This window comes from Chenopodium album, chromosome 1, assembly GCF_948465745.1.
Source record: "Chenopodium album chromosome 1, dcCheAlbu1.1, whole genome shotgun sequence".
Classification (NCBI taxonomy): domain Eukaryota; kingdom Viridiplantae; phylum Streptophyta; class Magnoliopsida; order Caryophyllales; family Amaranthaceae; genus Chenopodium; species Chenopodium album.
The window spans coordinates 23,161,004-23,233,092 of NC_137834.1; the positions used below are offsets into that span (position 1 = coordinate 23,161,004).

At 35.3% G+C, this 72,089-nt stretch overlaps 1 protein-coding gene across 1 annotated transcript; it reads right to left on the bottom strand.

Moving 5' to 3' along the window:
• Positions 1–25,708: 25,708 nt before the first annotated feature.
• On the bottom strand, positions 25,709–35,132 carry LOC145572290 (B3 domain-containing transcription factor FUS3-like). Its single transcript, XM_081631310.1, has 7 exons — positions 34,324–35,132; positions 32,532–32,746; positions 27,265–27,354; positions 26,910–27,010; positions 26,389–26,435; positions 26,237–26,313; positions 25,709–26,107 (listed from the first exon to the last, which is right to left on the bottom strand). The coding sequence occupies exons 1-7, from the start codon at positions 34,430–34,432 to the stop codon at positions 25,790–25,792; spliced, it is 957 nt and encodes a 318-aa protein (XP_081487436.1). The 5' UTR covers positions 34,433–35,132; the 3' UTR covers positions 25,709–25,789.
• Between the last annotated feature and the right edge of the window lie 36,957 nt (positions 35,133–72,089).

Below are 72,089 nucleotides of genomic sequence, written 5' to 3' on the forward strand. Positions count from 1 at the left end.
ACATGATTAAGTAGTCGGTTTGATTACAGTCACAATAAGTGATCGACCTGATGAAAGATCGTCTCACTTAGCTTAAAGCCCCTAATCGTTGGCTTATCACGGACATAATGGTTCACAAGCAGCCAACCGCCGACGTATTGTCATAGCGGAAGCAAAGTTCAAGCGAGCTTTAGAGATCGGCAAGCGTTGGTCTTTGAAAATTTTTCTTCAGAACAAACGTTCAAATATCAATCAAAAGCTCTATTGTTCAGAGACGCGTGGACATATCATCAAAGCTCTTTGCTCCAGAGACGCGTGGGCATATTATTCAAGCTCTAATGTTCGGAGACGCGTGGACATATCATCAAGCTCTTTTGCTCAGAGACGCGTGGGCATATCATTCAAGCTCTATTGTTCAGAGACGCGTGGACATATCATCAAGCTCTTTTGCTTAGAGACGCGTGGGCATATCATTCAAGCTCTTTGTTCAGAGGCGCGTGAACATATCCAAAAAAAAAAAGCTCTTTGTTCAGAGACGAGTGAACATCGAAACAACAAGGTGGCGTTCCCTAGATTGTGGAGAGTTGTCACAAACAACTGAGGATTGTTTCAAGTGAAGCAATCTTCGATAGTTTTCCCTTGGACGTGGAATATTATCAATGCGGATGAGGATTGTTTCAAGCGAAGCAATCTTCGATAGTGTTCCCTTGGACGTGGAATATTATCAAAGCGGGGGAGGATCGTTTCAGGCAAAGCAATCTTCTATATTGGAAGCCATTACAAGCGTAGCATTTTTCAAGCGGGATGGCATTCTCTTGGCAGGAGGTCATTAAAACAACAAGGATACAGCAACAAATCGGTTACTTTCAGAGACGTGTGCTCGACGGTGCAAGATACGCGTTTCTTAACTCTTTTATATGTTTAACTAACGCTGGTTTTGCAGGTATCGGCGTTACAAGAGTGATTTAGGATCGCAGAACGTTCTAAATCATTCTCCGTCCCTATCGATACTTTGACTTTTGTTTTCTAAACTTGCGTTTCTCCAAACTCAGTCAAAGTGGGGGCTTCTGTAGACACCCATTTATGTCTCCCCAAAACCAAACCCGGTGATGAGTACCTTTCACGTCGAATCATAATCGAATGAAGCGAAGGTGTGGAAAGTTTAGTATTGCGGAAAGTTTTAATTTCTTTTCTCTTCTCTCTGTTTTTTGAAAACTTATTTTTAAGAAAACAACCAATCCAGTTTGGTTGGTACATGATATGGGTTCTATAGTAGTGTAGTTGGATGGGGCTTCACAAGAGCTTTCCAACGATATATTATAAGCCCAATTCCGATGAATATTGAGGAAGTTATGGCCAATTTACTAAACTGGGCCCGGTTTTAGCTTTATATACGGCCCAATGATCTAGGGGAGGGCCTAATATGATTTATCATTCCTAATGCAATTAGGAATGGTTTTAGTCTTCTAGATTCTTCTAGAAGGTTCTTTTCATTCCTAATTCAATTAGCATTGATAAATTGACTTTTGTTGGCTTTTCAGAGTTTTAATTAAAATCAAAGAGCATTTTTAGGGAAATACGATTTTATCCTCCTGTACGGCAATTTTTATCTGATTTTAAGAAAACGCGTGAATTTCCAGATCAGCGCCAAACGCCAGCTGTAGCGCCTGGCGCTAATGTTGGCATCTGGCACCAATAGCCAGCGTTGGCGCCAATCTAGTATTACGTGCGCCAGAAATCTGTTTGGATATTTTATCTTTTTGGCTGATTTTCCTTATAAATAACGTGCTAAAAACTCTGTTTTCAAAAACCAATTTTCACCAAATCTCATCAAAAATTTCTTGATTCTCTCTCCCTCTTTTCTAATCCTAGCTTTTTACAAACACAATTCCTCATACATTAGCACTAGACACAACTAGCCAAATTCGAAGTTGCCTTCGCCCTAGACGTGAAAGGTTTAATTTATGAGGGTTTGGTCCCAAATCTCTCTTTCAATTATTTAATTTAATTGTTTTGTTTATTATTTTCCTTGAAGTTACTAACGTGTGTACTTTGTTATTAGAAAGAGGTACGAGGCATCCAAGTAAGTACTGTAAGACACCCATTTGTGTCTCCCCAAAACCAAACCCAGTGATGAGTACCTTTCGCGTCGAATCATAATCAAATGAAGTGAAAGTGTGGAAAGTTTAGTGTTGCGAAAAGTTTGAATTTCTTTTCTCTTCTCTTTGTTTTTGAAAACCTATTTAAAGAAAAAAGCCAATCCAGTCTGGTTGGTCCATGATATGGGTCCAATAGTAGTGTAGTTGGATGGGGTTTGAAAAGACCTTTCCAACAATATATTCTAAGCCCAATTCCGATGAATATTGAGGAAGTTATGGCCAAATTACTAAACTGGGCCCGGTTAGAGCCTTATATGCGGCCCAATTATTAAGGAGAGGGCCTAATATGATTTATCATTCCTAATGCAATTAGGAATGGTTTTAGTGTTCTAGATTCTTTTAGAAGGTTCTTTTCATTCCTAATTCAATTAGCATTGATAAATTGACTGTTGTTGACTTTTCAGAGTTTTAATTAAAATCAAAGAGCAGAAGACTAAAACCATTGAATTAGAAATGATGAGAACCATTGACTGTTGTTGAATTAGAAATGATGAGAACCTTCTAGAATGTTCTAGAAGACTAAAACCATTCCTAATTGCATTAGGAATGATAAATTATATTAGGCCCTCCCCTAGATCATTGGGCCGTACATAAAGCTCAAACCGGACCCAGTTTAGTAAATTGGCCATAATTTCCTCAACATTCATCGGAATTGGGCTTATAATATATCGTTGGAAAGATCTTTGCAAGCCCCATCCAACTACACCACTATTGGACCCATATCATGGACCAACCAAACTGGATTGGCTGTTTTCTTAAAATAAAGTTTTCAAAAACAGGGAGAAGAGAAAAGAAATAAAACTTTCCGCAACACTAGACCTTTCCACACTCTCGTTTCATTCGATTATGATTCGACGTGAAAGGCACTCATCACCGGGTTTGGTTTTGGGGAGACACAAATGGGTGTCTACAACGGGGCACCGAGGAATTCTCTAATTTTATTTTCTCTCTTCTATGCTTTAGCCTAAACACTAGCCTACCCTTTTCTACTTCAAAATTCCTTCTTCAAGTACTCAAAGGAGTCCATACTTTACTCGTGGTTCTATCCTTAAGCCAAGGCGTGAAAGGTAGAATTGTTTGAGGGTTTGGCCCCAAAATCAACTTTACTTTATTTAATTTAATTTAATTATTGCTTTATTATTTCCTTGAAGTTACTAACTCGTTTATTATTTTGTAGTTGCAAACAAACAGAATCAAAGTAAGGATCATGCTCCTTTTATTTTTATTATTTTTCTAACGATTTTATGTTGTTGGAATTGTGATTAATTTGGTTTTAATATTAATGTTATTCTATTATTTTTTATGATCACCAAATTTCATGTTAAAGGGAATATGTAATTGAAAATCACGCCTAATAAGATAATTTGGACAACCGGTTTAGGATCCTTTTAATCTTATTATTAATTGAAGTGATCACCAATATTTTAGAATTATGTGTGCATTAATATTAAACCAATTTAGTTAAATAATAGTTTGGAGCGAATTGAATTATTGTTTGTATGCCTTTCAGATCACAGGAATGCTTTTCAATATAAGAATCGAGTAGAGGCCAATACGGGCGAACGTGACTGATGAGTGGCATTTATGCCACTCTTTTATCCTTTTTCTCTAAGGATTCTCCCCTCATTTGCACTTGTTTGGCCCTTTTTTCTAAGCATTTTTACTTAGTTTTGCTTTCTCTTTTCTTTCTCCTTTATCCTCCCTTTTCTTAGTCTTCCCGCTTTGTTCTTATTGTGATTTTCATGCTTATGCTTTGTAGGAACCGTCGGGATTTTCAAGGGGAGGAAGCTAAGCTCAAAGGAAGCTAGAGGAAGCATGATTCAGAAGAGGTTCGGCCGAACCACCTGATGGTGTGGCCGAACCAAGGTGTGGCCGAACCTGCTCAGTGGTTCGGCCGAACTTTGAGGCAGGGGCAAGATGAAAATTGGCAGTTTTGCAGGAGTGGCCGAACCACAGGAGTTCGACCAGACCAGGATCAGGGAGGTTCGACCGAACCTGCCCATGGTTCGGCCGAACCTACCCTGTAGTCTGGCCGAACCTTCCCATTTGTTCGGTCGGACCTCTCCTTTTGTCAGCTGACTCTGTACGGACTATATAAGTCCCTTTTTTTAGAACGTTTTGGGGGAGATTAACTTAGTTTTAATTTTCTACATTTTTTAGCTTAATCTAGAGAGAGAAACTTCATTAGTAGAGAGAGAAAGTGTGGATTTCCATTGATGAACTTGGATATTGAAGAAGGAGCTTGATTGAATCTTTGTAAATCTTCATCTTCAATTAATGAGCAATCTCTTACTCTCTTTCTTTACTTTTATATTTAGTTTTGTTTGCTTATTTTGATTTTCCTTCTTTGCTTATTGATCATGTTGATGCTTATTGATTTGATGATTGATATTGTCTTCAATATGATTTGTGAGTAGTCACCTAGCCAAGGGTGTGGGGATGGTGTAGTTGTTAATTGATTCATGCTTATGATGTTGGGGTTATGTTAATGGTGATTAAAGTCTTTGTATGCTTGATATTCTTTGGTCTTTCTTGCAAGTGCACATTGTTAGTTGATCAAAGATGAATCTTTACTAACAAGTAACGGAAGTTGACTTAGTTGAGATTCATTTCTATCGATAATTCTTTGTTTGCACCTTCTAATATATGGTTCTAATGTGGAAACATAGAGGCTATGTTAGGAGAAATCGATTAACCTCAGAAGGCGGTTAGATCGAGCTTTATTTCGATATTCTTGCATGCTTAGTTTACCATTGCTTTGCTTCTGTGTTATTGCATGATCAAGTGACATCTACATCTACCCACTTCCCTTGGTGTTTAGTTATATTGATCTTTAATCATTCTTAATCCTTAGTTTAATCTCTTAGTTATTCACACTTCTTGTCCCGAGATAGCTTAAAGTCTTAAGTAGTGAATGCGGTGTTTATGCATGTCTCCTTGTGGTTCGACCCCTCTATTTACCCTATACACGTATTAGGTTGGTAGAGCGTTATAAATTAATTTGACTTAGGTGTAGTCGCTCAACGACACGATTATTGCCTTGTCAGTGACTCCATGACTCACTTTGTACCATCATCCCCGATCCTCCTTTCGTGGTTCCGAACCATATGGAGTCAGTAATCTCATGGATTATGAATGGGGTGTAACCTTCACGGGTCAATCGTTGTTGCCTATCGTTGTCCTTTATCGTGGTTGTCTTTTTATGATCCGTGAACGGTTTACAAGTTCCTTAAAAACTTGTTGACGGCTCCCTACTTTCCTTGTCCCTAATCGTATTATGTCAATTCCTACTTCCTATGAGTGCCAAGCATATTCACACATGCTTTTAACGTAGGCGCACATCAAACGACGCCTACAGGAGGATTTCTATTTTAATTCCTGAATTTGTTTCGGCAATGATTTAGAATGAGTGGATGAGACTCGAAACGTTCTAAGTATTTCATGTGCGTAATTTTGATTAACATTATTGTCATATGCATAAAAATGATCTCATTGGAAAGACCATCCGTAATGAGTTAAAAACATAGGATTTTACACGTGGGAAATTTGAGAAATATCTTTCACAACTAGGACCGAAATAACACTGCGCGAAACTGGAAAATTTTATCGAGCACAGAAAGATGCTGAGGCATTTAGGAATTAGCATCAGCAACCAGAGAATTGGCGCCAGAATTTTAACTGTAGCGCTAGACGCCAGCATTGACGCCAGGCGCTACAGCTAAAACTTGGTGCCAAGCTCTGATTGCTGGCGCCAAATTCTTCCAATACCGAGCTAGAAATATGTGTTCTAATTTTGACCAGTTTTTCATATTGTTTGCTCGATCCTACTTCCTGATTGAGTTTTTCTCACTTTTCAGAAACCCATATGTGTTCTACATATGGACATAACCCTCTGGGAATTCATGCTCCATCTACCTGATTGAACGCTCTGAGCAACAAAGGGTACATCCGAGAATGTTGAAATATTCACCAAACCATGGAAGCGAGTTTTTCTAAAACTCGCGGTGTCCCATCCACTCGCGCCAACCCTTCACGGTTAGGCTTCCGTGCGGTGCATCCGGACAATTAACCATGGACCCTCTATTGACTAAACCATATCCCGAACTTTAGAGAACTAGAGCCATGGTTAGGTTGCAAAATTATTGCATCATATTGTGCCTACTTGACTAATTGTGCATTATTTGTTGTGCATATATATGTTTTCTTAACCGTTTGTTTGACGTGTGTTGAGATTAAATAAATTAATGACTTAAAGAACTTTGCCTAATTAATTAATTAATTTGAGTCAAAAAAGTCTAATATTTTAATCAGAATTGACCTAGTACGACTTTAGGCATACCCTTGTTGATTAATAACACCGAAGACAGTCCCAAATTGAAGCTCCAGTATTGGCGCCAAAGTCTGGACTGTAGCGCCACTCTGTGGAGTGTGGCGCCTGGCGACAGCTCTGTCGTCTGGCGCTACACTACACAGTGCGACGCAGTCCTGTCGTTTGGCCGACAGTTCGAATAATTGATTGAGTCATCACCTAGTGTCTAATTAATCAATTTGCTAAATAATTCGGTTAATTTTTACTGTCAATAATGCCTTATTAAGTCATTAATTGAGTCTAGTCACATAGTCTAGCCACATGGTCATGACACGAGTCTTAACATATCACCTACACTCACTAGTCTTAGCACACACTTCGAGTATGTATCACCATGACCATGTCTTAGGTTCATGCATGAGTCGGTCTTTTCCGTCATTTGAGTTGGGGGGTACATTCTATTCCTAATTCTTCATATCCCTCCATCTACATCATTTTTCTTCACATTCTATTCCAATATTTCTTCACTTCCTCCATCCATCGCATGTTGAATAAAGTTTGAGTCAAATAATTAACAATGAATATCCCCAAATTCCTTTTCCACAGTACTTGGTTGAGCAGAGAAGGGCGATTAATCAAGGACAACACTTTTATTCAAGTCTCACTTTTCGATAAACCAATTCGTCAAAAGAGGAAGGCTAAAAAGATAATGGCAACTCAAGAGGAAGTTAATGAACTTAGGAGTCAATTGACTGACGTGACAGAGGTGTTAAAGGCTTTAACCCTCAAAATTGATGACCCTGTGAAGCAACAACAAATGAACCTTATGCAAGAAAGTTTGAGAAAGTTATCTAGTGACTATAAAGAGGCGATAAGAAGGTTTTCCCCTCTCTGTTCTCACTATCTCTTGAAACCGTTTGCCAACAATGGTTCTTCTCCCTTGACAAAGAGAAAACCTCTACCTGGGAATCGATAGTAAACGCTTTCGTTGATAGGTACAAGTGCAATATTCAAGTTGAAACCGACTATAGACAACTTGAGATGCTAAGACAAAAAAAGAATGAAGGCTTTACTTCTTTCTTTAATAAATGGAGGGAAACTTCCGCTAAGATGATTGAGGCGCCCACTGAAAAAGAATCTGTGAGGATGTTTATCAAGAATCTCCAAAAGAAGTATTCGAAGCATTTCAAATATCAACACAATCTGAATACTTTCAAGGCCGTTTATGACATCGGAATTGAAATCGAAGATGACCTCGCAAAGCAAAAAGCTACTAACAATAGTAACCACGGTGGCTGGAAAGGAAAGAAGAACGACTGTAGGCGTTGCTCGAAGTGCGCCTACGTTAAAGTATGTTCTGAATATGCTTCGCACTCATAGGAAGTGGGAATTGACATAATACGATTAGGGACAAGGAAAGTAGGGAGCCGCCAACAAGTTTTTAAGGAACTTGTAAACCGTTCACGGGTCATAAAAGGCAACCACGATAAAGGGACAACGATAGGCAACTACGATTGACCCGTGAAGGTTACACCCCATTCATAATCCATGAGATTACTAACTCCATATGGTTCGGAACCACAAAAGGAGGATCGAGGATGATGGTAGGAAGTGAGTCATGGATCACATTCGCCCGTATTGGCCTCTACTCGATTCTTACAGTGAAAAGTGATTTCTGCGATCTCAAAGGCATACAAACAAAATATTCAATTTGCTCCAAACTATTATTAAGCTAAATTGGTTGAATATTAATGCAACACATAATTCTAAAATATTTGTGATCACTTTATTAAATAAAAAAATTAAAAGGATCCTAAACCGATAGTCCAAATTATCTTATTTGGCATGATTTTCAATTACATATTCCCTTTAAACATGCAATATGGTGATCATAAAAATAATAGAATAAACATTAATATTGGAAGCAATTTAACAATAATAACGTTAGTCAAATCAAATATAAAATAACCTAATCATGATACTAGCAATAAGAAAATAAAATAAGAGTAATTAAATTAATTAATTACTCACATTCTGCGCGTTCCTTTAAATTGCTACATCATGAATAAATTGTTAGTAACTTCAATAAAAATATAAATCAAATGGAAATTAAATTAAATAAATGTAGATTTTATTTGGTCCAAACCCTCAGTTATTTATACCTTTCACGCCTTTGGTTTAAGTATAGAACTTTGGGTTAAGTATGAACTCCTTGGAGTGCTTAAGGGAAGTGTTATGAAAGAATAGGGAGGCTAGTGTTTAGGCTAAAGAGGGAGAAGAGAATAAAATTATGATCAAGCTTGTTGATGATTGAAAAAGGGGAGATATGACCTCTATTTATAGGGAAAAAAGAGGGTCGAAGAATCAAGAAAAGATCGAGTTCGAATCGGATTAAAACTCTTGCGATAGACAGCAGTTTTTGCGGTTTTTGTTTTTATCATATCTTTTGATCCAGAAATTGGAATAAGATAAATAAGATATCGTTGGAAAGCTCTTCAAATCTACTTTCTAAACCAATTAGAATCAGATTAAAATAATTTGTATAACAAAAGATATAGCCGAAAAAGTGAGACGGTCTCAATTTTGGATAGAGTTTGACATTTTATTCATATCTTTTCCGTTATAGCTCGGAATTGATATTATAATATATCATTGTAAATATAATTTCAAGGGCTATCCAACCATATAAAATTTGGATAAAAAATAGTAGGCACGAAATTTATATCTGTCTATCTTTGAATGTCTTTCAATTCGGATAGAAATAGGATTTTCAAAAAAGGAGTTTTATTCAATTTTAAACTCTTTAATCTTATCCTTTCAAAAAGGATAATCAAGATCTTTTAGAAACTTATAGAAGCTTCCAATTAATCCTAATTGGTTTAGGAATGGGATTAAATAATTTGGACCCTCGACATGATCATTGGGTCGTAGGTAAGGTGGGCTTAGGTTCGGTTTGGGCTCGGTTTAATATTTTGGCCATAACTTATTCGTTATAACTCGGATTTGGGCTTATAATATATTGTTGGAAAGCTATTTTAAAGACCCATCCAAATATTCAATCATTGGACCCAAATTATGGACCAAAATAAACTGGATTAAACGTTTTTATAAAAAGGACACGAAATGAATGATTTTAATGGACATGAAATGAATTATTTTGGGTTTAAGGACACGAAAAGAGGAAAATAAGTTATGGTTTGGGGAAATGAGCTAGAATTTGGGTTGGTTTATGAAATGGAAATATGGATTTAAGCACTCCAAGATTAAATACTCAACCCGACCAATAATGGCGGTGAAAGGTTGTTCATCATCGGGTTTGGATTTGGGGAGACATTTTTAGGTGTCTACACGCTGATACCTGCAAAAAATGTTAATTCCACAGATAAAAGAGTAAAGGGATAGAACGCTTATCTGACACCAGTGTATCGGTGACAAATGAGTTTGGTATTTTCTTATGCTTGAAGGAATCCACCGGATGACGTTTGTTGAAATGTTTTCCATGATTGAGGAAAGCCGACAGATGAGTTTGGTAGCTTTCTAAGCCTGAAGAAACCTACCGGATGACACTTTCCATGCTTGAGGAAAGTCGACATATGATTTTGGCGTTTTTCTATGCTTGAAGAAATCCACCGATAATGCTTTCCATGCTTGAGGAAAGCCGACAAAGGAATTTGGCAGTTTTCTATGCTTGAAGAAATCTACCGGGTAATACTTTCCGTGCTTGAGGAAAGTCGACAGATGATGAGATTGCAAGTCTCTGTGTATCGAGAACCTTGCGTCATGAAATGATGGTGGTTCGATTGTCCCTGAACGTGGGTTGTAGATGGTTCGCTTGTCCCCTGACGTGGGCTGTGGTTGGTTCGCTTGTCCCCAAACGTGGGCTGTAGATGGTTCGCATGTCCCCGGACGTGGGCTGTAGATGGTCCGTTTATCCCCGGACGTGGACTGTAGATGGTCCGCTTGTCCCCGGACGTGGGCTGTAGATGGTCCGCTTGTTCCCGGACGTGGGCTGTAGTTGGTTCGCTTGTCCCCGAACGTGGGCTGTAGATGAGACTTGCAAAAATAAATTTGCCAATGGACTCGTATATATTGTGATTGACTTAACCACTGACTTGACCAAGTTTGACTTGATGTGACATTACATGTGTATGACTTGTGAGTGTGTGTGTGTGTGTGTGTGTGTATGTGTGTGCAGACACAAGCAAACGAAGATGCAAAAGCAAAAAATTTCCGTCAATTTTTGTCATGAGTGGAGGGTACTGACTTTCTCTCGAAAAAGAAAGACGTGAAAAATGAAGTTTTGTTTTCGAACTTCTCTCAATAAAAATTTTGAAAAAGTTTTTGAACTTCCCCAAAAGAAAATAATGAAAAAGGGAAGAATTTTTAAACTTCCTCCTTGAGCAAGGCGATATGAATCGTATGGATTGAATTGCTTGTCTTGAAAATAATGTATGCATGATGCATGTTCTTAGGCCAGGAGGGTAAGGACAATTACATCATGACACGATAGATGAATGAATTGAACTTAGGTCATGGATATAAGCATCATATATGGTGTAAAGAAACAATCTTAAATGTCACTTAGGTCTGGAAGCTAAGCACGTATATAGATGAACTGATTATTGAGTATTTGCTTAGGTAAGGAGCTAAGCACGATATGCGATGCATGAAACAATGAATTTTGCTCAGGTCAGTAAGCTAAGCAAGTATACAATGTTTCTCCTAATGAATGTCGTCTTGAAAGATGATGAAGCATGCACAGTGTTGAAACAAGATTTCATGATAAAGGGTTCCTAAAGAGAAAAATGATATGGATATGGATGTGTGAGTGAAGTGTGTGAATGTGATACTAAGGCTGGCTGCAAGGGTTATGGCGATGGAAAGAGATGTGAGAAGAGTTAACGATGACGACTCTTTAGGCTAGGTATGCTAAATGATGTGGGTTCAAGCCCCCAAGTCTAGCTCTAAATGGGTAGGGGTAAGCATGGGATATTCTTTGACTCAATCAAGCATATGAATGTGAATGTGAATGTGGTCGCACCTCGATGTGAGGTTGCCTACGTATCCGTTGGGAATCAGGCCAAACGTAGCTCTAACCGAACTTTGCACAAGTGTATGTACACCTCAAAGAGGTCTTTCAAGGATTGTAATGTGGTTAAGCTGATGGTTTAAGGAAAAAAGGGGTAAAAGGCTCAAGACCCGAGAGAAGCCCCCAAGATATGCAATTGTGTATTAGACTTCGCAAGTTTTATTTTTCATATATATTTTTTTGTTTTGAATTTCTTTCTTTTTCATTCTTTTGAATCAATGTAGGCAATCTCAGATCATGCGGTCCATCACTCACTTAGCATTCATATTTCTCAAGCACGGTACCAAGCACTCGATGGGAGACGCAATTCGAGACGTGTTCGTATCAAAGACATTGGAACACTTGCCTTTAGACATTGTTTTATTGTTGCTTTGCTACTTTTTTTTTTTACTTGCTTTTTGAATGTTATACAATTACACATCTTCCAATCCCAGGGTTAAGTGAATGTGGGTTGAATAAATGAGGCCAACCGTTAGACGAGGCTCAAAGTGGTTGATGGAGAAATGGATATTTGATTGAAAATGGTTTAAGGGGAATGACAGGGTTGCAAAGGTGCCTCAAGTCATCGGTGTACCTTGCGTTTAGTTCGGTAATTGATTTTTTTTTTTTTTTAGAATGAGTGAATGAAAAATGCTATGATCGAGATGTAAAGGAAATTTGCTCATTTTATTAATGGAAAAGGTGAACGAAATACATGAGACATATAAAAATTTGAAATGGAAAACCTATGCTAGACATGAATGGGGGAATGGAGATGAATGACAAAAAAGAAATCATGAAATCTTGCACAAAGGATCTGTTGTGCGCCTTGTGTTCATTACTTCTTGCCGCCTGGAGGGACAGGAAGTTTGTTTGCATCCACCAAGTCTTGAATGACGTCCTTCAAATTCCAACATTGCTCAGTAGTGTTGCCCCTTCCTTGATGGTACTTGCAATGGGCATTGGGATTCCATTTGGCGCTCCTTTCTTCAGGTTTTGGCTCTGAAAATGGCCCAATAGGTGTGATCAAGCCTTGACCGTAAAGGCGATCAAAGGCCGCATCATAAGTCATTCCTAAAGGAGTGTTAGTTCTTTTCTTCTTGGGCAATGGAGCATCAAGAGCTAACACTTCATTGAGATCAACTTGGCTTATATTGTTGGTAGTATTTTCTTGCTTAGAAGACGAAGAAGAAGGATGGTCGTTCTTCTTGTTTTTCCAAGTGTTATTATTGTTACTACCAGCAATCTTTATAAGCTCATCCTCGATATTGATGCCGATGTCGTATACAACTTCGAAAGTGTTCAGTGGAAGAAATTTGAGATGTTCCCTATACTTGTGAGTCAGATTTTGAATAAAGAGGCGAACCATCTCTCTTTCTTTGGGAGGATCTACCAAGAGTGAAGTCGTTTCCCTCCACCTGTTCAGATAAGCGGTGAAGCCTTCATTCTCTTTCTGTTTGAGAATGGAGAGTTCACGTTCAGAAGTTTTAGTTTGAATGTTACACTTGTAACGATTCATGAAACTGTCGGTGACATCTTGCCAAGTCGCAATACGCTTGGCATCTAGGGAATAAAACCATTGTTGGAAAGCATGCTCTAAGGAGAGAGGGAACACCGTAGGGAAGAGTGTTACGTCCAATCCCTTAAGAGCCATGGTTGCAGAGAACGCCTTTAAATGGAATAATGGATTGTCAGTAGGCTTAAACATTGGAATATCAGCAGTGGAGAACTTTTCAAGGAGCCTGTCTTTCACATCCAAAGGAGTAGGAGGATGTCCCACATAAGTAAAATCCTCAGAAATCTTACTCATTTGTTCCTTCAATTTGTCAAGGGTGGAAACAATGACCTTGTTTTGTTCCATGGTAGTGACCCTAGTGGTAAGGATTTGCATCATGGCAGACAGTGCCTCGATGGATTTGTTGATGTTCTCAATATCTTCTTTAGGGGCCATTGAAAGGTGATAAGTATGTGGAGATGGCAAAGTTCTCTTTAAACGCCTATTAAATCTGAGAGATTGTTGCGGTAATGACTCGAACCGTATTAATCTATCCCTGCTCCTTGACCAAGTACTGTGAAATAAAATAATTCACTTAATTGTTCGACTCATTGCTCAAGATAGGAAAGGAAGGGAAAAAATAGACATTTGAAAACAAGTGAGAAAAATCTCCACTCATTTTTACAACGACATAAAACAATGCATGCATGGTCCTAGTGTACGATCATAAACAATATAGTGCATGACTCGGAGACAAAGTGTGTGAAATCACTCAACATGTGTGATTAGGTGAGTTTATTAAGACTCGTGGTATGATCGCATGACTAGACATGAGGACGTTGTCAAAAACAAAGGACCCAATGACCAAATAGCATGGAAGACTAAAAGACAAACTAACTTGATTAATTTTGTCCAATTTTAATGTTTATGCTATTTACTAGGTGAAAACGGTCCATTGGCAATCATTAGTCATAAATAAGATCAACCACAATCAAAGACAAAGAACACATGTTAAGGTTAGCACAAAAAATCACAAGAAATTAGGAAGAGGACTAGAATTCTAGAAGAGTTAGGACTCATGGGTATAAAAAAAATCTATAATCCTATGTTATACGAGTTGAAATGGATTAAAGGATTTGGCTAATACTAACTTGACACGAAAAGATATAAAAATAAATAAATAAAACAAAAGAAAGTTGACGCTAAAAAGACACCTAAACCGGACAGGCTGCAGTATATCGGTTATAAATTTTTTATTTGTGACTCTGATTGGGACGAAAACAATTCCAAATGAAAGATAAAACTCGGGGCTACAGATCCATAGGTGGCACGACACGTAACTCTTTCTAGAACTCCGGCTATGACCAAAACACGTTGACTCTTGTGCAGTATACGGGAATAAAAGTCCGGGTGACTCAAAAATTAAAAAAAAAAAATCTATGGCTCGACTCTAATAATAAAAAATAAAATAAAAAAAAAAGGGGGGGGGTTGATAAGAGGAAAAAAAAATTAATTAAAAAAAGTCAATAAAAAAAATGCACATATAAGCACATCGTCAAGCATGATGCAATGAAGTTCGCAACCAAAAGTCAAGATCTATGCTCCACTATGGTCAAGCTTTTAGGTGTCAAAGGGTACCATGATTAAGAGTTTGAAAGCGTTAGCAAGGCAGCCTCCCTTGAGGGTGTATGCCAACGGGCGGCTCCGCGAGTTTGTGATGAAATCGAACTCGACTCCATGGTTTGGGTGGATTTAAAAACTCAGATGAACCCTTATTACCATGAGCGTTTTCGGGTTGATAGAGCATAAATCCCCCGGGCTAGCCACATACGTAGAACACGTACTATTGTGGCAAAATAGGTAACCTAAAAAAATCATATGTATATGTGACAATGCCAATTAAATCGCAGGAATACAATTCAAGAATCTTTCAAGTCTCATCCACTCATCTTAATTAAATACCGATCACTCAAATCGATAAATAACCAAGAATCCTCCCCAGTGGAGTCGCCAAATTGTAGGCGTCGCTCGAAGTGCGCCTACGTTAAAGCATGTTGTGAATATGTTTGGCACTCATAGGAAATGGGAATTGACATAATACGATTAGGGACAAGGAAAGTAGGGAGCCGCCAACAAGTTTTTAAGGAACTTGTAAACCGGTCACGGATCATAAAAGGCAACCACGATAAAGGGACAACGATAGGCAACAACAATTGACCCGTGAAGGTTACACCCCATTCATAATCCATGAAATTAATAACTCCATATGGCTCGGAACCACAAAAGGAGGATCGGGGATGATGGTACGAAGTGAGTCATGGAGTCACATTCGCCCGTATTGGCCTCTACTCGATTCTTACAGTGAAAAGTGATTTCTGCGATCTCAAAGGCATACAAACAAAATATTCAATTTGCTCCAAACTATTATTAAGCTAAATTGGTTGAATATTAATGCAACACATAATTCTAAAATATTTGTGATCACTTTATTAAATAACAAGATTAAAAGGATCCTAAACCGGTTGTCCAAATTATCTTATTAGGCATGATTTTCAATTACATATTCCCTTTAAACATGCAATATGGTGATCATAAAAATAACAGAATAAACATTAATATTGGAAGCAATTTAACAATAATAACGTTAGTCAAATCAAATATAAAATAACCTAATCATGATACTAGCAATAAGAAAATAAAATAAGAGTAATTAAATTAATTAATTACTCACATTCTGCGCGTTCCTTTAAATTGCTACATCATGAATAAATTGTTAGTAACTTCAATAAAAAAATATAAATTAAATTAAATAAAGATTAGATTTGATTTGGTCCAAACCCTCAGTCAATTCTACCTTTCACGCTTGGTTTAAGTATAGAACTTTGGGTTAAGTATGAAGTCCTTGGAGTGCTTAAGGGAAGTGTTATGAAAGAATAGGGAGGCTAGTGTTTAGGCTAAAGAGGGAGAAGAGAATAAACTTGTGATCAAGCTTGTTGATGATTGAAAAAGGGGAGATATGACCTCTATTTATAGGGAAAAAAGAGGGTCGAAAAATCAAGAAAAGATCGAGTTCGAATCGGATTAAAACTCTTGCGATAGACAACAGTTTTTGCGGTTTTTGTTTTTATCATATCTTTTGATCCAGAAATCGGAATAAGATAAATAAGATATAGTTAGAAATCTTTTGAAGTCTACTTTATAACTCAATTAGAATCAGACTAAAATATTTTGTATAACAAAAGATATAGCTGAAATAGTTAGACGGTCTCAGTTTTGGATAGAGTTTGACATTTTATTCATATCTTTTCCGTTATAGCTCGGAGTTGATATTATAATATATCATTGGAAAGATAATTTCAAGGGCTATCTAACCATATAGAATTAAGATAAAAAAAATGAGTCACGAAATTCATATCTGTCTATCTTTGAACGTCTTTTAATTCGGATAGAAATAGGACTTTCAAAAAAAGGAGTTTTATTCAATTTCAAACTCTTTAATCTTGTCTTTTCAAAACGGATAATTAGGATCTTTTAGAAACTTATAGAAGCTTCCAATTAATCCTAATTGGTTTAGGAATTGGATTAAATCATTTGGACCCTCCACATGATCATTGGATCGTAGGTAAGGTGGGCTTAGGTTCGGTTAGGGTTCAGTTTAATATTTTGGTCATAACTTATTCGTTATAACTCGGATTTGGGCTTATAATATATTGTTGGAAAGCTCTTTTAAATCCCCATCCAACTATTTAATCATTAGACCCAGCTATGGACCAAAATAAACTGGATAAAACGTTTTTATAAAAAGGACACAAAATGAATGATTTTAAAGGACACGAAATTAATTATTTTGGGTTTAAAGGCACGAAAAGAGGAGAATAAGTTATGGTTTGGGGAAACGGGCTAGAAGTTGGGTTGGTTTATGAAATGGAAATATGGATTTAAGCACTCCAAGATTAAATACTCAACCCGACCAATAATGGCGGTGAAAGGTTGTTCATCATCGGGTTTGGTTTTGGGGAGACATTTTTAGGTGTCTACAACGACAATCCTTCTTCTTCCGAAAACGCCCACTCTAGTAACAATGTTAGTACCTTTGATCTCAGTGAAGTTTTAGCCATGGATAACCAAGGATCTAAGAAGCAATTAAGGAAAGACTTCTCCTCCATTGGGATGAGCTACGATACTGCCTTCGATCGACTCCATGCCAAAGGACTCATTACTCCCATTGGACCTATTCAAGATCCCGCACCCGAAAAGAGATTGCCTAGTTGGAATTTAGACGAACACTGCAAGTATTATCAAGGTAGGGGTCATGCTACTGAGAGCTGTTGGAAGCTAAAGGAGGCTATCCAACATTTGATTGATAATAACGAGCTTCCCATGCCTCCAGTTAACAAGAAGAGCGAGTGATGATAAAGGAAACAGCACAAGACAAGAGGCGAGCTTCAACGACAAGATTTCGTGACCTTTTTTTTTCTATTTCTTTTTTATTTACCCTTTCCCCAATAAGTCTAGCATAGGCACCTTTTTATTCTCCTTAGATTTATTTTGTAGGATCATTATATATTTTCTTTTAATAAAATGAGCATTTATTTCCTTATATATGATCATTTCAGTATATTGCATTAAAAAAAAAAAAAAATCCATGTTGAATTAAGCACAAGGTATACCAATGATTTAAGGCACCCCTTGTAGCCACCTCATATTACCTTTCACCCTTCAAATATGCAATCCTTTCTTCATAAACCACTTTGAGCCTCATCTAACGATAGGCCTTTCTTTCTTCAACCTACATCTACCTAACCTTGGGATGGGATAGTGTGCTATTTATGCAATTCTAAAAAGCTTGAGTGATTTCAAAAGAACAAAATAAATAGAAAGCAATAGCAAAAAAGAAAAAAAAACAAAAAAAAAATAAATAAAAGTGTACAAAAGGGCAAGTGTTCCAATGCCTTTGATATGAAAATATCTTTGATAAGAACGCGTCTCAGATTGCGTCTCTTATCGAGTACCGTGCCTAAGAAACATGAATGCCAAGTGAGTGATAGACCGCATGATCGGGATTGCCCATACTTATAAAAATGAAATAAATGCTAAAGCAAAAGAAAGAGCTAGAAAAGAGTCAAGGGCCTCAAGCATGAAAATATAAAGATTTTAAAGCAAGGTTGCACACCTTGGGGGCTTATCGAGGGTCTTGAGCCTTTATCCCCTACTTCTTCAACCTTTAGCCTAACCACGTTACAACCCTTAAAAGACCTTTTTGAGGTATACATACACTTGTGCGAGGTTCGGCTAGAGCTACGTTCGGCCTGATTCCTAACGGATACGTAGGCAACCTCACATCGAGGTGCGGCCGTAATAAACATGCATTCATATTCACATTCGCATTCACACATCATGGTCATATCAAGAGACCTCCAATGCTCATCCCTATTTACTTAGAGTTAGACTTGGGGGCTTGATCCCTATATCATTAGCTTACCTAGCCTAAGAGTCACCACCATTTGACTCTTTTCAATATATTTTCCCACACACTTAGCCCTTGCGGCCTAACTTTAGTATCACTATCACACACCGCACAGATACATGACCAAATATACTTTCCTTTAGGAACCCTCACTAGACGAAAATATGAATTGGTCACCGGTTCAAAACCCATTTTTGCCACCGGTTTTGAACCGGTGGCCATTTGGGGGGAGGCAATAATCTTATTAAAAAGCCACCGGTTTAAACAAATATTGCCACCGGTTAACCGGTGGCAATAATGCTTCCCGCAATTTTTTTTTAATGGTATTAACAAGTATTGCCACCGGTTAACCGGTGGCAATAATGCCCATAAAAAACAAAAACAAAAAAAAAAATTGCATTTATTTCACTTCAATTGTAGTAGAAACAATATATATATGTAAAATACACAAAAACACATATATATTCATCAGTATCTAGTAATTTTACACTTTTTAAGAGTGAAAAAACTAAATTAATAACTACAACTAAATTACTCATACAACAATTCCAATTTAAAAGAACTAAATTAATCAAATTACACCAGACTAAAATTCCAACATTAAAATCAAAAAAAAAAATTACAATAAAAAACCAAAAAAAAATTACAGCATTAAAATTAAAAAATAACCCATATAACACCTAAATTAATAATCCAGCATCTTTATTCTTTGATTTAACATCTACATCTAAATCAATATACCTGCATCAAACAAAAAAAAAATCGATTAAATAAAATAAATAAGCTGCGAAATAAAAATAAAAACAAGAACATTATGCATGGTACCCATAAATCGATTTAAATGGTTAAATAAACCCAGAAAAAACACACAAAAATATAAACAAAACCCAGAAATTAAACAAAAACCCAGAAAAATAACCCAGAAAACTAAAACCCGGAAAAAAAAAAAAGAAAAAAAACCCAGAAAGAAAAAAGTTAAACAAAATTCCCAGAAATTAGTGAAAACCCGAGAATTAAATCGAACTAAATAAAAAAATCGAATTGATTTTCAAAACGAGAATGAAAAACAAAATGAGAATTAAATCGAACTCAGAAAAACAAATTAATTTTCACGAACTCAAAAAAAAAAAAAAACCTAGAAAAAAAAAACCAAGAATTAAATCGAATGAACCCAGAAGGAGATCGACTTAGAATCGATTAAAATAAATTAAAAATCGAATTAAAATCGATGAAAACACTCAAAAAATCCAAAATCGACTAATTAACCCAGGAAAATCAATAACTAGTAATGAAACAAAAACCCAGAAGAAAACCCAAAAAAAAAATTAAACAAAATCCCAGAAATAAGTTAAAAAACCGAGGAAAAAAAAACAAGAAATTGATTCGCGAACTCAAAAAACAAAAACCCAGAATTAATTGATTAAAATCGATTAAAAACCAAATTAAAATCGATTAAGAAACTCAAACAATTCCAAAAACGATTAATTAAACCCAGAAAATCAATCAATTAAACCCAACAAAATCCGATTAATTAACCAAGAAAAATCGATTTTAAACACAAACCTCGTGCATGTCTTCGTGGTGCATGTCTTTGTGGTTTATTGGAGATGGGAGACGAAGGAGAAGAGGGAGAAGGAGACAAAGGAGAAGAGCAAGAGAACACAGCAGTCGAATTGAAAGAGAAAAAAGAGAGGGGAGAGCAGGAGAGAGAAAGAGGAGAGGGGAGAGCAGGAGAGAGAAAGAACGGCTGAGAGGGAAATGAGGTAGGGTTTGTGGTTTATAAGGGGGGCGTTTTTTTTTAATTGATTATTGCCACGGGTTCAAACCGGTGGCCTTTACCATTTATGCCACCGGTTTGGTTTGAACCCATGGCAATGTGAATTAGCCTATCCCGCCCATTTTTTAAGCCACCGGTTTTCAAAAACCGGTGGCCATAGAGCGGTGCCTTTTTGTATTTTTCTACTAGTGCCTTTTTCATGAAATCTTAACACAACGCTGAAGCATGCCTTGTCATATCAACATCGCTCATCACTCATAATTGTCATTGCATCACGAAGTATGAAGTGCTTAGCCTCCGTGCCTAAGTTACCCAAATGCTTTCATCATTAAGTCAACCATTGAGATAGCCTAGGATGAATTAATCCTTGCACCTTGAGAGATAGTATCAAATGACATTTGACTAAGCTCATTCAACATGCACCTTCAAAACTTTCGATTCTTTTTCGCGTCTTTCTTTTTCGGGAGAAAGTCGGTACCCTCCACAAAAATGACGGAAAATTTTTTCTTTTTTGCATTTTCGAGTCGCACGATCACATTACGATGCACACACAAGTCATGTACACATTGAGTCATGTCGTGTCATATCACCTTGATTTGAGTCTAACACCTGTGTCAAACAGTTTGAGTCGAGTTAATCACAGCGAGTCAAGTTTATGCCTTGAGTCGTGTCGCGTCAATAAGTCAAGCGACGTTAAACCTTAGGTCAACCCTAAGATAATTAAAGAGATTGGCAAAGTTCTATAGTCAAAAATAAATACAGGTGCAGCAGAACAGGGAAGACCCTACTCCAGCGCCAGACGAAAACATCTAGCGTCTGGTAATAGTTTTTAGCGGCTGGCGCTAGATCCCAGCGTCTAGCGACAGAGCCAATTCCTGGCGCCAGAGATATTCCAGCAGCGACAGAATAGAAATTTCGGGTTCCTTGGTACGCCAGTTAGCCCCTATAAGCAATTTGACATGATTGAGTAGTCGATTTGATTACAACCGCAAATAAGTGATCGACCTGACGAAAGATCGTCTCACTTAGCTTAAAGCGCCTAAGAATTGGCTCATCACGGAGACACCGACATACTGGTTTTAGCGGAAGCAAAGTTCAAGCGAGCTTTAGAGATCGACAAGCGTTGGTCTTCGGAAATTTTTCTTCAGAATATTATCGCAACAACTGAGGATGACTTCAAGTAAAGTTATTTTCGACAGCGTTCGCTAAGATTGTGGAAGTTATCACCAAAGATTTGAGAATATAGCACGAGATGGGCGGTCTTCGACGGCATTCGCTAAGATTGTGGAAGTTGTCACCAGAGATTTGAGAAGATAGCACGAGATGGGCGGTCTTCGACGGCATTCGCTAAGATTGTGGAAGTTATCACCAAAGATTTGAGAAGATAGCACGAGATGGGCGGTCTTCGACGGCGTTCGCTAGGATTGTGGAGGTTGTCACCAAGATATGAGAAGAGCGGTTCATGATGATGAGGCGGTCTTCGACGACTTTTTCTATGATTGGAAAGGTTGTCACTATGATTCAAGAAAAGGCTCGAGATGTAGCAACATTGATCGACGGTGTTCCCTAGATTGTAGAAGATCGTCAAAACAAACAGCAAGATGGCGTTCCATAGATTGTGGAAAGTTGTCAAAAAGCAACTGAAGGTGATTCCAGGCGAAGTTGTCTTCGATAGTGTTCCCTTAGACGTGGAAGATGGTCATAAAGCGGAAGGGGATGATTTCAAGCGAAGTTATCTTCGATAGTATTCCCTTGGACGTGGAGTATTATCAATGCGGATGAGGATTGTTTCAAGCGAAGCAATCTTCGATAGTATTCCCTTGGACGTGGAATATTATCAATGCGGATGAGGATTGTTTCAAGCGAAGCAATATTTGATAGTATTCCCTTGGACGTGGAATATTATCAAAGCGGAGGAGGATCGTTTCAGGCGAAGCAGTCTACTATATTGGGAACAGTTACAAGCGTAGCGGTTTTCAAGCGGGCTGACATCCTCTTGGCAAGAGGTCATCAAAACAATCGGTTACTTTCAGAGACGTGTGCTCGACGATGCAAGATACGCGCTTCTTAACTCTTTTATCTGTTTAACTAACGCTAGTTTTGCAGGTATCGGCGTTACAAGAGTGATTTAGGATCGCAGAACGTTCTGAATCATTCTCCGTCCCTATCGATACTTTGACTTTTGTTTTCGAAACTCGCGTTTCTCCAAACTCAGTCCAAGTGGGGGCTTCTGTAGACACCCATTTGTGTCTCCCCAAAACCAAACCCAGTGATGAGTACCTTTCGCATCGAATCATAATCAAATGAAGTGAAAGTGTGGAAAGTTTAGTGTTGCGGAAAGTTTGAATTTCTTTTCTCTTCTCTCTGTTTTTGAAAACCTATTTTAAGAAAACAGCCAATCCAATTTGGTTGGTCTATGATATGGGTCCAATAGTAGTGTAGTTGGATGGGGCTTGAAAAGACCTTTCCAACGATATATTATAAGCCCAATTCCGATGAATATTGAAGAAGTTATGGCCAAATTACTGAACTGGGCCCGGTTTGAGCCTTATATGCGGCCCAATGATCTAGGGGAGGGCCTATTATGATTTATCATTCCTAATGCAATTAGAAATGGTTTTAGTCTTCTAGATTCTTCTAGAAGGTTCTTTTCATTCCTAATTCAATTAGCATTGATAAATTGACTTTTGTTGACTTTTCAGAGTTTTAATTAAAATCAAAGAGCATTTTTGAGGAAAAATACGATTTTATCCTCCTGTACGGCAATTTTTATCTGATTTTAAGAAAACGCGTGATTTTCCAGATCAGTGCCAAACGCCAGCTGTAGCGCCTAGCGCTACGCTTGGCGCCTGGCGCCAGCTTTAGCGCCTGGCGCTGATGTTGGCGCCTAGCGCCAATAGCCAGCGTTGGCGCTGGTTCAATTTTACGTGCGCCAGACTCTGTTTTTGATATTTTATCTTTTTAGCTGATTTTTTCTATAAGTAACGTCGTAAAAACTCCGTTTTCATTAACCAGTTTTCATCCACAATCATCTACAATCACCGATTCTTATAATCATCTATCAATTTTCATCTAGATTCTCTTGATCTCTCTCTTTCTCTTTTTCTAAACTAGCTTTTTACATACAAAATTCCGCATTCATTAGATCTAGATACACCTAGCCATATTCGAAGTTGTCTTCGCCCTAGACGTGAAAGGTTTTAATTTCTGAGGGTTTGTCCCAAATCTCTATTTCAATTATTTAGTTTAATTATTGATTATTATTTTCCTTGAAGTTACTAACGTGTATATTTTGTTATTAGAAAGAGGTACGATGCATCAAAGTAAGTGTTTTAATGGTTTTTATTGATGTTATGATGTAGAAATCATGTTTTGGTTATGATATTCCTAGTATAATGTCTAGGGTAATTTTAATACTAAATATGATTGTTATGATGCCTTTTATGTTTTTCCTAGTATCTATGATTGTTAGTATCATGTTAGGATTAAAGCTTTGATTTTTTTTGCTTAATGACATGCTAGGGTTTGTTATTAATCTTGTTAGTATCATGCCTAGGATCTTGTTATTTTTATTATGCTTTAACATGATTTATGATTATTTTTATAATTGTTTTGATTATAATTATAATTTTATTATTGCTATAATTATTATTATTTTTATGATAATTTATTATTATTATGTTGCTTGATCTATTTTTATTGTTATTGCTTGATCACACTTTTTATGCATGTTTAAAGGGAATTGGTACTTGTAATCACGCTTAATAAGATAATTAATAATCTTGTTATGGTTAATATGATTATAATTCAAGTGATCGCCAATAATAGATTTATTTGTGCATTAAATTCAACCAACATAGATAAACAGGTTTAAGGTAACCCTAATGATTGCATGTTAGTCAGAAAACGCACATGAATACGATCAGAATAATGTAGAGGCCTATTATTAGGGCAGGTTCAATCTCTTTTAGGTTGGATTTGTACCTTCATCCCCGAACCCTATTTTGGTTCATGACCTTATGGAGTTGACGATCTCTTGGATCGTTAAGGGGTGTAACCTTCACCCTGTGAACGGTTTACAAGTTCCTAAACTTATTGGCGACTCTTTTGCTCTATCTTCTTTCCCTTTGGACGCCACCGTACTTTAGTGTATGATCACAGTGGGGTTCAAGCTAGGGGATTAACGCTTGAAATTATTCCCTACAGTACTTTAATAGTTTTTTTTTATATAAAAATCATGCTTAGATTGTTATTTTGATTTCTAGTATCATGTTAGGATGTTTTCCTTAATTTGATGTTTAGGGTGACAACAATAAATTCCTAGTATCATGTCTAGGGTAACTTTAATACTAAGTATGATTAAAAGTATGATGCTTTCTATGTTCTTCCTAATATTTATGATTGTTAGTATCATGTTAGGGTTAAAGCTTTGATTTTTATTGCTTATTGACATGCTAAGGTTTGTTATTAATCTTATTAGTATCATGCCTATGATCATGCTATTATACTATACATTATTATGATTATTATTTTGATTATGATTTATATGATTATTTATTATGTTGCTTGATTTTTATTGTTATTGTTTGATCACACCTTTTTATGCATGTTTAAAGGGAATTTGTACTTGTAATCACGCTTAATAAGATATTAATAATCTTATTTAGGGTTAATTTGATTATAATTCAAGGGATCGCCAATAATAGATTTATTTGTGCATTAATATTCAACCAACATAGATAAATAGGTTTAGGGTTAATCCTATTGATTGCATGTTAGTCAGAAAGCGCACATGAATACGATTAGAATAAAGTAGAGACATATTATTAGGGCAGGTTCAATCTCTTTTAGGTTGGATTTGTACCTTCATCCCCGAACTACCAATCATGGTTCTAGACCTATTGGAGTTGACGATCTCCTGGATCGTTAAGGGGTGTAACCTTCACCTCGTGAACGGTTTACAAGTTCCTAAAAAACTTGTTGGCGACTCTTTTGCTCTATCTTCTTTCCCTTTGGACGCCACCGTACTTTAGTGTATGATCATAGTGGGGTTCAAGTTTGGGGTAATGCTTGAAATATTCCCTACAGTAAGCAGCCATGCCAAAAACCCGAAAATAAATGGGTCTACATTGAAACGAGCCTTAACCTGTAAAACAAAACTAGTACAAGCCACTTAGATGTAATTAGTACGGATATAAGATTAGCATGTTTCAAAAGATGCAAATAGTTGAATTAGAGTTTACAACAAAATATACCAAATTGTTGATCCATGAGACCATGACACATACAACATTACTAGCTTAGGAAAACTGTAATCCCCCCCACCCCCCAGGCCCCAACCCCCATTTTTCTTTTTCCTTTTCAATCCCTTTATTTATAGCTACATTTTGTCAATCAAAAAAAAAAAAAAAAAAAAAAAAAAAAGCATGAAGGTAAAAGAAAATGACACTGTTTGACCCTGCTATTACAAAGAGAAGACAAACACCGTCTATGTTTCCGGCTAGTCGAAGTAAATTCCACAATTAGACGTAAACTTCAATAGAAGTCGTCGAGGGTTAAATTGTCAACAGATCCGAAGTTGTCAAAGCCCTGGCCTCCCATCCTTGAGTAGTAGTTAGTAGTCGACCCACCAAGAAAATCGAAAGGGGAGTCATTTGCAATGCTGGTGGTGTCATAAACAAATGACATGCAAGCATTATTGTTATCCTCCATGTTTACTGTTGGGTCGTTATTCCAGCTCAATTGATTGTACCTGTTAATCTCGAAATTATTCACTTGAAAGTAATCAGTTACTGTATTAGTTGTATACTCGTTGTATATCTCCTGCGGTGAAGTATTTTTGGCCTGAATCACCTACATATATTTGAAATTTTTAAGAGTTAAGTTGCAGTAACTAACAATGAGATTATATATATATATATATATATATATATATATATACATAAATGCGAAGAAATAAGAGGAGTTTAAACAAGTACTTACATAGTTAAGGTTAATAATGTCTTGGTAGACCATGATGAAGTCCCCAACCTGCAAGCGATGAGCAGTCACAAAGTCCCCTAGTACAAAACAGTACAGAATCAGTAAACACCCGATGGATTGAGAAAGAATCAGGAAATAAACGATTTTCTTACCAGTGTTTTCTAGGACATACATCCGGCTGTTGTTGTTAGGCCAGAACCTGAATATGAAAGCTCCCAAGGAAAAAATAAATATACAAGTATATACAAATTGTGATGATGAAGAGAAAAAAATAAATAAATAAATAAAAAACAGCAGAATGGTCATATTTAGCTTCTGTTTAGATACCAGTGCTATTTGAACAAATGTGACAACTACTCTGAATCGAGGTAGTATAAGGTCGTTCAGATCTTCAGATCAGTCTCAATACACAGCCAGCAGGTCTGATGATTTACAAAATACTTTATATAGTATTCCGGGTAATTTAATTATGAGGTACCGTGGAACTCTTACAATTTAATTATGTTGCATAAAGTTCTATATCGATTATTTATTAAAGAAAATCTTCTTCTGTAAAGTTTTTAGATGCAACATCTTGGAAATTTTATTTATAAGCTAGTGAGTTTTTGGTAAGTAAAAACTTTCCCCTGGGGGCCAGTTACCATAATGGAAATGTTATGAAGATGGAACGTACCTGTATTTGAAGTTCCACACATGCATCCCATCCATATCATCCATGCTGATGAAAATTCCCTCCTTAGTTTCTAGATGCGGGAGGTGAGACTCAGCTGCTTTCTGATTTAATTAAAACAAATCAGTGAGATCAATCATTTTCATATTTCATGATCACTACATAGTGTCAATCTATATATATAGTATCAGTATTCAGTATCATGATCACTACCTATAATCTATCGTGAATAAAATATAACTTAACACATTAAATTGTTGTATGCTAACTCAATAAAATAAGGACTAAAGAATGACCATGTTTCGAGTTAAGCACTAACAAAATTCCAAGTGCATAATATAAATCTGATGGCACAAACCTTTGGTAACACCATCCTCCGCAGAGTGCTTACATCACTATTCTGAAGCTGCTTCTGGAATAAAAACCTCAACCTCCTTGGATCAACAACCTGAAACTTTTGAAGGGGGTGAACATTTGCACATAGCAAGCATCTGATAGCACATGAATCACTTATTCAAAGAGTACGAAGTATCATCAAGTTGAGATTGAGGATTAAGGTTGAAGAGGGTTCAACTCCCACTACATTATCTACCTCTAATGAGTTCATTAAGGAGTATTGCCATGTTTAAGACTTTATTATCAATTACTCCCTAATTAATTGTGCACCTTAATTATCCATCTAACAACCACCTTTATTATCTTGATGTGCGTGATACATGATTCATAGACTTAATTACCACCACAACCATCATTTGGTTTTGAATGCACTTCCATTCAAGAATATCACTTTCTTTTTTTTACAAAATTTCAATCCCTTTTGAGATATATAGAGGGATCATTGATCATTTGAAAGCTATTTTCCACTACTACAAAAACGCATGAAGAAACCTGTCAATAACTCTAACAATTTGTTAGGGTAATTACGTAACTGCTATAAGGGATTTGTTATAATAAAGTAAAGGCTAGTTAGTTTAAACGCAAATGGTAAGACACGAGGAAGAAGCTTGTTTGTCGTTAATGTATTTGTTTTTTTTTTTTTTTTTTTTCGTTTCTATCCCTGCATATTTTCTATTCATAATTAATGTGTATGTTAGCTTATTGGTACAATCTTGCCCTAGTTCTGGGAATTGATAACTATCTAATTGATTTGCTTATAGATTAGTTATTATGATTAGGACATATAACACCAACCACAAGCATGTGTTATTACAATTACATAATTTGATTGCTTATGTTTGGTATCATACCTTGCCTTACTAATAGGAATCATGCATACTAACAGGAATCATGTTTATCATTATTGAATTTGTGTATTTTGTCGTTCTCTGTCACTGTATTTTTTCCATAATGTGCTTGTTAGCCTGTCGGTACAATCTTGCCCTAGTTCTCCAAATGGCACACTCTAGAATTGACTATTTGATTGGTTTGCTTATTGATTCGTTATTACGATTAGCACATATAGCGCCAAGCACACGTGTTATTAGTTTATTACTATTACGTAATTTGATTGCTTATGTTTGGTATCATACTTTGTCATATTATTATGGGTCGTTATTGTATTTCTATTTTTTGTCGTTCTTTTTCCCTAGATTTTTTCTACTTAATTTGTATTCAATGTGCCCGTTAGCTTGTCAGTACCATCTTGCCCTAGTTCTAGGAGCTCCATGTGATACTTTTTAGAATTGACTAATTGATTAATTAGTTATTATGATTAGGGCATATAATGCCAACCACACATGTTACGTAATTTGATTGCTTATGCTTGCAACGTTTCTCCTTTCCCAACCACAGGTGCGTGTTTAGTGTGTATGTCTTTTATTGTGATGAGACACTAAAAATCTAGTTATGGAACTCAAACAAGTCATGTTCTCAAATCAACCATCAAGCTAACCATCTAATGAGAGTACATTTAACGATATAAGATTCACTTGTGGTCCCAATCCTCTAATTCAAGTATAGTTTGGTATTATCCATATTTGGTTACCTTTAATTAGATATCGACAACAAAATTGTGACGTACCAAAGCCAAAATGAGGCAAGACGAGGACGTACGTACAAAACAAAAATAGTTTATTTTAACCTTATTCAAATCCATTAAAACTCTATATAAGATTATTTCATGTAATCGACAATTTTTAATGGTAAATTTTAACGTATCCTAACTTCATACTAGTAAGCTAGATGTACGGAAACACGTACACATCAACTACTATACACATAACAACAGTACCAAATTAAAAACATACACCTTACTTTACTATCAAGTCATACAAATTCACTTATATTTAAAAAGATTCTGTTTGAATTAATTAAATAATTAATTAATAAAAAAAAATAGTAGATGAAATGTTAAGTAAAATGAAGTAAGCGAATAAGGGCAGAAGACAGTTGGAGAAGAGTTGAATGCTGAAGTATGAGCAATGCCAATTAAGCACTACCAAACAGGTTTCACCGTTTGGGGCCACCTATACTTGGACTCGTGCTACTTTTACATGGGGGATAGATGGGCGAACCATTTTCTTTTTTTCTTTCTTTTTTATATTTAGTCACCTAGCTTTCATTTTACGTCATTTTGGTCAAAACCCTTGAATAATTGTAAGTATATACTACATACTAGAGCTTTAATAAATTTAACAAACACTTTTGCTCGCACATAACTTAATATGACTATATGAGGTTAAGAGATTGTTAGAAATGTAATCAAGTGAATAATGGGTTTTAATAAGGGTAATAGTGTAACTTTCACCAAAAAAAATCAAATTCTTTATTGATTAAAAGGTTCTCTTTCATTTTCATGAATTTCTTTGAACTATTGCTTTAATTTAATTTTTTTTTTAAATCAAAATTAATGTACTCTATTGGTGCTACTTTAACTATCTTTGATAATTTATAGTCATTTGGGATCTCTCTAAATTTTTCTTAATTTATACATTAATGCAGTCAAACTTTGATAAGTTTACTTATTGGTAAAAAAGAGATAATCCCTCCGCCCTTAATATAATACTCCCTTCGTCCCAAAAATAATACTCCCTCCGTCCCAAAAAGAACAACTCATTTGGGTTGATTACGCGGGTATTAAGGAAATTAAGTAAAAAGAACTAAAAGTATATTGGAAAGATAAATTTACATGGGGTTTGTAAAAAAATAGAGAGAGAAAGTAATAAAAAAACATGGAAAATCAAATTTTTATATGGGGAATCTAATTTTGCACAAATATTGTTGTAAATTGGTGATGTTTTAATGCAAATGGGTTATTCTTTTTGGGGGACAAAGTTTTGGCCAAATGGATCGTTCTTTTTGGGACGGAGGGAGTAGTCTCTTATCGGCAATTTTCACGGGAATTAATAAACATTAAAAAGATGAAAAAGTATATTGGACATATAAATTTACATTGGGTATGCAAATAAGTAGAGAGAGAAAGTATTGGAAAAGTAAAATTCACATGGAAAAGTAAAATTTGCACAAATGTTGTTGCAAATTATAGAGAATTTTGGTAAAAAAAATAATAATAATATTATTAATGATACTTGAAAAAAAAAAATGTAACTACTCCATTTTTAGACTTATAATTGGCCATACAGAACTATCAATAAGGGACGAAGGGAGTATAATATGTTGAAATAATTTATACATTATCAAGTGTGAAATGAAAATTGCTCTAGCTAAAAAATACAGACGAGTATTATTTATTCATTTTGACCCAAATTGTTTCACTTTTCTTATACTACCTCAGTTTTTTTTTTTTTTTTTTTTAGTTGCAAATTTGGGGTATTATTTGAGAGATATAAAATATTCTAAAGTTGCAACTAAAAAAATCGGAGGTAATATGTATTCTTTATATATCTTATCAAAATCGGGTAACTACTTACAAATTTTATTTACTCTCTTTACTTTGAAATAATTTATCACACGCTCTTTTAAACACATAATTTAATTATTTGTTGTAATTAAATGAGTTGTTTCAAGACAAAGTTAGTAGCTTCATTTCATATTATTAGAAAATTGAATATGTCTTATCAAAATAGGAGTACGACTCTTGTAAACCTCTATAAATATTAATTAATGGTACACACTCCAACTTGAGGAGTTTTTCCCGAAATCTAACATGATATACAAAAGTAAGTGATGGGCCAAGTGAGGTGAGAAAAAACAATAGTGATAAGTCATATTCATATCAAAATGAGAAAGTGCATCAATTATTCTTAAACAACTAAAAGAGGGAAGTATGTTGGTTATTCTTCTTAAATCCGTAGAACATTGTTAAAAATCAATTTTATTAAGGGGGTGTTTCGTATTAACACCGCAAATGGTATGGAATGGATTTAAATAAATAGGAGAAAGGGTAATGATTAACGTTATCTTTATTAATTACTATATATGTTTGGTATCTTAATAGAATGAAAACAATTAGACTAAATTGTGACGGAGTAAGGAAACATATTTTGTTTTCTCTGGATTGTCAAGGTTTTTACCACTCTAAAAAGGGTATTTATTAATTTTAACTAGAAATGAAAACATTTGAATTTGTTTCATACATCCAAAATTATATTTTTATAAAAAACCTATTTTCTAGTCGTGCAAGTGTGCAAGCCACGAGTTTTCGTTAATTTAAAGTTAAGATCTTGTTTGTTTATGTAACAGAAACATGAAGGATGAAAAAAAAATTGCAAGGGGAAATTTATGGTTTTTCAGTTTGATAAATGTATTTTGAATTGAAATTCGATCCAAACGAAAAATTAATAATAGTAATTGTTTGATTTAAAAAAAAATGAAAAAAACATAGAAAGAACGATTTTTGAGAAGCAGAGGAGGAGATTGGAAGAGAGGAAAATGAATGGTTTATTTTTATTTTTTAAAAGAATAATCTGACTATTAAAAAAATATATTCAGACAAGGATTTGAAGGAAAATAACACAAAATCAGATTAGATTGACTGATCTGAAAAAAATCTTTTGGTAGAATGTAACAATTTAATATCATGAGATCTTTGTCAAAATAAGATGATTTTCTACTTTACCTTGAAAAAATAAATAAAAAACAGATGCTTTTTTTTTTTTTTTTTTTTTTAATACTAAATCAAGTCAGCAATAATTTTCTCTACCAATTAAATCAAAGAGAAAAAGTTATATACTTGCAGATGATATAAATTGGTGGATCAACAAATAAATCAGATCTCTCATTGACTGATTTGGCAAAATTAATTGCTGATTATTATTTTATTTTATTAAAAAAATTTTGAGGGGAAATTATTTTATTAACTTTAAGACAACTAATTATAATTTGGTATTTATTGTATTTTATTTATTTAAATTTTATGTTCCCCAACATACAAAATTAAAGTATGAAATTTATGAGCCAAATCTATAAGTACTAAAAACGGAAAGGAAAATAAGATAAATTTAATTTCAACTATTTTCAGAAAATGAAAAAAAAAAAAAAAAAATCAACGGCTAGTGTACGGTGGTGCAGGGATCCGTAGCCAATCCCAAAAGAAGGCCAGGTAACGAAAAATACACACCTTAACTCGGTCCAAATCATCTGGGTCAACTCACTCATATATATATATATATATAAATAAATAAAATTTGAAAAAAAAAAAATAGGAAGAAAGAAGAGTAATCTTACACGTGCGGGAAGTGAGAGAGAAGTTGGCACGTGAGGGGTGGTAGAGGTTGAAGAAGAAGAAGCAAAAGGCAAGAGACTAACTGAGGATCTTCGTTGCCTTGCCATTCTTTTCTTCCTCTGAATTTTATTCTCCCCAAAACATCCCCCTAAAACCGGCATCTTCGTCGACCGATTCGCCTCGTTGGAGTTGTTGAAAACCACGATCCCAGTACGTCCTCCAACTAAAGCTGGGCGTGGGCCGGGTCAGCACGCGGGCGGCCCGGGCACGGCACGAGGATGGCCCGGCACGGCACGGCCCGCCGGCAGGCCCGGCCCGGCACGATGGCACGCCCCTCGTGCCTCGTGCGGGCTGCGGTTAAAAAAAACCAAAAAGCAGCCCGGCACGGCACGAGCCCGGCCAATAGCCCGCAGGCACGGCCCGCAGGCACGGCCCGCAGGCGGCCCGTAGGCACGGCCCGCAGGCACGGCCCGCAGGCGGCCCGTAGGCACGGCCCGCGGGCTAACGGCTATAAGGCTGGTTGTGTTTTCCTTCCAACGGCCATAAACGGCCATAAACGGCTATAAACGGCTATATTTTCACCTATAAATACCACCCTAAACTTCAAGGCGATCACAAAGCGATGTTTCGGAGTTGCAAATGTATTTAAACTACGACTTCATGAAAGGCTTGGACGAAGATTCGAGGTTGGGGATGGACATCCTAGATTGGTGGAAATCCCAAAGCACAAAGCATCCTATTTTGGCGGCAATGGCACGTGATATTTTCAGCATCCAAGCCTCCTCCGTTGCCTCGGAACGAGCTTTTAGTGCTTCGGGAAGGGTTCTAGACGATAGAAGAACAAGTTTGAAGCCCGAAACACTAGAAATGTGTGTTTGCTTGAAGGATTGGATGGATGCCCAAGAACGCATCCAAGATCGTACTTTTACGGCCAAGGACAACATCGATGGTTCCGATTGTTCTGGTTCAACTAGCTCCTCCGCATTAGCTAGTGAACATGAAGCCGAAGATGAAGACGAAGAAGATAATGAAGACCTTGATTGAAGATTACCAACAACTCGAGAATTAATATTAATTAGCGAAAATTCTAGTATTTCCTATGTACTCTATTAATTAGTGAAATTGTTAGTATTTCCTATGTTGGCTATGTACTCTATTAACATTAGCCGTATAATAAAATAACAAAATAAGTTATTCATCAATTATTGTTAGTTGTACACTTGTACTTCATATTATCTTTTACTTAATAAATTTTTATGAATGAATTTTTTCAACTTTTAAATTTATGGAATATGTTATATACTTATATTGTTATTTAATTTTTGTCTAATACTTATATAGTTATATGAATAATATGATATATAGTAAATTATGAATGAACAATAAATATTAATATAATTTAAACAATATTTAATATAACTTAACTCCATAAAAAATTTAATAATTATTAAATTCAAATATTAAATTGTATAATTATTCAATTCAATTTTTTCTTTCATAAAAAAAATTCAAGTTTTTTTAAAGTTTTTTTTTTTTTTTAAAAAAGAAAAAGAAAAAAGGGTAAGCCGTGGGCCGGCACGACGACCGGCACGGTGGCCGGCACGACGGCAGGCCCGGCACGGCACGACAGGCACGGTGGGCCGTGCCGTGCCATGGACAGAGATGCTTGAAGGCAGGCCCGGCACGGCACGGCCCGCCTCCACCGTGGGCCGTGCCAGGCCCGGCACGACACTGTACCAGGCCCGCCTAGGCACGGCCCACGGCAGGCCCGGCACGGCACGTGCCCAGCACTACCTCCAACTCCATTAGTCGCGCTATCAGTTCCAGTTCCAGTCCCGAACCCGAGCGCCTCGTTATTCTGGCAACTCCTACCACTCTCTCTCTCCCCCATCATCATCATCATTTTCGATCAACAAATTGTTTTTATTTTTATTTTATTTTAGGGTTTATTGTTTTGAGAGATTCTAGAGAGAATAAGAGAGAGAAAGAAGGTGCACTCTGAATGCCTATCTCACACTGACTCCACTGAAAAATGTGGAGAGCTCATCTCCTTTTTATTTATTCATTTTATTGTTACAAATATGATTTACTGCTATAAATAGCAATGTTCCAAAACTCAAAAATAATCCCAACAATAATAATTAAAACAAAAAACCCAAAAACAAAAATGAAAAGAAAAAAAAAAAAGGGGAGTTTCTGAGTATAGGTTAAGGGTGACATTTGTAAAAAGGCAGTTGATCATAAGAGGGTAGTGATATTTCCAAGTAAAAATAGTTACTACTTTTGTTAAATGACTGAGCTGAGTATAGTGGAGTAAGCAACTAAAGTAAGGTTAAAAAATTAACCATGGTTTGAAAAGGGAAAGGGGCGGTGGGTGGGAGAGTGTAGAGATGACCAAAGAAAAAGAGACGAATGGTGAAACAAGGGAGAAGCTAACAGGTGTTGCAATTCTTCTGTTTTAACTCAAACCCCCCCAACTGAATTCAATGGCGCTTATTATTTTTTATTTATTCTTATTATTAATTTCCTTTTTTGTTTTTATTTTTGTTATTGATTTTGATTTAATTAAATGTAATAAATAAAAATGATGAAGAATCCAGAAATAGCGGGTGAAGGAAGGGGGAGGTATTACTTGATGAAAAGAGAGAGAGAGAGAGAGAGAGAGAGAGCGGGAGGAGGTAGAAGAGAAGGGTTTTGAAATTTTTTGGATAGAATGAGAAGAAGCTAAGAAAGGTGACAAGGAAAATTTGTAACTGAATTCTACGTTTTGTCGCGCGTAACAAAGGTCACCCACGTCATTTGCTAACGGTGCTATTTTATACTTCGTCTAACATGAGACTATTCACTCCATAGTATCCAACGGTGTCAATTTGAGTGTCTAGGTTAGGTTTGATTAGATTGAACTTGGTCTTTAAAACTTAAAATTACGCTAAATTGTTGTCTTTATACAAGTTAAAATCTGAATTGTGTTTTTCGAATTAGTCGATCAAATCAGTATTTGACACAATTGTATCATTATTTGTGTGTGTATGTAATGTGCTATTCTTGTTGTGGACTTAACTAGGACTTCATTGCTATTGTGAGATTTCTTGTATGAGTTACGACTACTCATCATTATTATTATTATTACTTGTTGAGTTTGTATTACAATATTTTGGATTTTGTGTAACAAACTTGGATTTAATGGATTTTACATTAATTATAAAAATTAGTGAGAAGAAAATTGAAGCAAGTTACTTCAATTCCAATGTGAACATAATTATATTGAGATTAAAGGGGATTTTTTTGGATTGTAAGAATAAAGACCCTATTGAATTGTATCCTTAAAGTTTAGTTATAGTTCAGTTTTTTCAGGTTAAATGTTTGAAAATATTAGGAGAGAAGCAAAATAATCTTCAATATTCATCCCAAGCACGAATAATCGGTGAAGGATTCCACGCTCTAGCTGGCATTACTTGCTAAGTTCGATGAGTTTTGTTTTAAATTTATTTGGATTACATGTAACAACTTATATTTTATGACTTACAAATACTTCCTCCGTCCCCATTTGATTGTCACTTTTGTCATTTTGGGTGCCCCTAAATGTTTGTCACATTTCACATTTTTAGATTAAATAATACACATTAAATTATATTTTTAACCTCATAATTTATTGTCCTTATTATGCGGGCTTCCTATTTTACCATCTTAATTTCTCTTTAATTAATGGCCCCCTTTTGGAATTTGTAACTATGACTTTCTCTCTTTATCAAACAATTTTAGCTTAGGGTCTGTTCTCTTACGTTGAAATTCAGTTCAGTTCAGTTTAGTTCAGTTCAGTTCAGTTCAGTTCAGTTCAGTTCAGCTCAGTTCAGTTCAGCTCAGTTCAGTTCAGCTCAGCTCAGTTCAGTTCAGTTTAGCTCAGCTCCTAATTTCCTTCTCTTATAAAATATTCATTTCAGTTCAGTTCAGTTCAGTTCAGCTGAGTTCAGTCAATGAGAACAGGCCCTTAGTCATCAATATGTGTATTGTAATTCCATTGGATATATATATATATATATATATATATATATATATATATATATATATATATATATATATAAGGATCTTGCTAACGAACGCCCCTGGGCATTCGTTAGCTTTTGTGTATATATATATATATATATATATATATATATATATATATATATATATATATATATATATATATATATATATATATATATATATATTAAAGGAAAAATTGGCCACAACAACATCAACTATGATAAAGATGCGTGTAGCAACATAACCTTTTAAAGGTGCGATTCACTGCACAAACTATGTAATTGAGTGCACATATTAGGACACTAATGAACTTAGGTTCCATGGAAAAAAAGTGAAATCTTCATTATTTTATAATTGTTTTAAAAAATTTAACTTTACATGATTTTCCATCATGCATGCCTTCTATTTATTTTCCATTTAAGCATCTCTTATTCTCCACCAATTAAGCGAATTACTTTAAAAAAGTTGTGCTATTAATTATTTTCCTTCGTTCGCTTCTTCAATTACATTTTTCTAATGTCGATCGCACATGATTGACTTAGTTTCCTTTCCTTCTCCACTTAGTTATATACTAAATTGATAAATAATTAAATAATATCATTCTAAAACCTTTATTCTACCAGATTTTAGGATACATATGTATCTTTCTAATACCAAGCCACACAAAATAATTCAAAATACTTAATTAAAACAACAATTTTAGAGTTGGACTAGGATATGTCAAATTGATTTTCTAGTTTTTGATGTACAACACTTTAATTGTAGAGGTTGAGAGAGAATAATTTAAAGGAAAAAAATTAGTTATAATGGAAGAGGAAACTAAGACAATCACATGAGATGTAAAAAAAATGTAATTGGAGAAACAAACGATAGAAAATAATGGCGAAAAGTTTTTAAATAATTCACTTTAATGGAGGAAATTGAATAGTGTTTTAAGTAAAACATACAATTGATGAAAGAGAAGACTACTTAGTTATGTGAGATGGAAAATTAAGTAGAATGAAATTAAACAAAAATATATATAAATATAAAAGCATTAAAAATCATTAAGATTCCACTTTCTAAAGAAGTCTAAGTTATGCTAATGTCATTTATGTTGTTATGTGTACCTAAGTGCATAGTTTATGATGTTGAGTGCAACCTTAAAAGGTTGTGCTGCTACACGCACCTCCGTCATAGTTGGTGTTGTTGCGGCCAATTTTTCCTATTGTAAATGATTGAGTTTTAGTTTCCATGTACTTCCTTAATTCTCGTGATTTTCTATCAAAAGTGACAATCAAATTATTAGGGCCTATATTTATTGTGTATATTGTATAGCTAACGGGCCTATCTCATGAGCCCTAATCTTTTGTTAGGATTGTATAAACACGCTTCCCATACTCTAATGAAAAACTACGGAAAATTATTTCGTGACATGCTATCGGAGCTAATCAAATTCTACATCCATAAATTTCTAAATTTACATTCTAAATCCCTAAACTCAATTTTTAATTTTTTTTTTAATTTCTAGTTCGAATTTCTGCTTCGAATTTCTGGTTCCTAATTTCTGGTTCGAATTCATTCTGTGGTTGCCTCGTGTTGGTGTTCTTTGAACCCTACTTTCTGTTCTATTGCTTCAAAATTCTGGTTCGAATTTATGGACTCTAATTGATCGATAATGGTGAATGAAACTAATACTATGTCTTCTTCTTTTACTCCCAATCGCAAGTCGAATCTCTATTGCACTCATTGTAATCGTACGGGTTATGATTACGATGGTTGTTTTTTTGTTCATGGCCTACCCGAATGGTGGCTGAACAAATATGGTAACCAAGGACGCTCGGCTGCCGCTTCTAATGCTCCACCTGTCGCTTCTTCTTCGCCTCATGTTTCTCTATCGCAAGGTATGCCTTGTGGCTCTGCTCTGCTTGTTTATACCTTTACTGCCTCTGTGACAACCCCTACTATAGATGCTAGCCACAGGCAGCCCATGGCAACCTCTGCCAACCACAAGCAGCCCGTGGCCCCTACTGCCACAGCTGCTAGGGACAGCCAGGGGCAGCCTATGGTACTTGCTGTCAGCCACTACCCCGCGGCTGCTGCACCTCTACCTTACCGCTGCACCCTACCGCCACTACTCCAATTTTTGGTGGTGTGTTCGATTCACCTACAGATCATATTGATGATGATTATTTATCATTGTTGTGGATTATTGACACCAGTGCATCCCATCATGTTACCGGCAATGAGAAATTTCTACAAGATGCTCACTTAATCATTTCTTGTCCTGTTGGTCTTCTCGATGGTGCTAAGGCCATGGATACTTAGGAGGGTCATGTTGTTTTGGCAGATGGAATTACTCTTCAACATGTTCTATTTGTTCCGCAATTGAATTGCAATTTGATTTTGATGTCTAAGTTGATTGGTGACTCTAATTGTTTTGTCCAATTTACTAATTCTCTTTGTTCTATACAGGATCAATCCTCGGGGAGCTTGATTGGAGGTGATGAACGAATAGATGGACTATATTATTTCTGCCGTATCCCAAAAGTATGTGCAAACACGGGTACGGAGATATCTACATTTGAGTATGGCATCGTTGTTTAGGGCATCCGTCGGAGAAAATTGTCAAATTGCTTTTTGATATTCGAGGTAGTACTAATACTAAGTGTTTACATAAAGCATGTGGAATTTGTCCTCTAGCTAAACAAACCCGAGACAGTTTTCTTGATAGTGATAGTCGTGTTCTTGAAATGATACGCTATGATTTGTGGGGACTATATAACACGACTTCTACTTGTGGTGCTCATTATTTCTTAACTATAGTGGATGATTTTTCAAGAGGTGTTTGGGTTTATTTGCTGAATAATAAAACTAAAGTTTATTCTTCTTTCCGTTCTTTTTTTTCTATAGTTAAAAATCAATTTGATGTTACTGTTAAGTGTGTACAGAGTGATAATGGAAGTTCAAACCCATGCTTCCTTTTTTCGATGAATATGGTATTCTCTTTCAAACCTCGTGTGTAGGTACCCCTTAACAAAATGGTCGGGTAGAGCGTAAACAACAACATATACCAAATGTCGGCAGAGCATTGATGTTTAAGGCAATTTGCCAATTGATTTGTGGGGAGAGTGTGTTCTTGGGGTGGTTTATCTTATTAATTTCACTCCTTCTCTTTTATTTGATAAGAAAACTCCATATGAAATGCTCTTTGGCAAACAACCTGATTTTAATGCATTGCGTGTTTTTGGGTGTCTTTGCTTTGCTCATAACTAAAAAGCTAAGGGTGACAAATTTGCTCCTAGGAGTAGGAAATGTGTGTTTGTGGGTTATCCTCATGGCAAGAAGGGTTGGAAGTTATATGACTTTGAAATCGGTGAAATCTTTGTTTCACGTGATGTCAAGTTATTTGAGAATGAATTCCCCTTTGTGCCTACTAGTGACTCCATTAATGCTAATGTGGGAACCAAGGGTGTGTCACAAGATAAATGTGGTAGTTGATCATGATTTTTTGGATGACTTGGAAAATATTTTGGAAGTCGATGAATCCTCTATTGCCCGTAGTTCACCATGAGCATCGAGCAGCCTTGCCACTACTCTTGATGTTATTTCTACCCCAAGTGCTACTGCTATTGTTGTGTCCTCTTCTTCTTCTTTTACCAGCCACGACCAGCCCGTGGTGCCTTCTTCCGACAACTCTCATGCTTCTTCGGGTTCTTCTTCTTCTACTACTATTGACATGGGTCATGGTCAAAGGCCACGACATCCTCCAAGGTGGCATCGTGATTACGTTGCACATACAATATCTCTGTCGATTCCATCTATTCCTCCTAGTTCACCGTCTTCTCCGAGCTCTTCAGGTACTAAAGACACCCAAATGTGTCTCCCCAAAAACTAAACCCGGTGATGAATACTTTTCACATCACTTGATTATCGAACGAAGTGAAAGTGTGAAAGGCCCTGAGATGGGATCGTTTTTAATAAAAAACTTTCCTTCTATTTTCAAAAATCTACTCTATTTATGAAAATATCAAGTCCAATTTAGCTTGGTCCATGTAAAGGGTCCAATAAAATGATATATTATAAGCCCAATTCCGATGAATAACGAGGAAGTTATGGCCAAAATACTAAGTTGGTTTTGAAATGATTTTATGGCCCAATGATCTAGTGGAGGGCCCATTAGTTATTATTCCTAAAATTATTAGGATTAATTCTAATCTTCTAGAATAGTCTAGAAGGTTATTTTAAGTTCTAAAAAAGTTAGGATTAATAATTATCTTCTTAAGAGAACAATGAATTTGATTTGAAATAAAAACAAGTGTTTTATTATGATAAATCTGATTTAAATTTGATAAAGAAGGAGTTTAATTGCTTAATTATATTAGAAAAAGGATTCCGTACAAAAGTGTGTTTTATATTTTAATTAGCGCCATACAACAGACCTTGTCGCCATGCGTGATGCTTGTCAATTTGCGCTGGATCCTGTCGCTGGTGACAAGAGCCAATTTTATTCCGATTCAAATTCTAATTCTTTTTTATTGTTTTCTAACTATTTTCTTTATAAATAGCGACGTATTTCCCCGTTTTCAATCATCACAATTCTCTTTTTTCTCTCCCTTAAGCAATAGCTTTTCTTTCTCCCTCTTGCTCTCTAGCTAGTCTTTACAAACAAAATACTGCATTCACGAGTCCTAGACACACCTAGCCAAGTTCGAAGTTGCCTTCGCCCTAGACGTGAAAGGTTGATAATTTCTGAGGGTTTGGTCCCAAATCTCTATTTCAATTATTTAAATTAATTGTTTGATTTAATATTTTCCTTGAAGTTACTAACATGTGTATTTTGTTATTAGAAAGAGATACGAGGCATCAAAGTAAGTAATTTAATTACTCTTTTGATATAGAAAGCATGCTTAAATTATTTTAATTCCTAGTATCATGTTAGGATGTTTTTATTGCTTTCTAGTATCATGTTTAGGTTGCTTCCTATTCTTTCTAGTATCATAATAGTGTCATGCTAGGGCTAAAGCTTTGATTTTTAATATTTAGTGACATGCTAGGATTTGTTATTAATCTTGTTAGTATCATACCTAGGATCTTGTTAATTGTAGACACCCATTTGTGTCTCCCCAAAACCAAACCCAGTGATGAATACATGTCACGTCGAATCATAATCGAATGAAGTGAAAGTGTGGAAAGTCTAGTGTTGCAGTTGGTTTTTAATTCTTTTCTTTCTCTCTGTTTTTGAAAACCTATTTTATGAAAATAGCAAATCCAGTTTAGTTTCGTCCATAGCAAGGGTCCAATAATAGTGTAGTTAGGGATGGCAACGGGTCGGACTCGGAGCGGATTATGCTAAATCCGACTCCGACCCGACAGGAAGTCGGAGGTTAAATTCGACATCCAACTCCGACTCCGACATCCGACTCCGACTCCGAATTCAATATCCGACCTCCGACTCCGACTCCGATCCGACCCGACTCCGAGTTTTTTTTTTCATTATTCAATATACTTTGAGATGTTGGGCTATTTGGGCCTTTACAACCCACACCCAATGCCACCATGACCCACACAAAAATCCACTATCTATTGGAGTCGGAGTCGGATAATCCGTTAAAGTCGGACATTTGTCAAAGTTGGATTTTTTTCTCGGATTTTTTGTAGGATCCGACTCCGACCTTCCTCCGACTCGGAGTCGGATTATTTTAACGGAGTCGAACTCGGATTACTTTTTTCTCGGACTCAAAGCGGATATTTTACCTCGGATCGGGGCGGAGTAGGGTCGGATCCGGACTAGATTGCCATCCCTAAGTGTAGTTGAATCGGGCTCAAAAAAGAGCTTTCCAATGATATATTATAAGCCCGATTCCGATGAATAATGAGGAAGTTATGGCCAAATTACTAAATTGGGTCCAGTTTGATTTTTATATACGGCCCAATGATCTAGAGGAGGGCTTATTATGATTTATCATTCTTAATGCAATTAGGATTGGTTATATTCTTCTAGAATCTTCTAGAAGGTTCTTTTGAATCGTAATGTGATTAGCATTGATAAATGACTTTTAAGAGTTTTATTTATAATAAAAGAAGTGTTTTTAAGGAAATTACAATTTTACCATTCGTATGCTTAAACTTTATCAAAAATATGAAAACGCGTCGAAAAACTGTCTGTAGCGCCGCACTACAGGCTGTCGCCTGGCGACAGGCCTAGCGCCGTGGCGACACGTCTGTCGCTTGGCGACGGAGGCGTGTGTGGCGAAAACGTCGTGTTTTATTCTTTTCAAAACTCTGATTCTTTTTTATCATAATTCGGCTGATTTTCGTTATAAATAGCCTCCTAAAACCTCTGTTTTTGGGAACCAACTCTCATCAAGAATTTCTTGATACTCTCTCTCTCTCGCTTTTCTAAAACTAGCCTTTTTCTCAAATACAAAATTCCACATTCACAAGATCTAGACACACCTAGCCAAGTTCGAAGTTGCCTTCGCCCTAGACGTGAAAGGTTTGATATTTCTGAGGGTTTGGTCCCAAATCTCTCTTTCAATTATTTAATTTAATTCTTTAATTTTTATATTTTCCTTGAAGTTACAACGTGTATATTTTGTTATTAGAAAGAGGTACGAGGCATCCAAGTAAGTGCTTTAATTGTTTAATTGATATTATGATTTAGAAATCATGCTTAGATTGTTATTTTGATTCCTAGTATCATGTTAGATGCTTTTCTTAGTATGATGTTTAGGGTGACAACAATAAGTTCCTTATATCAATTATGATTTCTATGATGCTTCCTATTTCTTTCCTAATATCATGTTAGTATCATGTTAGGGCTAAAGTTTTGATCTTTATTGTTTAGTATAATGCCTAGGATCTTGCTATTATTATGCTTTAACATGATTATTTTGATTATAATTTTTATAATTTATGATTATTGTTATGTTGCTTGATATTATATATTTATTGTTATTGCTTGATCACACCTTTTATTGCATGTTTAAAGGGAATTGGTACTTGTAATAATGCTTAATAAGATAATTAATAATCTTGTTTAGGGTTAATATGATTATAATTCAAGTGATCGCCAATAATAGATTTGTTTGTGCATTAATATTCAACCAACATAGATTAAACAGGTTTAGGGTAAACCTATTGATTGTACGTTAGTCAGATTGCGCACATGAATACGAGAAGAATTAAAAAGAGGCCTATTATTAGGGCAGGTTCTTTCTCTTTTAGATTGGATTTGTACCTTCATCCCCGAACTTCCAGTCTTGGTTCCAGACCTATTGGAGTTAACGATCTCTTGGATCGTTAAGGGGTGTAACCTTCACCCTGTGAACGGTTTACTAGTTCCTAAAACTTGTTGGCGACTCTTTTGCTCTAGCTTCCTTCCCTTTGGACGCCACCATGCTTAAGTGTATGATCACAATGGGGTTCAAGTTTGGGGTAATTCTTGAAATATTCCCTACACTAATAATATTGTGCTTTGATGAGATTGAGATTGTTTTGATGATGATTGTTGTTATCAATATTATTATCATGTTGCTTGATATATTATTGTTATTGCTTGATCATGCCCTCTCTTACAGAGTGTGTACGTGTAATCACGCTTAATAAGATAATTAATAATCTTGTTTAGGCTCATTTGATTATAATTCAAGTGGTCGCCAATAATATATTTGTTTGTGCATTAATATTCAACCAACATAGATTAAAAAGATTTAGGATTAATATATTGATTTTATGTTAATCAGAAAGCGCACATGAATATGAGAAGAATAAAGTAGAGGCCTATTTTTAGGCAGGTTCAATCTCTTTTAGGTTGGATTTGTACATTCATCCCCGAATATCCAGTCATGGTTCCAGGCCACTATGGAGTTAGTGATCTCATGGATCGTGAAGAGGTGTAACCTTCACCCTGTGAACGGTTTACAAGTTCCTAAAAATTGTTGGCGACTCTTTTGCTCTAGTTTCTTTCCCTTTGGACGCCACCATGCTTAAGTGTATGATCACAGTGGGGCTCAAGTGTGGGATGCTTAAAATATTCCCTGCAGGTACTCGTTATTCTTTAGCAAATTTTGTGAATTGTGATAAATTTCCTATGCGAGATCGTGTATTTATTACAGCTATAGATACGGCGGTTGAGCCCCGCAACTTCAAGGAAGCAATGCAGGATGTAGGTTGGAGAGAGGCAATGTAAAAAGAAATTGATGCATTGGAAAACAATGGAACATGGGTGATGGAAATATTACCTCTGGGTTAGAAAGCTCTTGGTTGTAGATGGGTTTACAAGGTCAAGATTAATTCCGACAGCACACTTGAAAGATTCAAGGCTCGACTTATTATATTTGGTAATCATCAAGTCGAGGGTTGTGATTATAACGAGACTTTTTCTCCTGTTGCTAAAATGGTAACTGTTCGTACTTTTCTTGCTGCTGCTGCTGCGAAGAATTGGGAACTACATCAAATGGATGTCCACAATGAATTCCTTCACGGTGATCTTGATGAGGAAGTTTATATGAAACCTCCCCTGGGTTTCATGGCACTCAACCTGGTATGGTGTGTCGTCTTCAGAAGTCGTTGTATGGTATTCACCAAGCACCTCGTTGTTGGTTCTCTAAATTGGCCACATCTCTAAAAAAAGGTACGGATGTTTGTAATCGTACTATGATTACTCCTCTTTACTCTGCAAACTTGCTCTGTTCAACTTAGTGTTCTGGTGTATGTTGATGACTTGATAATATCTGGTAATGATTCTTCTACAATTACAACATTCAAATCATATTTGAGTGACTGTTTTCATATGAAAGATTTGGGTGTGTTGAAGTACTTTCTTGGCATAAAGGTTTCACGGAGTCCGGAAGGCATATTTTTATGTCAGTGGAAGTATACACTTGATATTATTTCAGAGTCTGGTTTGCTTAGGGCACGTCCGGCAGGTACTTTTATTGAGCAAAATCATACTCGGCTAAATCAGAGTCCCCTCTTCTTTCTGATCCTGAAATGTATTGGCGGCTTGTGGGTTGTTTAATTTATTTGTCTTTTACTATAACTGACTTGGCTTATACGGTGCATATCTTATCTAAATTTATGCAACAACCGCGACATGATCATTGGGAGGCCGCCCTTCGTACGGTACGTTACTTGAAAGGATTTCCAGACCAGGGAATTTTTTTGAGTTTGGATTGTGATTTACATATTACAGGTTGGTGTGACTCAGATTGGGCTAGTTACCCTTTGACGAGGCGATCTTTTTCTGGTTGGTTGGTGTTTCTTAGTGGTTCTTCTATTTCTTAGAAGACTAAAAAGCTGGACACTGTGGCTAAATCTTCTGCAGAGGCAGAGTACCGTGCGATGTCTAAAATTACTAATGAGTTAAAATGGTTAAAGGCTCTACTCTTGAGTTTGGGATTCTCGTATCCCCGTACAATGAGTTAGTTTTGTGATAGCCAATCTTCATTGTATATTGCGCAGAATCCAGTCTTCCACGAGCGTACTAAACACATTGAGGTTGATTGTCATTATGTCCGCGATGCGATTCAGGAAGGTGTTATTAGTCCATCTTATGTGAAGACAACCGATCAACTAGCGGATATATTCACCAAGGCTTTAAGTAAAAACCAATTATTGTATTTATGTGGCAAGTTGGGCATTTGTGATTTGCATGCTCCAACTTGAGGGGGGTATGAGGCCTATATTTATTGTGTATATTGTATAGCTAACGTGCCTATCTCATGAGCTCTAATCTCTTGTTAGGATTGTATAAACACGCTTCCCATACTCTAATGAAAAACTACGGAAAATTATTTCGTGACACAAATGGAGATAGAGAGAGTATAATTTAAAGGTTAACAATATCAAACACTTTAAGTTAAGTATTAGCAAATTAAAATGTATGATATCCATTGAGAACATGCATTTGATAAGAGTGGAAATTTTTTTTTTTTTTTTTAATTTTTTTATAAGGAAAATTTTATACATATCCCTTGGGGCTATATATAAGCATTAAATTCACACTATAAAATCGTAAAAAGTTAACAAATCATAAAAATATAAACACTAATTACACTAATTTACGTGTGTTTTCGTCATGAATTCCTAATTAAACAATATTCAATAATATATTTAATACTTATATGTAGCCCTAGCATTACCCTTTTCTAAAAAGGATCAATACCACCGAACTAGGTAGCCCAACAATATATGCTACTTCGTAGTTACGTTTCCATATTCAATGTTCTCTTTCTTTGGTTACGTTTTTACGTACTTCTAATACTGTAATATATTTACATTTTTACCCTTGTATTACTTGTTTTCAATGGAACTATAAATATAAATTTACCAAAATATTTACATAATTCCAAAGCAATTATACCAATTTACCAAAATATTTTCCAAATCCCAAGTTATAATCCTAGCTAATTGCCAAAATATTTACCTACCCCAAAACAAATTCCCATGTTACCTATTCCCAATGCATTTTTCTTAATACCCATAATAAAACCCAAATCTAACTTTAGAAAAGAAATGGTGAGCAGACATAATATATATATGTAGCTAATTTGATCAATATAAATTCTATAACAAAGCTATTACATATAGAGTGTAATTCCTATTTATTTTTTTATTATTATTTTTTTAAAATAAATGAATAAATAAATTTGTTACATGTGTGGTGAGTTTTAGAATAACATATTCATATTATTTTTTATTTATTGAACTAAGATGAACTGAAATAAACTGAATATTTTATGAGAGAAGGAAATTAAGAACTGAACTGTACTGAACTGAACTTATTGGAGCTGAACTGAACTGAACTGAAAATAATCTAAAGAGAACATGCCCTTAAATTAGTTCTCTCCAATTCAAACAAAAATTTCATTTAAGTTTATACACATTTTGGAGATCTATTAATGATAAGTTATACTAAAAATATTAGACAAGGGTTTAATTGATTAAATGTAAATAAAAAGTATCAAACTCAATAACCAAATCTAACATACACAAATACTAAAAATGGATTTCAATGTCAAGATCATTATTATTTTTCTTATGAATTCATTTCCAATTTAGCTATAAATTGGTCGTTAACCCTAGCTAATGATTTATTAGAGTTTAGGACATGTTCACTTCATCTTAAATAATTCAATAAAATAAGTTTGATTTAATTTCAGTCCAATAAAAATTAATTTCGAATTAGCAAAAATAATTTCAGTTTAATAAAAATAATTTAAATTCAGCAATAATAATTTCAGTTAAATAAAATTATTTCAGTTCTTTTTTTTTTTTTACAAAAATTAATTTCCTATTAAGATATAAAGATAGGATACTGAACACAAGATAACTAAATTGGTCATTAACCCTAGTGATTTCTTAGGTTAAGAAACCGCTTTAAATTTTTTTTGTAATAAATAGGAAAACCTAAAAAGTTGATGCATGCACTGAGAATGAATGAGCATGTCTATATATAGAGTAATTAGTTATTATGTCATGCCCAACTAACAAGAATATTATTTATGTTTTTATTATATTTTATTATGCTTTTTGTTAGTTACTCCCGTATTGCTTCAAGTTTTTGTCGTTCTCTGTCTTTATGTTCTTGCGTATAAAATGTGTATGCTACCATTGCATGTCGGTACAATCATGCCCTAATTTCTGTGAGCTCTAGATGGCAGGCTCTTAAATTAACTATCATTATAATAAAAATAAATAAATAAAGTGGGAATTTTTTACATGGAAATTGAAATCAACAAAATATTTAACAAATCTTTATTATATATATTAAAAAAAAAAAAAACTTTTTGGTAGTAAAAAATAATGCTCTAATTTAAAAATAAAAAAATAGATATTATTTTTAATACCTTCCCTTTTTTAATTAAATAAAAATGTAAACAACATTTTAAGCCAATCGCTTATACAACAAATATTATACATTAATATTAAAGTTACCCTAATATGATAAGAAAATTATATGATATAAATATATAAACAAAAGTTAGCTTTTTGATAATATTGCTTACATATTGCAAAAGAAAACACATTACTTAGGGCATGTTCTAATTTACTGAACTGAGCTGAACTGAACTGAACTGATTGGAGCTGAACTGAACTATTTACAAGAGAAGGAAATTAGAAACTGAACCTAACTGCACTAAACTAATTGGAGCTAAACTAAACTGAACTGGACTGAATTGGAGTGAAATTAAGTTGAACAGAACAGGCACTTACATATAAGAATAATTAATTATTCAAATATACAATACTATGAATGGTAGGGATACATGCTTGCCAAACTTCATGCATGCATTGCATGCATATAGTACTAGTTTACCTTATCCCAAAGTTTTATATTCCTATTTGCCATAATATATATTTACCTACCCCCCTCCCCCCGCCCCGAAATAAATTCCATTTTACCTACTGCCGAAACATTTTTCTTAATACATGTAAAACAAAGGGCCTATTCTATTAAACTTAATTTCAGTTCAATTTAGTTCAGTTCCTAATTTTCTTCTCCCATAAACAATTCATTTTAGTTTAGTTCAGTTCAGCTCCAATCAGCCAGTTCAGTTTAGTAAATTAGAATACGCCCAAACTCTAATGTAAATTTAGAAAAGAAATAGAGGGAGGACATAATATATATGTCACTAGATTCTATAACAAAGCTAGTAAATGGTCACAATTAAGAGTGTGTTTCATTTATTTTTCTTACATGTGTAGTGAGTTTTACACTAACCTAGTTAAGTAATTTTTGGAATTCGAGATAAAATTTGAATTAGAAAAATTCATTTTAGTATTCCTTAACTAAAATAGAAATCAGATTTTAGTTTATACACATTTTGGAGATACTATTATATGAAAGTAGAAATATTAGATCGGAGCTAATTGATTTTAGTAAACAAAAATCTAGTAACAAACTCAAGAACCAAATCTAACATATACAAGTATAGAAAATGGATTTCAATGTCAAGATCATCATTTTTTTTTTTTTTTTGTCTTACAAAAATTCATTTTCAATTTAACTATATATTACTACTACTACTAATAAAAGGCATGAAGAAACTGGTCGTTTATCCTAGTAATTTATTAGAGTAAGAAACTGTGTTGTTATTTATTTTTAATAATAAAAAAGGCCAATTAGAAAAACCTAAAAATCACGTTCTATCTATACGGTTTAAATAATGTACCACGTCATACTAATTAAGACGAATATTATTTATGACGTTATTACTTGTATTTGATGTCTTTACAAGAACTGTATTTTTTGTCATATTCTGTCCTTTTATGAACTTGCCTCTCGGCGTGTTATTACAATCATGCCCTTTTCATGTAGTGAGAGAGTTAGATAATCCTGGTTATGGGAACTCCAAATTCAATTAGCATATTCTTACTTATTCAATGATCGAACAAATGTTGAGACTAAAATTTGTGGCCTCAAATTCACATACAAGGTGATTTAGTTCCCCAACATCTCTAGCAATCTCAATTTAATATGTTATCAAAGTAAAATTTATTACAAAGATAAATGCATAGAATAGTTCTAAAAAAAGATTTTAACAAATCGGGGTGATAAATTTTTAGGGCAGTAGTAATTTTGGGAAATAGGGATGATGCTTGCATTAGTAAACTTCATTTTACTACTAATAAAAATCTCATTTGTATTTAGATACATTTTAGGAAGATGAATAAATAGAATTCAAATTATTGAAGCAGAGTTTGGTTGATTTAATAGGTACAAAAATTGTTAAACTCAACATAACCAAATCTAAATTACTAAACATGAACATTAATGTCAAGATCATCACTTTTCTTTTCTTTTCTTTGTTTCCTTACAAAATCTTATTTCAAATTAAGCTATAAAGATGGTATATTAATCACAAGATAAATAAAATAGTATTTAATCCTAGTGTGATTTCACAAATATTATTTATGTTTCTATTGTATTGTATTTGTTTTAATTTGACAGTATTGCATCAAGGTTTTTTTTTTTTTTTTTTTTATGTTTTTATGCTCTTTAGTATATGTGTCTGTTAGCTTGTCGGTACGATCATGCCCTGATTTTTTAAGCTCCATATGGCATGCTATTAAATTAACCATCTTTAAATGGCTTAAAAGTATCAATTAGGTATTTAACATACGTAAAAAGTATTACGTAATTAGATTGATTATGTTGGTAAATTTCTCCTAAATCACCTTACACCATATGATAATAAATATCTATACACCTTTTAGTATGGTTGGAAAGTTAGATCATATTGTTATGGTAACTTGAAATTGGCATATTCTCAGATCATCGATCAATCAAAAGACAAGCTAGGCTCAAGTTTTGACCTCAAAGTCGCTATGTGAGTTCCTCACCATAACTAACACATTTCCTAAGTTATAATAGTGAATTCTATTATGAAGATATTTATAAATAATGCCTAGAAGATGAGTTAACAAAGTTTTTTTTTTTTTTTTTTAAAAAGGCATTTAATTTTTTTGAAAAGGAAAAACATCCCAAAATAATCCCACCTTTGGACCGTCCGCTAAAAATAATCCCATGTTTGGATTTTTTTTTTTTTTAAATAATCTGACCTTTGATATCAATCTGCTCCAAATGGTCCCAACCGGTCATTTAACTTGTTATATAAAATTACCTGACATGTGTCGATCTGTGATTGGTAAACAATTTTAAAAATAAAAAGATTAATTTAATTAATTAATAAAACCACCCCACCAGCCAAAGCCAACCCCTCTGGCAACTGACTCTTGTCCCCACGGCTCCAGCCAACCAACTCATCAACCCAGCACTGGCGCCGGCGCCTCTTGACTCCTCTCCCCTGAACCACCAACACCCCAGACCCTCCCAAGAATACCCAAGTAGCACTTTGGGATGTACCATGCTTAGATGCATGATTAGTTGATCACAGTTGGGCTCAAAGTTGATGTTTGAAATATTCCCTACATTATTTTGGCGACTCCACTGGGGAGGATTTCTAATTTTGATTCCTAAAATTTATCTTGGCAGTTAACTTTAGAATGAGTGGACGAGACTTGAAAGATTCTAGATATTCAAGTGCGTAATTTTAACATTGTGGCTTAAGTATAAAAAGGTCCGCATTAGAAAGACCATCCGAAATGTGTCAAAAAAACATAGGATTTTTTTACGTTGGAAATGCCGAAAATATCTTTCACAACTAGTATCGTAAAGATAATGCGAAAATTAGATCACAGAAAACCACTGCGACTTGTAGGAACTTTTGTGAGACAATAGTGGCCATCGCCATGCGATAACTGTATCGCGACGTGATATGGTTATCATTGTGCGATAGACCCTGTTTTCTTGCGCCGAGTTCTTTCGACATTGAGTCAGGAAACCCGTATTTGTTCTTCTTATGGCTTTACCCTTGGGAATTCATGCTCCATATACCCAATCAAACGCTCCGTGCAACGACATGTAATTCGAGTTAGTGAATTCATCAAACCATGGAAACAAGACTAACTTCGGGGTCCCATCCATAGGCGTCAACCCTTCTAAAGCTAAGGCTTTAGTGCAATGCATCCGAACTCATAACCATTGTAGGCGTCATTCGAAGCGCCTATTGTAGGCATCATTCAAAGCACGCCTACATAAGCATGTTGTGAATATGCTTGGCCCTCATAGAAAGTAGGAATTGACATATACGATTAGGGACACGATTAGGGACAAAGCAAAGTAGGGAGCCGCCAACAAGCTAAGTTTTTAAGGAACTTGTAAACCTTCACTGATCATTTAAAGGCAATCAAAAAAAGGGACAACGATAAACAACAATGATTGAGTTGTGAAGGTTACACCCCATTCATAATCAATGAGATTAGTAACTCCATATGATTCGGAACCACGAAAGGAGGATCGGGGATGATGGTACGAAGTGAGTCATGGAGTCACATTTGCCCGTATTGGCCTCTACTCGATCGATTCTTATTGTGAAAAGTGATTCTTGCGATCTCAAAGACATGTAAACAAATATTCAATTTGCTCCAAACTAGTATTAGGCTAAATTACATTAGTTGAATGTTAATGCAACATATAATTCTAAAATGATCACTTCAGTTAAACAACAAGATTAAAAAGGAACTTAAACTAGTTGTCCAAATTGTCTTATTAGGTGTAATTTTCAATTACATATATTCCTTTTAAACATGCATATGGTGAACATAAAATTATAATAAAATCAACATCAACATTGGAAGCAATTTAGCCATAATATTGTTAGTCAAATCTTCAAAAATATAATAATAAACCTAAACATGATATGATTTTAGCAATAGAATAAAAATAAGAGTAATTAAGTGAATTAATTACTCACATTCCACGCTTCTTTAAATTGCTACATCATGAATAATTGTTTGTAACTTCAATAAAAATATAAATCAAATTCAATTTAAATTAAGTAAAAGGTGTCGAAAAGACTCCATATGAATTATGGATGAAGAAACCTCCAAGGTTGTCTTTTCTCAAAATTTGGGGATGCGAAGCATATGTCAAAAGATTAATTTTTTACAAACGTCACCCTAAATTTGACAAGTGTTTCTTTGTGGGATATCCAAAAGAAGCAAATGGGTATTACTTCTACAATAAATCAGAGAACAAAGTGTTTGTTGCTCCTGATGGTATCTTTTAGAGAAGGAACACTTTTCCAAAATTACAAGTGGGAGGAAAATCAAACTTGATGAAGTTCGAGAGGGATGAGAAAAAAATAGTCAAATTGACAGTCAAAGTGCTCAAACAGCATTTGTTGACATTGTTCAAACTGTGCAAAGTCAAACTGACAATGCAAATGCTAATTCCATTACCCTACGTAGGTCACAAAGGCCAAGGTCTCAACCAGATAGATATCTCAGTGTTGTACTAATCGAGAATCAAGACATCCTCGTCATGGATGGAGATGAGCCGAAAACCTACAAGCAAGCTATGACGAGCCCCAACTCTCCTAAATGGCAAGAAGCCATGAAATCTGAGATGTACTCCATGTTTGAAAATCAAGTATGGGACTTGGTTGATTTGCCCAAAGGTCACTACTACAAAAATGTGAAAAGGAACCTATAATAACAGACCTGTTGGTTAATGCAACATGTCTTTTTTATATAAGAGACCTTATATTAGAGATAACAGGTCTCTAATATATATCAAATGGCCCACCACTTTTTTACTTGAGATAAAGATAGGGAAATAAGAGACCTGTTGTATAACTCAATGGGTCTCTTATGTTTCCTAAGGGCCCACCACGACCCTAATATTTCCTTTTATTATTTTTTTCATAAACAGATTTACCCTTTACATTTTTTAATTTTTATATTTTGAAACAACCTTAGCAATGCATTATACTTTTACGCTCATCTCTATCTTCATTCCCATACATGCACCCCTCTCTTTCACCTTCATCACTTTACTCTCCTTTCATTTTTTTTTTAATCGCGCCGCTAACTCCTCCATTCACGGCGCTGATGCATCTCGTCCTACACCGACGTTGCCTCCTATGTTTTCTCCCCCTCGTCCTACACCGGTGTTTCCTCCTCCTCTCAACTCAAGTTCAAGACTTTAAATGTCAATTTTGACCATAAAAACTCTAGATCTAGAGTCTTATGGTCAAATTTGGCCAAATTATGCCACAATTGAATTAGTCTTGAAAAGGTATATTTCTATTTCAATTTTATTTTGAAAGTTTTTGGGTTGGAGACAATGTGTTTTAATGGAGGTTGTTTTGTTTAGATCGAGTAGTTTTTTATTATTTCATGGGCGCCTAGGTTTTATCGAGGTTGGGGTATATTTGATTTCTTTTACAGAATCAGCCGCGGATTGGGGTTGGTTTATCACGGGGTTGAAGATGGTTTTCACTGGGATGTGGTGGTTTATACAGGGGTTAGGGTGGTTTTCTCGGGGATGTGGGGGTGGTTTGTACGGGGTTATTGTACAAGGGTGATTTGATTAGTTATCTAGGTTTGATTTTGGTGAAGGCTGCTTAAATATAGTGTATGTTAAATTGAATTTATCCCTTTAAGTTAGCTACTGTCAGTGGGATTCATTAGGAGAAGAAATTAATGTTGTTAGATTGTGTTTATTGCTCAATCAGTTGCTAAGGTTGCTTTTATGTTGTTCATACTAGTTTTCAACCTGAATTATAAGTCTTGGAGATTTTTTTTAATTGAGTCTCTTAATGATGTGCAGGAGGATGAGCAATTAAAAAAGTTCACTAAGCCAATGAATGGAGGGAAAAAGAAATTGCAAGGAAGTGTTGCATTCACTTGCCATATAAAATGATGGAAATTTTCTTAGTTTTGGTAACTTGTAAATTATTTCCGCAAGCTCTTATATACTTGTAAATTAATATTCGTATATACTTGTACATGTTACTCTTAAAAAGTTACTACTTGTAAATTTAATACTAATATAAGTACAGTTTATGTGAATTTATTTAATTGTTTGGTTTTGTAATTTACAAATTTTTTCCAATATTAATAGATTAAATAAAAAAAAATGAAAATATATATCGCCAATTTTTTTATTTTGTTTTTTTTAAAAAATAAGAATAAAGAGACCTGTTATCTAACTTAATAGGTCTCTTTATTGATATCAAAGAGACCCTCTGTACTTATTAGCAGGTCTCTTTCCCTTCTATAATATACGATGTATTTACATGCAAAGAGACCTATTACCTTACATAACATGTCTCTTATATATTGCAAAGAGACCTATTCACATGAACAGGTCTCTTTATCAAAGAGACCTGTGACCTAGAGACATCCTCTAAACAGGTCTCTTATGCCATTTACAACGGGTCTCTTTGGCCATATTTGTAGTAGTGTTACACGCCTATCGGTTGCAAATGGATTTTCAAGATGAAAACCGACAAAGATGGAAATGTATTTATATACAAAGCTAGACCGGTAGCAAAAGTTTATAGGATAATTCACGACGTTGATTATGATGAAACCTTTTCTCCGGTTGCAATGCTTAAGTCCGTCCAGATTATCCTAGCAATTGCTGCCTATAACGATTACAAAATATGGCAGATGGACGTCAAAACTGCCTTCCTATGTAGAATTTTGGAAAAAACTGTGTATATGACACATCTTGAAGGTTTTGTTGATCCAAGCAATGCTGGGAAGGTATGCAAGCTTAAGAAATCCATTTATGGGTTAAAGCAAGCAAGTAGAAGTTTGAATCTACGATTCGATGAAGCCATAAGCAAGTTTGGTTTTATCAAGAATCCATATAAGTCTTGTATTTACAAGAAGGTCAGTAGGAGTGGCATCGCCTTCCTCATTTGATATGTCGATGACATATTGCTCATTGGAAAAAGCATTATAATGTTAGAGTGTGTAAAGGCTTGACTTGGAAAATGTTTTTCAATGAAATACTTGGGAGAGGCACAGTACATATTGGGCATCAAGATCTATAGGGATAGATCAAAGAGGATGATTGAATTGAGCCAAAGTACTTACATCTATAAGCTACTGGCACGATTCAATATGCAGGAGGCCAAGAGAGGTCACCTACCCATGTCACATGGCATAACCCTAAGCAAGAAGCAATGTCCAAAGACACCTGCTGAGCAGGAAAGGATGAATCATATTACATATGCTACGCTAATTGGATCGATCATGTATGCCATGATATATACTAGGCTAGATGTATCGTATGCTTTATGTGCTACGAGCCGATACCAATCAGACCCAAGAGAGGCTCATTTGACTACGGCCAAGAATATCCTAAAGTACTTGAAAAGGAACATGTTCCTAATCTATGGTGGAAGTAATAAATTGGTTGTTGAAAGTTACACCGACGCAAGCTTCTAGAAAGATAGAGACAACTTTAATTCGCTATCGGGATACATATTCTGTCTCAATGGAGGAGCATTTACTTAAAAGAGTTCTAAGCGAAGCACTACTGCAAATTCTACATACAGCTGATGCCGAATACTTGGCAACTTTTGAAGCAGCTAAGGAGGCAGTTTGGATTTGCAAGTTCGTTGGTGAACTTGATGTTGTACCCTCCATCAAGGATCCAATAATAGACCTCTATAGTGACAACAATGGAGTTATTTCTCGGGCCAGAGAGCCAAGGGAATATTAGAAGGTCAAACATGTCAAAAGGCAATTTCATATGATAAGGGAATGGAAGTCCGAGGGTGAAATCAGAATTTGTAAAATTAGAACTGATGATAATGAAGTTGATCAACTCACTAAACCTTTGCCTCAAGTGAAACACAACAAACACGTTGAGGCAATGGGAATCGGGCATGTTAGAGATTGGCTTTGATTTCCCTAGTTATGTGTTTTAATTAATTTTGGATATTTTAATGTAAAACACTATGTTGAACCATTCAATTTTTGGAGTAATTTAAATTTTATACAATTTTATCACTCCGTTTGTATTTAATTGTGGTTTAGAATTGAATAATGATAGGTCGTCGTTGATCCTACCAAAGATAAAAGTCCTATCTTGGTCTTAATAGCTAATAGCAAGAGAAAGAAAGGGTCGAACCCAAGAGAGGCGTTGAACCAACCACCGAGATACTACCGTTTAAATAAGCTAAATGAAGTCAATATTGGGTTGGTTTTATGTAAAATGAACTAATTCAAATCAACTAAGACTAAGGGGGGATTAACAATATTTAGAGGATTCTAGGGCTCGGGATATACCACTCAACTTCATCACAAATCACAAATAGCATGTAGCAAACAATGGTAATTTAAGGGGATTATATAGGGGAAGTCATCTAAAGCACCCAACAACTCTCTCAAGCTAGAGGGATTACTTGAATCATGAATACAAACTAGTCTCGTGGTTAAAAAGCATAAAACAAGTATTAAAGCATAATCACAATGACAAAAAAATTCCTTTTACTGGAAATTCCTATACTCATGGCATTTCAAGTCAAATAAGCATAAGGGAGCTAACCCAAGTTCATCTCTCGATCCCTCGTTGAGAAATCTTGGATAATAGTTCTAGCAATGGCCATATACAAGAACTAAGCAATTAAACCACTTAAGATCAACTAATTAACACCCAACAATTACCAAATTAACACATGCAACAAATAATTAGTGACTACATTGAGGGTTTTACCCAAACCCTAAAAAATTAGACTACTCACAATCCACGGAGATTAAAGAAATTAAGGTTTTCAAGCTACTCATGAAGAAGATTCAAACTAAAGATTAAAATAATTAACAATCTAAGCATACAAGAATTAAGAAAAATAATTAAAAATCAAAGCAATTAAAATGGTAGAGAAGAGTAAGAAATGTTACTAGAAGCTTCAACTTTGAATAACAATGGTGGAACTTGTCTTCTACAATGATTAAGATTGAAAATTACAGGCTTATAATTAAAATCTAACTAATGATTTGAGAATATTTGTGTTTCTAAGATTTCAAACTAAGAGAAAGCTCTAAAAACTTTGATGCCGTACAAAATGAGCCAAGGGGATTATTTATAAGACCCCAAATAAAGAAGACGGAGAAAACAAGAGTCGGGGTCGCTTCAGGTCTGCACGGACGTGCCATCTTATGCACGGCCATGCAGATCTAGAAGATGAAAAGCAAAATTCTACTGTTTTGGCTAGGGGATCCTACACGATCGTGCCAAGTATGGCACGGACGTGCAAGCCTTAATCTGCAGAGTCAGTTTCAACACTGATTCGGGCTGGGCAAGCTGCACGGACGTGCAGGATTTGGCACGGACGTGAAGAATCTTAAAGCATCAAACTGAAGTTCCTGATTGTTGTGATGCACTCCTGCACGGACGTGCAAGGTATGGCACGTCTATGCAGGCTCTCTAAGGCCCTTTTCTTTACTTTTCTTCGGTTTTGCTCCTATGTCTCGGCTTCTAACCTCGGTTTATCATCCATATGCTTCAAATAGTCGTCTTTGAACCTAAAAACTCAACAAAAACACTAACAACCCGTGAAGCAAGGGATACACAAAAATTGCATGATCGATAATGGAGTAAAAGTGAACCAAAACACCACTTTATCAAGTAAACGAGGTTCAAAATCATCCAAAAATCATATCTAATAACAAGTTATCAAATAACGATTCCGTTCAATTTTGAGAATGTGGAAACTAGGGTATCAAGACAATGTCTTGAATAAAGAAACACATTTTAAGTGAACGTTGAATATTATAATCAAAATTATCCCTAATCAAGGTCATTTAAATGTTGGACGATTAATGAACCCTTGAGATTATTGTGTAGTATGGTTTATAGCATCGTTTCTTGTGCTACAAGGGCATGGTTGTCGTAAATCATTTGTACATGTATTGGTTCAGAACCATACTGGATAGACCTATGAGAATACTTTAAAAGATTAAAAATCATCTTAAGTATATTTCTCATTATGACTATCAAAACCTTTTTCCTCGACCATGAATATTGCAAGTTCTCTTTTTTTATTACTAGTCCCTCATGATGTCTGTCAAATATCTGTCGTACATGGGGATTATGACAGTAACACTTGAGAGGCTAGGTTGCATTAGTAATAGATGCTTACATTACAAGACTGTGAATGTCCCCCTATTGAATAAATTAGGAACATGTCTTTGTTGTTTACAAGGCCTCTCGATGAGCGAGACTGTGAAAATACATGGACATAATAAGGATGACGAATAATCTTACCTTATAATTCATGAAGAGACATTAAGTGACACAGGAAATAGGTTATACACAAAAGTCGCACTTGTCCGGAAGGACAAGTGGATTCCGATAAAGGGTTCGGAATTATTAGAAAGCTAATTATTCAATATGGTCAAGTGATCGTAATGCCTAGCTGGAGGCCGCTTCCGATTAGTAATGTTATTGTATAATTAATTTTATAGCTTATTCTTGATTGAATCCTACGGGTCACATCCAATCAAGTAACCGATATGTGACAAATTATTTCAAAGGAATTAATGAGTCATTAGAGTATTCTGAACATAGACGTCGAAATCAAGCTACAAGCATCGAAACCAAGCGTCACAAGTCGAATCGAATTAATGAAACGACGAGACAGTAAAATCAAGAAAACAACAAGTTAGTGCTCGGGAAAATCCTAGCCTCGGATTGTCCTAGCCAATCAAAGACTAGGAAGGCTAGCATGGCTAGCCAAATCCATTGCCGCAAGGCAAGTCTTGGCCGCAAGCTTAGCATGCCTAGCATGGCCGACCAAACTGACCGAGATAACGTTGCATGCAAGGCTAGACTACCGTAGCCAGCCACACTTGCTAGGCATGGAAACAACCAACCCACACCATCCCAAGCAAGGGTAGTAGCACTTGTGTGTTGTGTCTTGCATGCGGGGCAGTAGTGTGTTGGGCTGCACCTAACACAAGCATCACAGTAGCAGCAGCACACAATTACGTGCGTGGCCTGTAGGCTTTGCGGCTGGCGCGCTGGGCTGCCCGCACATGTTGTTGAGCTGGCAGGCGTAGCCGAGGCACGAGGCAGCCAGCTAGGCGTGCCTTGGTGCCCAAGCTCGGGTGGCCAGTTGGCGGTTTGTGCATGTGCAATGTGGAAGCCGGCTTTGGTGAGGATCCTTGGGGAGCAAGGGAAATTGGTCCCCCTCCCCTTGGTGGTCCTCACCTACCGTTGGTCATATTATGACACTTGTTTGTTTGTTTATTTGTTTTTTTTTTTTTTTGCCTTTTTCTGTTGATTTTGATTTAATTTAAATTAGAAAAAAAAAAAAAAAATTTACCAACTCTCCCACATTTATGGGAGAGAGGAATATTCATGGGATTTTCTCTACAAATACCAAGCTTTGGGATTTGAGAAAATCCTTTATGAGTTGTGAGCTTGAAAGGATCGCCAAAAGCGTGAAAACTTTCTTTCGTAATACTCTAAGCTCTTTTGGTCTAGCCTGGCTAAGCCCCGGAATAAGGTTCGTACGGGTCGTGCTTGTGGGTGGACTTTGTATGAGGTTCTCGCATTTGCAAAACTCAGGCTTTTCAAGTACGAGCTCTTTAAGGAACGAAGCACGCAACAAGGGTAAAATCGTCTTTTCTTTCTCTTGTTAATTATGTTATTAATTATGTTAATTAATATGCTTATATTTAGTTGCATTTTTTTATGTGTGGGTCTTGGGGTCGGGTTTTGTTTCCGCGTGGTGTTGGACGTCACAAAACCTAACAAAATTATCCCTAATCAAGGTCATTAAAATGTTAAACGATTAATGACCATTTGAGATAAGTGTGTTGTATGATTTGTAGCACCGTTTCTTGTGCTACAAGGACATGATTGTCATAAATTATTTGCACAGGTATTGGTTTATAACTATACCAGATTGACCTATGAGAATACTTTAAGAGATTAAAATTGTCATAAGTATACTTCTTATTATGGCTATCAAAAGCTCTTTCCTCGACCATGAGTATTTAAAGTTCTCTTGTTTGATTACTGTAGGGAATAGATTTCAAGCGTTAACCCCTAGCTTGAACCCCACTGTGATCATACACTTAAGTACGGTGGCGTCCAAAAGGGAAGAAGGTAGAGCAAAAGAGTCGCCAACAAGTTTTTTTAGGAACTTGTAAACCGTTCACGAGGTGAAGGTTACACCCCTTAACGATCCAAGAGATCGTCAACTCCATAAGGTCTAGAACCAAATAAGGGTTCGGGGATGAAGGTACAAATCCAACCTAAAAGAGATTGAACCTGCCCTAATAATAGGCCTCTACTTTATTCTGATCGTATTCATGTGCGCTTTTTAATTAACATACAATCAATAGGATTAACCCTAAAGCTGTTTATCTATGTTGGTTGAATATTAATGCACAAATAAACTATTATTGGCGATCACTTGAAATTATAATCAAATTAACCCTATCAAGATTATTAATTATCTTATTAAGCGTGATTACAAGTACAAATTCCCTTTAAACATGCAATAAAAGGCGTGATCAAGCAATAAATAAATATCAAGCAACATAATAATAATCAATAATAATCATCATCATAAAAATAAATTATAATTGAAATAATCATGATAATAATCATCATCAAAATAATAATATTCATAATATTCATAAATTATCATAATCATGCTCGTGTTAATATTAAAGCATAATAATAGCAAGATCCTAGGCATGATACTAATAAGATTAATAACATACCCTAGCATGTCACTAAGCAATAAAGATCAAATCTTTAACCTAACATGATACTAACAATCATAAATATTAGGAAGAACATAGGAAGCATCGTAACAATCATATTTAATATTAAATTTACCCTAGACATGATACTAGGAATATCATAATAACAATTTAAACATGATATCTACATCATAACATCAATAAATCAATTAAAGTACTTACTTTGATGCCTCGTACCTCTTTCTAATAACAAAATACACACGTTAGTAACTTCAAGGAAAATAATAATCAACAATTAAATTAAATAATTAAAATAGAGATTTGGGACCAAACCCTCAGAAATTAAAACCTTTCACGTCTAGGGCGAAGGAAACTTCGAATATGGCTAGGTGTTTCTAGATCTTGCGAATGCGGAATTTTGCATGTAAAAAGCAATTTTAGAAAAGAGAGATGAAATAATGAAGAAAAACTTGATGAGAATTGGTGAATGATTAAGAGAGAATTAGAGAATTAATGATTGCGAATGAAAACTGATTGTAGGTGAAAATTGGTGAGAATTAGTGAATGAAAACGGAGTTTTTAATACGTTATTTATAGAGAAAATCAGCCAAAAAGATAAAATATCAAAACAGAGTACTTGGCGCACGCAAAACGAGATTGACGCACGCAAAACAGAGCTGGCGCCAGCACCAGCTTATTGGCGCCAGGCGCCAATGCCTGGAGTCAGGCGCCAGGCCTGTTTTTGACGCGTTTTCGAAAATCAGATAAGTTTGCCGTACTGGAGGATAAAATCGTATCTTTTCCTCGAAAATGCTTTTTGATTTTAATTAAAACTCTGAAAAGTCAACAAAAGTCAATTTATCAATGCTAATTGAATTAGGAATGAAAAGAACCTTCTAGAAGAATCTAGAAGACTAAAACCATTCCTAATTGCATTAGTAATGATAAATCATATTAGGCCCTCCCCTAGATCATTGGGCCGCATATAAGGCTCAAACCGGACCCAGTTTAGTAAATTGGCCATAACTTCCTCAATATTCATCGGAACTGGGCTTATAATATATCGTTGGAAAGGTCTTTGCAAGCCCCATCCAACTACACTAATATTGGACCCATATCATGGACCAACCAAACTGGATTAGCTGTTTTCTTAAAATAAGTTTTCAAAAACAGAGAGAAGAGAAAAGAAATTAAAACTATCCGCAACACTAAACTTTCCACACTTTCGCTTCATTCGATTATGATTCGACGTGAAAGGCACTCATCATTGGGTTTGGTTTTAGGGAGACACAAGTGGGTGTCTACAATTACTAGTTTGCTTTGATGTTTTTCAAACGTCAGTCATACAAGGGGATTATAAAGGTGACACTCGGGCGGCTAGGAACTCTCAATATAAGATTCTTACAGTGCAAGATTGTGAATTCCCCTATTAACAATAACTAATATGTCTTTTCTGTTTACAAAGCCTCTCAAAGAGGGAGACTGTGAAAATGGATGGTCGTGCTCATATGGATTTCAGAAATCATCTACTTATTGACATTCAAACTCGGATATCGAGAAACAATTCTAGACGTAATAAGTGTTACGAAGAATATTACCTTACAGTTCATGAAGAGACATTAAGCGACATAGGAAATAGGCTATACACTAACAACGCACTTGTCCGAAAAGACAAGTGGGAGATTAAAAGGAATGATGTTCTTCAAAAGAGTGTTTTATTCCGATAGAGGTTTCGGAATTATTGGGAACCTAATTATTGAGTGAGGTTAAGTGATCGAAATGCCTAGCTGGAGGCCGCTTCCAATCAGTAATACCGATGCATAAATAAAAATACAGCTTAGTCTTGACTGAACCCTTCGGGTCACACCCAATCAAGTAACCGATCCAAGACGACATATTAAGCCAACAGATTAAATGAGTCATTAAAGTATTATGAGAAAAGACGTTGGATTTCGAGCATAGAGCGTCAAGACTGAGCGTCACAAGTCGAGTCGAATTTGTAGCCCTAGCCTCGGGTTGGCCTAGCCAATCAAGAGCTATGCTATATAGGCTAGCTAACTATAGCTGCAAGCCTAGAAACCCTATGAGGGTGCTGATTAGTGCTTGTTGGCCGATCTCGCAAGCTAGCAGTGCTAGCAAGGCAAGCCGCAAGCTTGCGTGCTATGCCTCATTAGCAACTTCTAGCAATAGCTAGGCGTGCTAGCTCGCACATCCTGCACTATCGCAGTGTGGCCAACAGTTTGGCATTCCTTACTAGGCCTCGCGCGCATATACATAGCGCGGGTTGCCAGCACATGCGACCTACTGGTAGGCCCAGCCAAGGGGCCAGGTCGCCAGCCCAACAACCTTAGCGCCCAAGGCAGGCCACACCAATCGACGCGGTTCCATTTGTCGCATGTGTAGGTTACCCGTTTGTGTGAGTTTTCTTGGGGATCAAGGGGTGTTTGGTCCCCCCTGTAGTCCCCACCTAACCCTTTCCTCATCATGTGACACTTGTTGTTTGTTGAATGATTTGTCTTTTAATTTGATTTTTGAATTAAAATCAAATTGCAAAAAGGCATTTTACCAACTCTCCCACATTGATGGGAGATTGGAATTCTTGAGGGGATTTTCCTATAAATAACGACCATGGGGAATCGAGAAACACACTTGAGTTGTGAACTTGAATGAATCTCCACAAGTGATAACACTTTCGTTCTAATACTCTAAGTATCTTGTGATCAAGCCCCGACTAAGCTCTAGGGTAGGGGTCATTCGGGTCGTGTCTTGAGGGTGAGAGATGTTGGAGGCTTACACTGCACGTGTGTGAAGCTTTAAAATATTTCAAGTAACAGCTCAGAAAGAGCGAAGCACGCGTCAAAGGTATAATCGTCTTTCTCTTTCTTGCTTAGTTAATTAATATGTGATTAATAATTAATACGCTTGTTTAGTTACTATAATTTATGTGCGAATTTTGGGAGGGTTTTGTTCTGCGCGGTGTCGGACATCACGAAACCCAACAGTTTTGCATCCTTTGCTTTTGTACTTTGCTAGTAACCACCACCTCCTCCTATCCTTTGATTTGAAGCTCCGGATGAACAATGGGTGTCGTTGGTTGCCTTGATTGCTCTCCTCTTTGTCCTCTTAATCTTTTTGAAGTCATTAAGAAGTTGATTTTTGATGAACATGCATGAGATTTTCTCTCTCTAGAGTTTCCTAAAAGATTGAGAAAACAAAGAGAAATTACATGGGAAATGTAGATGATGGTGAGAGGATTCAAAATATTGTAAAATTGTTGAGATTTGATGAGAAAATTGAAAGAGATCTTGATTAGAAGATGAAGTTTGAAGGTTTTAAAATGGAGTTTAGAGAGAGAAAGTGAATATAAAAGATATGAAATAAGAAAGAAAATGAAAGAACAAAAGAGAAAAAGGAGTTTATGTAGCCCGACAACGGTGCCAAATTTTGACAAGCTAAAGTCGTAACACCTAATCAAAAGTAATTCCTAAAATCACTAACTAAAATAGATAGAGAAGTAGGGTCGAGTCCACATGTAAACAACATTATTCTATTCCAAATTGATTAATATAATCTAAATTATAAAGATACAAATAAGATTTGTATGAATTAATCTAAGGGAATAACCAATAATAAAAATCCTAGGGTCACAGGTTCATCACTAATAATTAATACTCCGAGATACAACATAATGATGAACGATTAATATCGCAAACATAATATGATTAACATGGTCTCGCAATTTACTAGATCTAAGTTCTCATTGAAAATATCATTAATTATCAAATTAACATCTACTCAATTCATCAATTCAATATTGTTACTTTCACAATTATATCACATCTGCTCGATTCATAATCCAATTATAAAGAATTAAAATAATTCAATAAGAAATTATTATGCAATATCAATAATCAATAATAACAAATTTATCCCTTCATATTAATTATAGATCCCCCTAGAACCCTAGAAATTAACTATTAACACATATTTAAATCTAAATTAATCAGAGAATATATAAAAAGACATGATTAAATCAAAGCACAAAAATAGCAAAGCAATTAAAATCAAAGCAATAAACAAAGCAATAAAAGAGACGAGAAATAATACCGAATGAAGGAAATATGAAATTGCACTTAAAGGGGAAACTTGAGTTCAACAATAATCTCTCACTAAAATCTCTCCAAAAGCTTAAGAATGAAAATTGAAATTTAAAAATGTAGCTAATAATGCTTACAAAATGATTTTAAATACTAAACCCAAAAATAACTAAAATGACAGGTCTTAAACATCTCTGGAAATACTCACGCCTGATCGGGCGAAGGGCCGCCCGATCAGGCCCACCATTCTGAGCATCCCCCCGATCGTGCTTGGTCTTTTTCTTGGCCGAGTTTCCTTTTTCTTTTCCTTTGGGCACCAATTACTTATGACCAAAATTTTCTTCTTCCTTAGTCCATTACTTGGATCAATTCCATAAACTAAGTCCCTAGTCATCGAAATAATCGGCCTTGAGCTACAAACGATGGTCATGAACGTGATCATAGCTTTGATATCCCATAGGGGCAGGAAAACCATAGAAATCCCTATTAAATCTGGGAAATTCTTACAAAATAAATGTAAACTCTATTAAACACTCGAAACAACACATTATTACTAAAAATAGCCCTAAAGATCTCAAATATGCATAAAATTTATCGTGGACAGGGGATAAAATAGCATATAAAACACATATATCAATCACGCATCAGAGCAAGCTAATTAAACTACAAGACTCCTATCATATTGTCCCACTTGAATCTAATTAATGCGAAAATCTTCAATTTGTTGAAGAGAATATTTATGTTGTTTCTCCAACCCCACGTAGGTCAACTAAAATCATAAACAAAAGTTTTGTTGATGTTTTGTTAATTGCATATTCCGAAATATTCTTATTGGAATGTGCAAAGCCTTTAACCTACAAGCAAGCTTTGGCGATCCCTAACTCTCAAAAATGGCTTGAGGCCATGAAATCCAAAATAAACTTAATGTCTTCTGAAAATAATGTTTAGAATCTATTAGAATTGCCTGATGGGTTCAAACCTATAGTTTGCAAGTGGGTATACACGATCAAAACAGACAAAGATCGATGGGAATGTCGACATCATGAAGCGAGACTGGTAGCATATGGATTCAGATAAATTCATGGTTTTGACTATGACAAAACCTTTTCCCCGGTAGCAATGCTTAAGTTAATTCAGATAAATTCATGGTTTTGACTATGACGAAACATGGAAGATGGATGTTAATGACACCTTCTTGAATGGGTTCTTAACGAAGGATGTGTACATGACACAACCTAAGGATTTGAAGATATAGAAAATCCTAGAAAGGTGTGCAATAGCTTTAGGAATCCATTTTTGGACTGAAGCAAGCATCTTGGAGTTGGAACATTCATTTTGACAAAGTGATCAAACAGTTTGGTTTCTTCAAAAGCAAAGAAGAACCATGTGTTAACAAGAATTTTAGAGGAAATAGCTTGGTTTTTTTGGATGTAGACACTTAAAAATGTCTCTCCAAAACCAAACTCAATGATGAACAACCTTTTAACGCTGATGTTGGTCAAGTTGCGTATTTAATCTTTGGAGAGCTTAAAATCCATTTTTAACTCGACACATTTTCATAAACTGATCCATATTTATCCCAAACATTTATTCGAATCCTTGTCTTAACCTTATTTCTAGCCCGAACCCTTTTTAACCCATTTTCTTAGTTAGTTTTTTTAGGGAATTTTCTTAGTTATTAATTGAGCCCAAATGATAAAAACACAAGCCCTAAACCTAAAAATAGTCCCGAATGACATAAATGGTGCCTAATTATAATTTTTTTGTGAAATCCGGAATATATTTTAATTAAAAAGCATTTCATAAAATCAAAGAAGTGACATGTAATAGCATGTGTACCGTGACACGGTACTATAAACGAACCAAGCCACGGTGCTTTTTAACCCAAATTCCATCTTTTCACGTATTTTCTTATTTTCTACAATATAAAATTTAGTACCATTGTACACTATTTGTATCTTTCCACGGTACACATGTCGTGTTGCGGTACTTTTTCTTCTCAATGATGCCTCATTTCTAGTGTTCCGAGCTTCATTCTTCATTTTTTGTCTATAAATGCGAGGCACATGTCCAAGTTTCAGGCACAAACACACATACTATTCTCTCATTTCTCTCCCTCATACTCTAGCATTAAACATTGTCCTCTTAATTTCACCATTCACTCCTTAAGCACTCCACGGAGTCCTTGTTATACCCGAACTTCTATATTGAAACCAAGGCGTGAAGTAGAATTGTTTGAGGATTTGGTCTAAATAAACTTTATTTCCATTGTTGTTTTACTTTAATTTCCATTATATTTATTAGTTTCCTTGAGGTAACTAACGTGTTTATCATTCTTTAGTTGCAAACAAAAGCAATCAAAGTAAGAAATCATGCTCCTTTGTTTTTATTATATTCACTGACAATTTTTATTATGATTTTTATATATTAAGTGTTATGTTATTATGGTTAAATTTCTTTCAATATTTTTGTTGTTTTATTGTTTTATTGATCACCATATTACATTCTTAAAGGGAACATGTAATTGAAAATCACCATTACTGAGATCGATAATTTGGACAACCGGTTAGGTTCCTTTTTAATCTCATTGCTGATCTAAATGATAAAAAATATTTATAGTTATGTGTGCATTAATATTCAACAAATTTACCCTAATTTATTTTGGAGGAAATTAAATCTTTGTTTGTATGCCTTTGAGATTGCAAGAAATACTTTTTGCTAGCTATAAGAATCGAGTTGAGGCAAATACGGGCAAAGTTGACTTCCATGACTCACTTCTAACCATCATTGCCGATCTTCCTTTTGTGGTTCCAGACCATATGGAGTTATTAATCTCATGGATTATGAATTGGGTGTAACATTCACGGGTCAATCATTGTTGTCTTTTGTTGTCCCTTGTCGTGGTTGCCTTCAATGATTTTTGAATGGTTTATCAGTTCCTTAAAAAATTGTAGGCGGTTTTGTACTTTTATTGTCCCTTATCGTATATATATGTCAAATTTTGCATCCTATGATTGCCAAGCATATTCACACATGCTTAAGTAGGCGCACTTTGAATGACGCCTACAGTGGGTGATAGACTGCTCATAGGAAATTACATACCAATGTTTGAGTTAGTCAAGGAGTGGTTGAAGATGTTATTCTCTATGAAGGACTTAGGAGGGACGAATACATATTGGAAATAAAGATCCATCGAGACATATCTCGAAAGATGATTGGAATAAGTCAAGAGACTTATTATATTGATCAGATTTTTATAGGTTCATATTGCAAAACTCTAAGAGAGAATACATTCCAATGTCTCGTGGCATATAACTTAGCAAGTATTAGTGCCCGAAAGAGCCTAATGAGATAAAATGAATAAGTAATATACCTTATGCCTCGGCAATAAGGTCTATTATATATGTTATGATATGTAAAATACCATATGTTTCATATGCCTTGAGCATGTGTAGAAAATTCCAAGCAAAACTCAGGGGAAGCACGCTGGAAGGCTGCTAAGAATATCCTTAAATACTGAGAAGGACTAAAGGAATGTTCCTAGTGTATGGTGGTGAAAATAATATCGCTAATCCGCTTACTAAACCTCTTCCACTGCCCAAGCATGAGAGTCACACTAGGGTAGCAAGATTAAATCAAGTGTTGTAACGAATTGAATATGTTTTGTGAAACTTATTGCAATTATAATACATTAACTTGCAGTTTTATGTTTAATAGAAATTTTCTTTTCTCTTATTTAATTGTGGTTTAATATTAAATAAAATTTACAAAATAATTGTGAATTTTAATGGGATTATCAAATACGTGATTTGGTAAATGAAACCCCATAAGTGAACTGAATTCATAAATTATTATAATTAATGGACATAGCATTGTAAGATTTATTGATAGCAAAGTTTCATGGGATATAGGACATAGAGATTTTCAGTCAATCACATGGATATGTATGAATGATACATGAACGAACTTTGACCTATTTTGATGTTCAAGTAATGGACTTATGAACATATTTCCTTATATATTAATGGAACAATGTTGTCACTCAATGATTGTTATCACTATGGGGCACCATAAATTCATGTCGTAAAAGGGGACTATAAAGGGTGTTTTTTAGTGATGATTATGGGTACTGCTTAGGCCTTTTTTTCTCTTATTTCCTTAGGTTTTTCTCTCATTTCTTCTCAAGTGGATTTCTTGTGTGCTTAATGAAAGATGTACTCATTTGTTCTTGTTTTAATGATCTTTATGCATTCTTTCGTCATCCCCTCGCTCTCATGATCTTTGCTGTCTTTTTACAGGTTCTAAGGCAATCCTGAGCATGGTGGAGGACTCTTTGGCCAATCTTGGAAGCATGGATGAAGGAAAAAGAAGCAAAAAGAAGAAGAGAAGAATATAAGAAGAATTTCAAGAGGAGGTTTAACCGAAATTTTGAGAAGTTTGACCGAACCAGAAGGTTTGACCAAATTAAACTGTTCAGAAGTACGATCAAACAACCAAAGAAGGCAGAATCATGGAAGATTTTCTCATTTTTGTAGGAGGGGTCGAACTTCTTAGTGTTTAACCAAACCAGGATTAGGGGATTTCTATCGAAACTACCCTTGGTTTAGTCGAAACTACCCAAGGTTCAATCAAACCTACCCTCTATTCGACCAAACCTTATTCTGATTTCAACTGCAATTTGTACGAGATATTTAAGCCTCATTTTAAGACGATTTGAAAAACTTGTATTATCTTAGCATAATCTAGGATTTTTAGCTTAATCTAGAGAGATAAAACACTTTTATTTTAGCTTAGATTTGTAGAGAGAGAAAGTGAGGTTTTTCACCATTGTTGATGCTTGGATCTTGAAGAGGAAGATATTCTTGCTTATAGACATTCATCTTAAATCAATGAGCATTATCTTACTCCTTTCTCTTTACTTTGCCTTTTGATTTTTATTTGTTTAGCTTTAATCTTCTTACTTTCTTACTAATCATGCTTTTGCTTGTTGATCTGATGATTAACTTGCTGATTGCAATGATTAGTGAGTAGTTTTCTTTTCTAAAGGTGGAGGATGATGTATTTGAAGCTTGATCATGTTTTAGATCTTGAATTTGATTTGATTGTGATTAAAAGTCTTTGTATGCTTGATGTTCTTCAATTTTCTTGCAAACTGCACGTTGTTTGTGAATTGATGCTTGATGATGCGAAAGTGGACATTGCTAGATTCATTGTTGTCAATTTATGCTTGATTGTACCTTCTAGTATATGGTTCTAATTTGATAGCATAGAGGCTATGTTAGTAGAACATTTTGATCCTGGAAGGTGGTTTATTGGACCTTATTTTGAAATTCAAGTGTGCTTAGTTTGCGATCAATTCGATTCAATGTCTATGTATGTTCAAGTGCATCCTACATCTACCCCTTCCCAATATTTCTTACCATATAGATTTTACCTCTTACTTACTTTGCTTTTAGTTTTTGTTCAATCAATTCTCATCTTGTCGAACTAGCTTAAACATTGATAGTTTTTGTAGTGTTTAACCATTCCCTGCGGATCAACCCTTTGATTACCATATACTTGTGTTTGGTTAGCCTAGGTTTATAAATTTTACATGATTTAGGAATAGGTAGTAACGACCTAGATATTCCTTAATCACCTGATTACTTCAAAAGTTGAGTGGGATCCTTTGTTTCTACAAGATTGGATCAAGTCAACCTATATAATAGAAAATGTCTTAGGGACTCTTGGAAAGTGAGAATTGAGAAAATGCATGGTCGTACTAATATGGATTACATATTAATCATTTGTTTTTCAATTCGAACTCATACTTCAAGAAATAATTTGTAGACTTATAATATGATCTCGACATGTGATGCATGCAATCATATTATCAAATCATACATAAATTGACTTAAAGAATTTGAATATTGCACACTTTTCTCAAACAAATGGGAGATTGAAGGGATTATATATGTCTTCGTCAAGTGCAATCACTAGATATATAATGGATCAAATCATGAAGGTAATTAATAAGTTTGTTCTTTTAGGTCATCGTTATATCATAACTAGAGGTACCAACGATCTTTGGCTAGTGAAATAGGCCAAATCCCATTAGAACGGATCCTATAAGGTCACACTTTGAGGCCTAATTTGTACATAAGAAGAAAAGGCTCATGTTGGAATTTTCTTCTAGCTACGTGTCCCGTTATGTGTGGAGTTTCAGGAGGTTTTGGGCTTGCTTCCTAGTCTAATTATAATAGGAATATAAATAGACTAGGCTCCTAGGGTTTTCAGAACAGTTGATCAGTTACAAACCCTAATTAGAAAACACGAAACAAACATCTCTCTCTTCCTCTCGCCCTCCCTTAAGTACATGCGTCGATG

What these genes read in the sequence shown, in the direction of transcription:
- LOC145572290 (XM_081631310.1), bottom strand. Translation starts at nt 34,432, where the DNA reads ATGATGATGATGATGGGGGAGAGAGAGAGTGGTAGGAGTTGCCAGAAT. An exon ending in GGAGGATGGTGTTACCAAAG is followed by an intron (nt 27,011 to 27,264) that starts GTTTGTGCCATC and finishes TAATTAAATCAG; the next exon opens with AAAGCAGCTGAGTCTCACCT. An exon ending in ACATTATTAACCTTAACTAT is followed by an intron (nt 26,108 to 26,236) that starts GTAAGTACTTGT and finishes AAATATATGTAG; the next exon opens with GTGATTCAGGCCAAAAATAC.